The sequence below is a fragment of the Emys orbicularis genome, chromosome 1 (assembly GCF_028017835.1).
Source record: "Emys orbicularis isolate rEmyOrb1 chromosome 1, rEmyOrb1.hap1, whole genome shotgun sequence".
NCBI lineage: Eukaryota > Metazoa > Chordata > Testudines > Emydidae > Emys > Emys orbicularis.
The window spans coordinates 304685298-304746245 of record NC_088683.1 but is presented as its reverse complement, the minus strand read 5'-3'; the positions used below and the strand labels follow the sequence as shown (position 1 = coordinate 304746245).

The window sequence follows — 60948 nt, the reverse complement described above, 5'->3', positions numbered from 1 at the left end:
ATGGCACTGGTAATCAGAATGAGTGATGCCAAATTGAAGCTGCAATCAGGTGATAAAGAAAACCAAACAACCAGTGATGCTGCAGCATTATTCTTCCGGGAGAGTTAACACCTTTGTAGTTAATTGCTGGTAACTGGACCCTTAAGGCCTCACATCTTTCCCCCCAAGGCCCTGCCCTGTTGCTCCTTTTCCCCCTGCTCCTCCCTCCCCCCATTGTCTCAGGGAGCCAACCTGCCTGCAGGTATGAGGCAGTCCCAGCTGAGTAGAGGCTGGCACGGGTTAATGACACCATACCTCCCCCTGCCCTGTGGTAACTGGACTTTTGGTTCCGGTGCCATTTAGGGTTCCCAGCTCCCCTTTTTGACCAGATTTTCCAGTTGAAAACTCAGCACCCGGCAACCCTAAATGGCACCAGGACATACAAGCCAAAAACCAGATGGGTGCCAACCCTATTCTTCCCACATCCCAGGGGAACCAGAGCCCTAAACCATGGTAACAGGAAAGGAGCCCCCCGAATGGCGGTCTGGGCCTCTCTGTTGTTGCTGCCTGGGGAAGACCCAAACTGCTCGTGGCGGATGGGGATGGCCTGGATTACCGCTGCTCTGAGAGCCGGGAGGAGAGGAGTATGAACAGCAGCAGCCACCACCCAGTGACAGGGCCCGCCTGCTGCTGAAGAAGAGGTGCCGGCTATTTAGCAACCACTTCTGCAGCTGCTCTTTGCTAAATTACCAGGCAAGAGCAACAGGAGCGCACCCTTCAGCCCACCAGGAGAAAGAGCAGCTGGCTCCGCTTCAGCGGAGGAACCCCGCCCCGGGGGGCAGCCTCTCTAGTCCAAGCCTGGAGGAGCAGACCCCAGTTGCAGGGAGCTGAGCCCAGACCACAGCCAGCCCCCCTTTGCCAGCGGGAACCTGACCTAGACCGCAGGAAGGGGGGGGGCAGAGTTTGGGATGCGGAGGTGCTAGCAGGGAATACAGCCATTACTCCTGCCACGCCGAGCCCTGGGCCGGAGGAGAAGGGACCCTAGGCGCTGTCACACGGGCCTCTTTCACCAGGGTTAAATCTGCTGCCTTTCCGTGCCAGTCCCGCCTCCCATGCCAGCCTTGTGGCTGGGGATAGACACTGCAGCGGACGGACGGGTTCCAGGAGCTGGAGGCGCTGCTGGCTGGGGTCCCGCTGCCGGGCCGGGCGCCAGTGGGGACCGCGAGCTCCCGCAGCCCCTCGGAGGCTCGTTTCGTTGCCAGGGAGGGGCAGGAGCGGGCTGAGCGCCTCCTCGCTCCCAGTCCTCCCGCGCTAGGGGGCGCGAGGGAGGATCCTCACCGAAGGGGCGTTCGCCTCGCTCGCTAGCAACCAACGAGCGGCGGCGACGGGTGCCGACCGCGTCAGCTTCCCTTCGTCACGTGGGGCTGGCGGTTACTGGAAGAAGGGGAGTGCCGTCACTCCCCCCCCATTGGTCCCATCAGCCTCTGCGCGCGCCGCGGGACTGCAGGCGGGTTTGTTGCTCAGCTCCCACCGTCCCCTGGTGGCGGAGTGGGCAGCATTATGGCGGCGGCCCTAGACCCGGCCCGTCCGCGGTGAGTCTCCCCCTTACCCCGCTTCGCGGCCCCGGCCGGAGCCGCCGCGGCCACCTCTAACCGCGCGCTGCTGTGTTGTTCTCTCCAGGTTCCCGGACAGTGACGTCGAGCAGGACCCCGGGGCGGCGGCGCAGGTGAGAGTCCGGGCGCGGTGATGGGCGGGAGAGCGAGCGACAGGGGCCCGCGGGGCGGGGCAGCGGCCTGGGCATCTCCTGGGCATCGCCCTCGGTGCGTTAGCAGGGCCCAGCCCGTGTCCTCAGCCGGAGGAGCCGCCTGTCGGATTGTCCCGAGCTGGGGCCTTGGCCAGTCGCTCGGACACGTGTGTCTGCAGGTGTGGGGGCGCCTGGTGCAGCTCAGGCTTGTCTACACTACTGCTCGGGGTCGATCTAAGAGATGCAACAGCAGCTATGTGAATAGCGTAGCTGAAGTCGACGTACGTAGATCTACTCACTGCGGTAAGTCGACGGTTGACGCTCTCCCGTCGACTCCGCTTGCGCTTCTCGTTCTGGAGGAGTATCGGAGTCCACGGGAGAGTGCTCAGCGATAAATCGACCCCTGCTGGATTGATTGCTGCCCACCAATCCAGCGGGTAGTGTAGACAAGCCCTCAGTAGTTAAGGTTACATGGAGTTTCTCTAAACGCATGTTAACATTAGCGTAAGGTTAGTTTTTGTTGCAGCTCCTGTGGGACCACCCCTGAGCACTTTAGGAGCTAACAAACTGAGCCTCAAAGTCTCTGCAAGTGTAACGCTTACAGACCCCGGTCATCAGCGGGCAGGATCGAACCTGGGATTTCTGGAGCTTAGTGCATGAGCTAATAGCCAACTGGCTGTTCACTAAGGCTGTAGAGCAGACTCATTTTATCTTTCTCTCTAAGTGTTCTCATTGCCACTAGATGGGACACAACACCACACCCAGAAGGTGTGTGGGTTACACAAGGTAGAAAAGTGTCATAGAGCTGGGGAAATGGAGGCACAGAGTGCTGAAGTGACTCTCCAGCAGCCTGGCTGAGTTGGTGTTAGGGTTGGAATAAGAAGCCAGATTTTTTTTACCTCATTTTCTCTCTACTACTAGACCATAATGTCTCTCCATAGGACTGTTTGTTATTATGGAGGCTGCCTCAAGTAACTATTTTCAGCATTAGCATTTTTATAAAGTGATAACTATGTATGCTAGGTGCATTACAGGCAATGATAAAAACAGGATCCCAACTCTGAGTAAATTACAGTTTAAATGACATACAGATGAAGCATGTTTTGCAAGGAAAGATGCAGAGTGACTGAGCAGTGAAGTTTTATGCATGACTTTAATAGTTTTTGTTTCCTCTTAGTCTACACCATAACGGTTTCTTTTAAAGGAGATACTTGGGTTAGGTTATCTTGGAAGAAATGATTTTTGAAGAGAGGGTAGAACCATATTAGGTAGCAAAGGAATAGATTTCAGGTATAGTACTCTTGTGGGAATTCTGTGCCACTGCGCAATGCAGAATTTTGCAGAAATTAATGGTTTTTGCGCAGAATTTCCTTTCCCCCACAGAAATGGGCTGCAGTGCTGCTTGCCACCACTAGGGCCACTGGACCTGTCAGAGCCTAGCTTGTGATAGAAGTCACTGCCCTGGGGTAGGCGGGGAGGGGCTAGAAAGTTCCTGGCAGCTGCAGGAGAGGTTGGTGCACAGGAAACTCCACACGAGCCCGGGACCCAGCATCAGGCTGTTTCTCCCTCTGGATCCCTGGATTTCTGAGGGGTAGGGGGTTGGGTGTCAGGGCTGGCGGGGGGGGGGCACGGCTGGGCTCTGGGAGGGGAAGGGTGTGTGTGTCTGGGCTAGGGAGCCCCTGTGGGCTCTGGGGTGGAGGGGTTGTGGGTGCTTGGCCCCCGGCTGGGCTTTGGCGGGGAGGGGGCAGAGAAAAAGGAACTGAGCTGTCATAGGGGTGTCTTTAACTCTCTACTCCTGGGGGAATTTTTGTGTCTGTATTGTTACAGACATACTTGCTGAAGGTATTTTGAAATAAATTACCAAACTACATAATCATGCCAGTTTCAAGTAGTCTTATTTTGACAAATAAAATTTGCAGAATTTTAAAATATTGTGTGCAGAATTTTTATTTTTTTGCACAGAATTCCCCCAGGAGTAGTATAGGGAGCAAAGAGAGGATAAAAAACAAGTACTTGGATACTGATATGAAATTGTACAATAATTTGAGGGCGAGGATGAAGGTTTTCAAGTGGGTGTCGAGGTAAGGAAATATGACTGAAGGATTTGGGGAGGGGCTAGGTGTGATTGGAATTGTGGGCCAAGATAAATGATGCTCTTGCAATCATTTCAATGATAGGGACAAGTATGGAGATTTGGGGCCCATGCAAAGATCTTAATATTAAGAATGGAGTGGAAAAGATGAATTTTGGAGATGGTTTCCACTTTATTTTAAAAGATGATGCATGGAAATATCACAAAATAACCACAGACATATCTGCAGCCTTTTCTGTGTGTGAGCCCAAGCTTTAAGTGTTTTTTACAGGTGAGTGTAATTATTAAGACTCATTTTGTTTAAAAGAAATGATCAGTAGAATCTGATCTGATATTACACAGATGCTTTAGGTCAGGTTTCATTAATGTAGGACTAGAAGAGGCTATCTTACCTAAGCAGGTCCTTGTTAAAAGCCACTGCATTTGTTTTCTAGCTACACTGTTGTATCAAGACTGCATATTTGAAGTGGTGCTCTTAAATAATCTGCAGTGGACTACTTAAATTAAAGCAAGAGCATACTTCAATGCCAAGATTTTAAAAAATGGGCTTAGAATAGGAACCTAACTTTAGGAACCTGGTTCTTAAAAGCTTGGCCTAAAGCTATATGGAAGAGATACATGGGTTTCTTTATTCTGAGGTGGTTGTTATAGTTATTTCCTTTCCTGTTCTCCTAAATTGTAGAATTAGATGAGAATTCTTGTGGTGCACAGCCTATATTTTTTCCTTAAAATTTACCAAATGCTTTGCAAATATAAGTTGTGAAGATTTGGTACAGCACCAAATCTGTTCGAGCTAAAATTATAACTGTTAGTAAAACAATATGCAAGTGTCCTTCATTTTAACTCTGGCAGCTAATCATGTATTTCCTTGGTTGTCACCTGGCTGCCTTTTTTAAGCTAAGTGCATGTATAGCAAAAGGGGCCATATTATCTGAATACCTACCTCTAAAGCATTTGAAAACAAATAGCTATCTTTGTTCCGAGCTCCTGGAGAAAAGACTTAATTAGTTCATTTCTTTATATTTATGCGGATGGTTTGTCATTTGTGAGGAATATATTGAAGAGAGAGCCATGTCAATTAAATAAATTTTGCATTTAGTTTTGAAAATCTTGTGGTCGCTCTTGTGGGTGTGAGCTCTGTAGAGCACATCTTTTTTCTTTAAGTGAAAGACCTACAGTGCTCACAAGCCTCCTACTTCTGATCTATACTTTCACTATTATGGTGGAATGTAGCTGCTATGGGAAGTCATGTACGTGGAGGGAGAGGCAATTTCTCAAGAGGCCAGAGCCATTCCCATGGAGGGCTTTGAGAGTCAGGACAGCGGGTCTGGCTGGAGAATCTTACCCACATGCTCGGGGTTCTGCTGATCGCCATATTTGGGGTCGGGAAGGAATTTTCCTCCAGGGTAGATTGGCAGAGGCCCTGGAGGTTTTTCGCCTTCCTCCGCAGCATGGGGCAGGGGTCGCTTGCTGGAGGATTCTCTGCGACTTGAAGTCTTTAAATCATGATTTAGGGACTTCAACAGCTGAGTCAAGGGAGAGAATTATTCCAGGAGTGGGTGGGTCAGCTTTTGTGGCCTGCATCATGCGGGAGGTCAGACTAGATGATCATAATGGTCCCTTCTGACCTTAAAGTCTATGAGGACAGACGCACTGATTTGTAATTTCTGTTGGCTCTTCGTTGAGTACAGGGAACGAAGCACCAGGGTGATCTGTTCAGAATCATGTAGCTAACCAATCTGGCTGTTGCATTTTGTACTAGCTGGAGTTTTTTCAGTGTATGCCTTCATTCTATTCTATGTAGGAAGGGCAGGAGGATGTCCCTTATTGTTATAAATGCTTCCATGGCAGCTACTTTTGAATATACTGAATTAGGAGTGCATTCGTGTAAGCAGGTCAAATTCTGCTTTTTTGTGTAACATGTTTGGTCTGCCCTTCTTTCTCCTAGCTCTCTTTGTTGAGGTATACCAGAGTTCATTGCCACATGTGCTGCCCTGTGTGCGTGTCCTCTGGACACACTATTCCCTACTGAGGCACTATAGATAGTTCTTTCGAATTCATTCATTCATTTAAATGCAGGTAGTCCATAGCAGAACCCACAACATAACCAGCAAAGAGCTAGTGTCTTCTATGCATGGTACTGGATTCCATCATCGGATCCGTAGTTGGGCTGCTGGCTGTTTTAATTCTGCAAGAGGAGCCTTGATCCACCTTCCGTTTATCAAATTTCTGCTTTTTATTACAGGAGAAACATGAGCAATTAGGCCCTCTCTCGCTGAAACTTCTAATACTTCATTTGTAATTCTCTTTCACCCTCTTGTTCCTTCAGTTATGTGGCTGGTCTAAACCTTACATTGTAAGCTCTTTTGCACAAGGGCTGCATCTTCCTGTGTGTTTGTCAGCACCTAGCATGACGAGGTACTGATCCTAATTGTGTTCTTTGAGCACTGTAACAATACAAATACAGAAAAAACGTAGCTTCTGTTGGAGTGTATAGCATCTGTTGTACTATTCTGCCATCATTCTTTATTTTCACGTAGGAGAAATCTGGGTAATCAATTTAAAAATGCAAGTTTATAACTCTACTCACCTATGCAGCAACTGTTCCAGAGTTAAATATCCATCTCTAAGATTAGTTGAAAACAATTGTCTGCCTCAAATTGTGATCTCTCTGTAGTTGCACTTCAAGTGGGTCTCGGGGGGGGGGGGGGGGGAAATAGAAATTGAAGGGATGGATGGTGGCTGACCCAGAGCAGGGTGATGGGGATGTGTGTGAGATGCAGTGCAGAGGTCAGGCACAGAATGGCTGAGTAGTGCAAGCACTGTGCATTTCTAGTGCAGTAGTGGCTCTGGCCTCAATGGGGAGAGGGGTGGCATTACGGTGGGGCTGTTGTCCTGCATCAAAGTGCACTGGCCAGAAGAGTTAGCTTGGTTCTGGAAGGTAGTGCATACCTTTCTTTCCCAGGGTGGCAGAGCTGCTGTACTCCTTGGAAGCCCAGGAAGAATTCTTGTTAGCCAGGATGCATTTTAGCTGGGGGCTCCTACTGCATCTGATCTTGGTACAATCTCTATAGACCACTAACTGAACAGTTGTTAAGTACAGGTTTTAATATGGCATCACGTAATAACATAAGAATGACCATGCTGGGCCACACTAATGGTCCATCTAGCCCAGTGTCCTGTCTTCTAACAGTGGCAAGTGTCAGATGCTTTAGAGGGCATGAACAGAACAGGGCTAATACTGAGTGATCCATTCCCTGTTGTCTGCTTATAGCAATCAGAGGTTTAGGGACACCCGGATCACGGGGTTGTGTCCCTGACCACCTTGGGTGATAGCCATTGATGGACCTGTCTTCCATCTGCTTATCTAATGCTTTTTGAACCCAGGTATAGTTTTAGCTTTCACAACATCTCCTGGCAACAAGTTCCACAGGTTGTCTGTGTGTTGTGTGAAGAAGTATTTCATAGAATCATAGAATATCAGGGTTGGAAGGGACTTCAGGAGGTCATCTAGTCCAATCCCCTGCTCAAAGCAGGACCAGTCCCCAACTAAATAATCCCAGCCAGAGCTTTGTCAAGCCTGACCTTAAAAACCTCTAAGGAAGGAGATTCTACTACCTCCTTACGTGACCCATTCCAGTGCTTCACCACCCTTCTAGTGAAAGTTTTTCCTAATATCCAACCTAAACCTCCCCCACTGCAACTTGAGACCATTACTCCTTGTTCCGTCATCTGCTACCACGGAGAACAGTCTAGATCCATCCTCTTTGGAACCCCCTTTCAGGTAGTTGAAAGCAGCTATCAAATTCCCCTCATTCTTCTCTTCTGCAGACTAAACAATCCCAGTTCCCTCAGCCTCTCCTCATAAGTCATGTGCTCCAGCCCCCTAATCATTTTTGTTGCCCTCTGCTGGACTCTTTCCAATTTTTCCACATCCTTGTAGTGTGGGGCCCTTATGTTTCGTTTAAACCTGCTGCCTGTTAATGTTCGATAGTGCCTCTGGTCATTTAGGAGCTGGCTTTTTAAACCCTTCTTGTCCCTGGGTTAGCCCTGCCCTATAGTCCAGAGATCTCAAAAAGGGTTATGGATCAAAGGAAAGCAGGCTGGAATCTCATTAGTAAGATTTCAGCCTACCCAAAACAGACCACGCTGTAATTTTCAAGCAAGCAAGCAAGCACACAAACTAACTCACCTCAGGGATCTCATGATCTCTCCTCCTTCACCTGGAGATTTCCCTTGCAAAACTCCCGTTTACTGCTCCTGTTCGCTATCTCCCTCCTCCTGTTTGCTAGTTCATGCTTTGCACCAGTGGGAAGGAAATACTTGCACCAGTGTAATTGCTACTAAAGATACCATATTGACAGGATTCCTACTCTTCAAAGAGTGTTTTAGTGGGTACAGGCAGTTGGTCTTGCTATGATACTGGCCTTTCTGTTCCTCAAGACTGAAGAACTTTGAGGGCTTTGAAAGCTTCTGCCTATTTATGTGCTAAGTAGCTGAGATGTGAGAGTAGGAATCCACCGAAGTAATTCAGGAAGTAGAATTACTGAGAGTAACTATCCCTTATTTTAATAGCTTCAGAAAGCAGTACAAGATGTACCTTCTTTAGCCAAACATCTACCTGGTAAAGTGTAAACCAGAGGAATCTATTTCCAGGTGCATATGTAGTATGGGGAGCAATTATTGCTCCCCATTTTGGGGAGTTATAAATTGGTCTTTGCTGCACCCACATCATGGAAATGGGTGTACTATAACTTATTCAAAACGTGTTTGCTCTTTCTTTTTCACAAAAGTCATTTGAATAAACATACACGGTTCAGTCAGTCATATTTTGGACTTGGATAGCGGTTAGCTCGAAGGTAAAGGCTTTGGGGATCAAAACAGAGGAATAGCCAGGCATTCCCATGAGCTCAGGATATTTAGTTCCAGTGTAATTTCACTTAAAGCAAAATAGTGCTAATTGGTGGTGGTTGATTTTTTTTCCAGCAACACATTTCACTGTGGGCTACACACTGGGTTCTATTGTTGGAGGGATTTACAGAAACTGTCATGTTAAATTTTTATATTTGGATTTGCAGAAGCTGACAGTGGCCTTGGAACAGAAGCCAGATGATGCAGAATATTACTGTCAAAGAGCTTATGCTCATATTCTTCTACAGAATTACTGGGGTAACATCTCTTAAACTATACTGTGTATCCCTTTAAGACCACATTATGACATTCCTTACAGAAAGATGTCTTAAATCAAGCAAAGTATAGTGATAGTCTTAGAAATTTTTAACTTTTAATCAAAGCAGCCCACATTTGCCACTAATATAGCTCTTCTGATATCTGATCACTTCTGGTCTCTCATGGAAGCTTTGCAGTCCTAACTTTCCATTTAATGTGTTGAGTACACTAATGAAAGAATAACCCATTGTTTCAATTTATTGCTTAGTTACTTTGGTTACTGGATTTAGGCTTCAGACATGCCTTAAACTTTCTCCTTATTTTATTAAAAGTGATGCAACACTTTAAATATGTACTGTTTTGAGAAAAGTTTCACTTTCTAAATGGTTCCTTCTGTGTCTGATCCAGTTCTTTTAAAAAAAAAAAAAAATAAACCTTAAATTTTGAATAGAATTGGCCTTGGAATGCACAGCTTAAACCCAAACAGTCTGACTGACTGAAGGTCACAGTCTGTCGCACTTAGGGGGCAGAGCAGCAGAATGGATAGACTAGCTGTATGCTACTGGGAAATACTGTCAAAAAATTAAAAATTCTGAGCCAAAAAAATTAAAATTCTGCACACAACATTTTAAAATTCTGCAAATTTTATTTGTCAAAATAACCCTATATATAATCACTCCAGTTTCAATTATTTTGGTAAATACCTGTCAGCAAGTATGTCTGTAACAATACAGACACACACACAATTTTCCCCAGGAGTAGAGAGTTAAAGAAACCCTTATGACAACCAGCAGTTGCTTCTCTACCCCCCCTTTCCCCTCCCCCAAGCCCCACACTCACACCCCATTTCCCCCCAGAGCCCAGCCATGGGTCCCCCTCCCCGACCCAGACACTTACCCCTGACCCCCAGAGGCCAGCTGCGTGGCCCCCTTCTAGCCTGGACCCTCAGACTCTACGCCCTCCACAGCCCAGGGATCCAGAGGGAGAAACAGCTGGTGCCATCGCCTCCTTCCTTCAGGGCATGCTGAGAACTGCAGCTGCCGGGAACCCTCCAGTTTCCTTTCCTTCCCCCTGGCCTTGTCGTCTATTTGTGAGCTGGGCTCTGCCGGGTCCAGTGGCCCCTAGTGGCGGCCAGTATCTCTGCAGCCCATTTCTGTAGGAAAAAGGAAATTCTGTGTGCCCAACATTAATTTATCAAAATTCTGCATTGCACAGTGGCACAGAATTCCCCCATGAGTAGCTATAGCAGATTTGAGTGGTGAAAATATTGTAAGATAATTGCTGTACTTCACTAGCATGACTTTCTGCATAAATTAAGTAAACTAATACTTCACACTCTTCATTTAAGATGTAAAAACGGAGCTCAGGAATCTAACTGTAGCATTAACCTCAAACTACTTGTTCACTTAGGCAGCGCTTTTAGTATGTGAATTACTTTGTGTTAAAATTATAAAATTCAGAATGTTAGCTTTGTCTCCTGATTCAAGTCAAATGCAACATTAGGGCAAATTAAGTTACTGTATTTCTGTTGTTTCTAGAACAGAGTAATATACTCTACATTAAAAAAACATGTGACTGCTTATTTGTAGGCTCTGTACCATACTTCTGAAGGTGTGAGATTATGGCTAAATGTTGAGTTGGGACTGAATTGTCACTTTGCTTTTAGATCTTTGGTTTAAGATACGTAACTGGAATAATGCAATTCTTAAGAGACAAATGCAAAACTGACTTTCTACAGATGCTGTTGCAGATGCAAAGAAGTCCCTAGAACTCAATCCCAATAATGCCACAGCTTTTCTCAGAAAAGGGTATGTAACCATTTAAGAAGCCACAAGCAGCAAGTTTCCATTTTCCATTTTTGAAATATATTGTACTCATTCTAGCACTACTACAGTTTGCATCAGATTGGGGTCTCAATTGCCCTTTTATAGAAGGTGGACTAAATAAATTAATGTGGTGAGGGTCAATCTCAAGGAGGAGTGGTTGGGGGGAAGCATTCATAGCTTTAATCATTTGGATCTTTATAAGAGGGCTGTTGGACAATGGCATTTTAAACTTCGTACCACTTTTAATCTAAGATTTTGGTGATTCACTTTGAAATATCTGTAATAGAGCTCTTGTATTAGTAGACAATGTGCCAAATTCCCACGTTTCTACCTTTGCCATGTTATTCTGTTCTTAGCATCCCAGTTAATTGTAACTTACAAATTATAGTTATGGCAAATTTGTAGCTTTTGTTTATTAACAGCAAATTTAATAGATCATGTACTACTTTTCCACCCAGGTACAGTGTAAAGTAAAATATACTATGCTCAGCAGAAGTGTGAATTTGATTGGAAACATAACTACCGTTCCCTTGTTTTTTTCTGTGTGTATGTCAGGATAAGTGAATACCATATCAAAAACTATGCTTCTGCTCTAGAGTCTTTCAAAGAAGGACAGAAATTGGACAGTAAGTATTGAAACTACACTTCTTTTTGCACACTAATTAGTAAATATTTAAAAGCTTCTATAAGGCTCAGATTAAATTGAACACGATTTTCAGAAGTGACTAGTGATTTAGGTGCCACAACTTTTGGATACCCAGCTAGATCATGTGAAATGGACCTAACTTTTGGGAAGCACAGAGCACCCCCTCACCTGAAAATCAAGCCCTTTTAAGGCATCTAGAATTGGCCAGAAAATATCAGTAGTCACTTCTGAAAATGTAAGCCCATGTGTTTCAGTTCCCTGTGGGTTAAATGGGGATATTTCTCTGCTTCAGACATACGTTGCGGATAAATTCAGGTGTTTGAGGTGATCTGGTACTATGGTGATGAGCATCATGGAAAAGCCTACAAATAGACTGAATTCCTCTTATACAATGTTAAGTTGTAAACCAGGGATCGGCACCCTGGCGGGCCGGGCCGGTTTGTTTACCTGCCACGTCCGCAGGTTCGGCTGATCGCGGCTCCCACTGGCTGCGGTCCGCCGCTCCAGGCCCATGGGGGCGGTGGGAAGCGGCAGCCAGCACTCCCAGTCTCTATTCAAGCCCAAGTTAATGGTATCTAGTTTGCAAATTAATACCAGTTCAGCAGTTTCTCCTTGGAGTCTGTTTTTTGAAGCTTTTCTGTTGCAAAATTGCCACCTTTAAGTCTGTTACTGAGTGACCAGAGAGGTTGAAGTGTTCTCCTACTGGTTTTTGAATGTTATGATTCCTGATGTTAGATTTGTGTCCATTTATTCTTTTGCATAGAGACTGGGAGTGGCTGGGTCGTTACACAAATTGAATCTATTTCCCCATGTTAAGTATCCTCACACCTTCTTGTCACCTGTCTGAAATGGGCCATCTTGATTATCACTACAAAAGTTTTTTTTTCTCCTGCTGATAATAGCTCATCTTAATTAATTAGCCTCTTAGAGTTGGTATGGCAACTTCCACCTTTTCATGTTCTCTGTATCTATCTATCTATCTATCTATCTATCTATCTATCTATCTATCTATCTATCTATCTATCTATCTATCTATCTATCTATCTATCTATCTATCTATCTATCTATCTATCTATCTAATCTTCTTACTATATGTTCCATTCTATGCATCCGATGAAGTGGGCTGTAGCCCGCGAAAGCTTATGCTCAAATAAATGTGTTAGTCTCTAAGGTGCCACAAGTACTCCTGTTCTTTTTGCGGATACAGACTAACACGGCTGCTACTCTGACTCCTAGTAGAGAGACATCTTATACCAACAAAACCCAGTTCCCTGAATAAGATAAGCTATGTCTATGCTAGGGCTTTTTGCTGGTATAACTATGTCAATTAGAGTTGTGATTTTGTTTTTTTACACTCCTACATGACCTAGGTATGGTGGCAAACCTGTTAAGTGAAGACCAGGCCCAGTAATCCACAACTGCACCCCAAACCCTATTTGCTAATCACCAATGACTTCACCCAGTAACTTGAGGCTTCTAGAAAATTCTTTCCCTCTTATTGTTACTTAATAGACAACTAGATTCTTGATTTCTCTTCCCTCTTAACTTTCTAATACAACTAGAAACCCCCAAAAAAACACATTAAGTTGGGGATCATCTGTAAACTTTTTTCACAATTTTGGATTGGCCTCAAATAGACTATTTCTGTACTTGTTCAAGTGGGATGCATGTGGATGAGTATTTGAGGGGATCATTCTAAGAACAGAGGAGAGATGTTTACCATCTTTGGGAACAGTTAAATGGAAGTGGTGAAGAAGCCTGAAAGCTGAATACTAGTGTTGCTGGCACAGAGGTGCCCGAGGCAAAGCAACAGGGGTTCGTTGCCCGGCGTGCTTCGCGCCAATAAACACACCGGGGTGGAGAAACAATCAAAGGTTTATTTGAGATCTCAAAGTGGTGCAAGGAGACAGGCAAATCTCAAATCGAGCACACAGAACAAAGCAGCTTCTCTCTTCTTATACTTTACAATCAAGCCCCCCCCCCCACTCCCCCTCCCCGCTCTACCGAAGACATGTTCATACATTTAAGCCGTTAAGTCATTCTAGGGCTATAAATCTAGCTTGTTAGTAACATTCCTCTAAACAATCATTGGGTCTTATTTACTCTAGTTTACCACCTCTCCTCCAGCTAGAAACATGCAAACCTCATCATTATTGCTTAGGACCTGGTTATAAGCAAGGTCGTAATAGGTAACTGGCTATTTACACATTCCAATTCCTGTCCTTGGCTCTTAAGGCCACTTAGAATTAAACATGGAAGAACAGAGTTTAAACATGGAAGAACTCTGGTTCATATATAGGCCTAATGATGTCATCAGTTCCCTCCTTTGAGAATACTCAACAAACTTTTGGCTGAGTTTTCTCATATTCTGTAGACAAGATACGATTGAGTGCCATGGAGCTGGGGTTCTCAATGAGAGGGTATGCTGGGATTTCTAGGGAACGGGGGGCACAAAGCTTACGGAGGAGCAATTTAAAACAAGCAATCAGGAGGAGGGTGACTAGGCACAGTACCACACCTGTGAGGAGGAGACGCACAAGGCTATTTCCCAGTCCTCCTAGGTTGGGCAACCAACTCCAAAGGGAATCGAAACCTGTGGGTTCCCTTTCCTGAGCCTTCCACTGCTCAAAAGCCTGTTCGGCTGACAGGACGTGCTTGTTAATGTCCTGTGAGTTTTCTGGGACATAAGTACAACATTCACTCCCAATAAGGGCACACACTCCGCCCTGGGAGGCTAAAACATAATCTAAGGCCTGTCTGTTTTGCAGGGACAGCAACCGGAGCTGGTAAAGCTCTGAATTAAGGCTTTTCTCTATGGCCAAGGTCTCATTGGCATACTTGGTGAGAAACACAGAGAGCCTACGATAAAATTGAGCCAGTCGTCCCACCCCATAGGATGGGAGAAAGATCATACCCAATCTGTCTCCTTCTGTAATGGGCTCTGGGGTGGCATACAAAGATCTATGCTGCCTAGGGCGGCCAGGGGGCAGTTTAGGGAAAACACGAAGGGGAGGGGCAAGATATCCTAGGTAGCAGCTTCCATACCACCGATGCGGCAGCCACTTATAGGCAGAGGTACCGCAAATATAAAAGGAGTGGCCATTCCCTACCAAGCCATTATAACCGCTACTCCACTTATTTGCTTGTCTGGCATTCAACGATCCGAGCCAGGCGGTAGAGTTGGATTTGCCTTTAACATAGACAGGGATGGAAGTGTCACTGTCAGGGGATAAATAATACTGACAGGTGCTATTCCCAGCAAACCAGGTGTGATTGCTGGACTTAAACTGTCGATAGCACACCAAACCAGGGGCCACTGGCCGCAACCTAATAGGGGAAGGGATATACGTTGAGTTGGCCTGCGGCTTCCAGGGGTCGTCCCTTAACGCATACTGGGACTCAATGGTACAGTTCTGTGACAAGGGGGTACCTGAGACATTTTTCCCCTCTACTGAACCATCCCCAACAGATATCTGACCAATTCTTGGGAACTACCCTCCAGGATAACCCTGCAGCGTGGTGCGGGATTTGGGAGCATACCCAGCAGTTGGAGAGGTTAAACTCTTGGGCAAAGCAAACCTTCAGGGACTCATATGTATTTGTCTCTAAGTTAGTAGGGATTCCTTTCCATCCCGCATGCGCCGGGGGGAAACGGGAGTTAACAAGAGGAGTGTCTCTATGGCAAAGAGCACCACTGTGGCAGACCCTAGACCTGAACCCATATTGGGCAGGTGACCCTAGGGCCTAACAATCACAATTCCCCAAATACCCACAAAATAACAATTACCAATAGCAAGCAGATTAAAAACAACAGGGACCAGGCCACCAGGTTAGGCCGGCCCTGTGAAAATAAACACAACCAACGCTCAGAGGTCTCGCGGGGAGTGCGCTGTGACTGTCCAAAGAGAGCACAGGGCATTCCCAGCAGACACTATTGTCGCCTGAATAACAGCTTAAGTCCCAGATCGTCGCTGGCAGTCTTCTCTGCAGGCTGGACGGTCCACCGTTCAGGAGCAGGCACTGCTTTCAGGCGAGAGTGATGAATCCAGTTCTTGTGTCCCTCAACCTTTGCCGCTGTATGGGAGACCAGCAGGACGGTGTGAGGTCCCTTCCACTTCTCTTGGAGAGGCTCGTCCTTCCAGGTCCGAACGAGTACGGAGTCACCTGGCTGCAAGGAGTGGATCGGGGCATCCAGCGGGAGAGGCTGCAAATCTTTGGTATACCTGTGGAGAGAACAAAGAACAGCAGACAGAGAGCACATGTACTGAGATAAGAAGCCACACCCCATTTCCCACTCCCCTGCCAGAACCGGTGTACCATTCATAGGCCATGCCCTTCCAAACATAATCTCGAAGGGACTGAGCCCTAACCTGCCCTTAGGGAGAGCGCGAATGCGGAGCAAAACAAGGGGCAAAGCATCAGGCCACTTAAGGGAAGCCTCTTGGCAAACCTTTGAGAGGTGCCGCTTAAGAGTCTGATTTGTACGCTCCACTACCCCACTGGCCTGCGGTCGCCATGGCGTGTGAAGCTTCCAGGGGATCTGTAGGGCATCTGATATCTTCTGAACGACTTGGGATGTGAAGTGTGTTCCATTGTCAGATTCCATCCACTGGGGGAGCCCGAAGCGAGGAATGATCTCCTTGACAAATTTGAGAGCCACTGTCTTGGCAGTGTTGTTACGACATGGAAAGGCCTCAGGCCATCCGCTGAATCGATCCACCAAGACAAGGAGGTATCTGAATCCTTGGGTCCGGGGGAACTCAGTAAAATCTATTTGCCAAACCAGTCCCGGGCCTGGGGTAGGCTCCAGAGTGGCTGGCAACACTGACACTCCAGGTCGAGGGTTGTTCTTCTGGCAGACTAAACATTCAGCCTGCACCTGGGAGGCCAGAGGCCTAAGTCCAGAGGTTAAAAAATATTTACCCATTAGCTGAGAGAGAGCCTCTCTTCCTGCGTGAGTGGTTTGATGTAGCCGCTGCAACACCGGCCGAATTAGGCCCTTTGGTAATAGGATCTTTCCTTCCAGAGAGTGGAACCACCCCTCTTTTTCCTGGAGACCGAGCCTGCCTGCCAGGTTCCTTTCTTCGCCAGAGTACTGAGGGGTCGGGAGCTCCCCCACTGATGGGATGAGGGCATGCATATGGGCATCTTCAGCTTCCAGTGGTTCCAGGGTAGCAGCTCGCTTGGCCTCCCTATCCGCTCTAGCATTACCTCTGGCCACATCCTGCTCTTCCTTCTGATGAGCCTTGCAGTGTACCACTGCTACTGCTGAGGGGAGCTGCACCGCTTCTAACAGCCGGAGAATCTGGGATCCATGTTTGACAGGAGAGCTTTGAGCTGTCAACATTCCTCGTTGCTTCCATAGACCAGCATGGGCGTGTAGTACTCCAAAGGCATATCTGGAATCAGTAAAAATGTTAACTCTTTTCCCTTTTGACAGTTCAAGTGCATGGGTTAAGGCTACCAATTCAGCCAGCTGGGCTGATGTCCCAGCAGGTAAACCCTCTGCTTCCACAGTTTCGTGGACAGATACAACAGCATAGCCAGCCCTCCTTTGCCCATTTACAACTGTACTACTGCCGTCCGTATACCACTCATAATCAGCATTCAGGAGGGGTTGATCTTTTAAGTCTGGGCGGCTGGAGTATTGAGCATCTATGACCTCCAAACAGTCGTGTTCCTGCTCCTCTGTCTCCGGTAACAAGGTAGCTGGGTTAAGGGAGGGACAGGTCTGTAAGGTAACTTCAGGATTTTCTACAAGCTTTGCCTGATACCGAGCAACCCGAGCCTGGGTAAGCCAGAGACCACCCTTAGTATCCAGCAGGGCTTGAACCATATGGGGAGTATACACTTGCACAGTTCCCCCCAGTGTCAGTTTCTCAGCTTCCCCAAGCACTAAGGCAGTTGCTGCGACCGCTTGCAAACATGCTGGCCATCCCTTAGCAACTTGATCCAGCTGTTTAGAGAAATATGCCACAGGACGTTTCCAGGTGCCTAATAACTGAGTAAGCACTCCCAGGGCCACACCTTTTCTTTCATGCACATACAATTGGAATGGCTTAGTGAGGTCGGGCAAACCAAGGGCTGGGGCTTCCATCAGTTTCCTTTTTAAAACCTTAAATGCTTTGTCGGCTTCTGAGGACCAGTAAAAGGGGTCATGATCCGCTCCCTTAACACATTCATACAAGGGTTTAGCCCACAGTCCAAACTCTGGGATCCAAATCCTACAGAAGCCTGCCATACCCAGAAATGCCCTGAGCCGTTTACGATTGCTTGGGATAGGAATTTGGCAGATAGCTTCCTTTCTTTCATTTGAAAGCTGACGTTCCCCCTGCCTTATGTAAAATCCTAAGTAGAGTACTTCTGGAAGGGCAATTTGAGCCTTACTCTGTGCTACCCGATATCCTCGGAGTCCAACAAAGTTCAGGAGACTCACAGTGGCTTTAAGGCAAGAGGTTAGACTCACAGCAGCAATTAACAAGTCATCCACATATTGCAGGAGGAGGACTTTGTCCTCGTTGTCCCACTCCTCCAAGTCTCTAGCCAGGGCCTGGCTGAAAAGGGTGGGGGAATTTTTAAATCCCTGGGCCAGCACTGTCCAGCAAAACTGCTTTCTAACCCTCCTTCTGTCCTCCCACTCAAAGGAGAAAATCTCCTGAGACTGGGGGTCAACCGGAATCGTGAAGAAAGCATCTTTTAAATCCAGGACTGAAAAATGGGTGTACTGCCCCCCTATAGAGGCCAACAATGTATACGGATTGGGAACAAGGGGGTGTAGAGTCTTAACCCGCTCATTAACTGCCCTCAGGTCCTGGACCAGCCGATATGTACCATTGGGCTTTTGTACAGGCAAGATAGGAGTGTTCCAAGCTGACTGGCATTCTCGAAGTACCCCGCACTTTAGGAACTGGTCTATAGTTTCCTGCAGTCCCTCTCTGGCTTCCTTTTTGATTGGATACTGCTTGATTCGCACTGGACCTTTTCCTGGCAAAAGCTGAACAGTAATAGGAGTATGATGGGCTGCCTTTCCTGGGATCCCTGATGCCCATACCAGAGGAAAAACCCGCTTCTCCCAGTGACTCCACTCTGGGGCTTGCATAGCTGAGGGCTCAATTGCAAGTGTCATTATCCAGGCATTCTCTGGGGGTAAGGTGAGGCTTATTTCATCTTGAGTGAAATGCAGGGTGGCACCTAAGCGACAAAGCAGGTCCCATCCCAATAGAGGCGTTGGACAATCGGGGAGGTAAACCAGTCTGTGAGATAGAGTTCTGTTCCCCAAAGCACATTCCGCTGGGGCATATACTGGGCACTTAGTTCCTTTCCCTGTTGCTCCCACCACAGTGAGGGAATCTGCCACAGGCAGCTGAAGGGGTTGGTTTACAGCAGTTCGTGCAGCTCCAGAGTCTATTAAAAAGTCTATGTCTGAATCTCCCACCCGCATTTTTACTCGGGGTTCCGGGGGCAGGATAGTCCGTCTCCCCTGACACCCCTATTCTTGATCCTCTGCTGCCATCATAGGGGTACCTTCCCTTTCAGGGCTCTCATTTTTCCAATGTCCCTCCTTTCGGCATATGGCACACTGATTGCGACCCAGACGCCTTTCCTGTAAGCCAGGGCGCCCACGTCCTCTCATTCCCCGGCCTCTTCCACCTTCCTGAAATCTTCCCCTGCCACCAGCCTGTACTGCTGCAACCATCATTTTCACTTGCCTCTTTTCCTTTTCTCCTTCCCTAAGGCTGTAAGCCCTGTTTGCAGTTTCCAGAATTTGTGCCATTGTCATGCCCATCAAATCCTCCTTTTTCTGCAGTTTCCTTTTAATATCAGGGGCAGCACGGCTGGTAAAGATACCCTTTATAATTGCCTCAGTAGCCTGATCATCGGGGTTTGCATTAGTAGTTTGCCTGATGGTATCCCGAATACGCTGCAGAAAAGCAACCGGACTCTCTTTTGGCTCCTGTACTAGCTCATATGGCTTAGCCCAATTGTTATGTCGGACAGCTGAGTGTCGGAGACCATGTAATAGGAGCTCCTTGTATACAGTGAGAAGGGTGAAATCCGCCGGCACATTGGGATTCCACTGGGGGTCTGCTGTAGGGACCTGAGCTGCAGCAACAGGGACGTTTGCTGCATCTGCCTCATGTCTACGCTGTGCCTCCTCCCGTGCCTTAGACACAACCTGATTTCGCTCCACCTCAGACAGCAGGGTCCGCATAAGGACATTACAGTCATCCCAGTCAGGCTTATGACTAGCCAGACACCCTTCAAAAACCGAGATAAACTTGCTTGGATTCGTAGAGAATTCTCCTGCCTGTGTCTTAAAAGCTGCCAGATCCACCGGATTAAAAGGCACATGGGTGTAAACCTGCATTGTAGTGGCTCGGCGATTATCTGCTCCAGGACGGGCTATCCGAGTCTCAGTAATCAATGGATAAAATCCCACCGAAGGGGCAATCTCTGGGACCTGAGGCACCCTGTCTTTATATGGTGGGGGTGTTGGAGCCGAAGGGGACACCGACTCTGCCATTACAACCGGGGGAGGGTTCTGGGGACTAACAGTAGTTACTACCGAACCTGTCGGAGTCAAATTACACCTTTGCAAAAGATCTGATCTATTTCTTAACAACATAAACAACTGTACATACATATGTTCATTCCATTTACCCGTTCGCTGACAAAACAAAAGCAATTGAAGGATCGTATTATAATTAAGTGATCCCTCCGGTGGCCACCTTTCCTGGTCCTCTAGCTGATATTGAGGCCAGTCTACTGTACAGAATCTTTTCAGTTTACTTTTAATCAACGGATCTGATCCAAACACTTTCCAGTTCACCAGAATGCATTCTAAGGGTGTACACCTTGCCCTGCCTGCAGTACTCTGCCCCTGCCCCATATTAGGGAGACTCTGGGCGTCCCCAAGTCAAAACAGGTAGACACTGGGCGTCCCCAGGTCAAGACAGATAAAGTCCCCACTGGACTGTTCCTACCTTATCCACAGGACCGGTTCCCCACCGTCGCCCGCAGCTGCTTCTCCACTACTCAAGCGCGTTGCACCGTTGTGCCCTCCGGGGTCGAGCAAACCACGTCTCCGCCGAGGCCCCCGATGAAGTCACCGGTGCGCGCTGGGCGTCGGTCGTCGCCGTAGTCCGTCGGCCTCCAAGAGGGGTCCGGGCAAGGCTAAATTTCAGCCTCGAGCCCACCCAGGGACGCCAAGACTGTTGCTGGCACAGAGGTGCCCGAGGCAAAGCAACAGGGGTTCGTTGCCCGGCGTGCTTCGCGCCAATAAACACACCGGGGTGGAGAAACAATCAAAGGTTTATTTGAGATCTCAAAGTGGTGCAAGGAGACAGGCAAATCTCAAATCGAGCACACAGAACAAAGCAGCTTCTCTCTTCTTATACTTTACAATCAAGCCCCCCCCCCCACTCCCCCTCCCCGCTCTACCGAAGACATGTTCATACATTTAAGCCGTTAAGTCATTCTAGGGCTATAAATCTAGCTTGTTAGTAACATTCCTCTAAACAATCATTGGGTCTTATTTACTCTAGTTTACCACCTCTCCTCCAGCTAGAAACATGCAAACCTCATCATTATTGCTTAGGACCTGGTTATAAGCAAGGTCGTAATAGGTAACTGGCTATTTACACATTCCAATTCCTGTCCTTGGCTCTTAAGGCCACTTAGAATTAAACATGGAAGAACAGAGTTTAAACATGGAAGAACTCTGGTTCATATATAGGCCTAATGATGTCATCACTAGATTTGGGTCAGTTCAAACTTAATTTGACTTGCTAACTGAACTACTAATCAGTTCTAAGTGTATTAAATCTAGCCCAACAAAGCTGGGGAGTTAATTATGTAATTAAACACTAATATCAAACATAGTATAATTGGTTTAAAGGAGTCCTGACACTTAATACTGTATCTAGTCTTCTATATTTAAGAATCAAAACAAACCAGTTCCACTGTTGCAAGTTTGCCCTTTATGCATCGTCATGACAAGTAATAGTACCCATGTTTAGAGCAGTAGATTTGAGATACTGAAATGTTGTGTATTCAATCTCTTCTAGATGTGGATACTTCTTTTACTATTTGGATTAAAAGATGCGAAGAAACACTAAACAGTAAGAGTGGCTTCATTTATTTTACACTTATTTTGATATTTGCCCTGCTTTTAAACATTTTTTCAAAATCTGAAATCTTTATAGCACTTGCCTTTGTTTACAATAAACTACTAGATGCTCCAATTGTTTCTGTGAGGATCAGTGTCCCAAGACTGTTTTTACTTAAATTTTATAAATGTTTCTTTAGATTTTTGAAGGGAAAAATCCATGCCAGAATCAGTCATGCAAATGGGAAAAGTACCTATTTCAAGTTCAGACTTTGAGAACAAAAATCCAGATATTTCAGAAACTTTCATAGTTGTAATGCAAATCTTGTGTTGGTAAATGCTGCCAATGAACATAATCTTAAATAAATCCAATTTATATTAGGAGCCACTCAGTTTTGACTCCATATGCTGCCCTTGTGTAGAAGTACGTGGAGACCAACTTAATGTAAGAGCTCTGTAGTGATGTTGGAGCATGTCTTGCACTCTGTACCCCAGAATAGAAGCTTGCAAGATTGATAGGTGCGAGGCTGGAAAAAAACAATGGAGAGTTAGAGATTTGGGCCTCCAGTTCTCTGAAGTCTGTTTCCTTCGTCAAAAGAACCATTCTCATCTATCTATCTGTGACACCATGATAAAGCAGCAATAGCCATGCTCCTACTAGTTGCTGGCACCAGCTGTGATCTGGAGTAGTAATGTAGTGTTCAATGAGAGAGCACTGTCTGAAGCAGTGGTCACCTTTGTACTAATTCTTCGTGTGGGTTGGCCAGTCTGACAGAGAGCATGCAACTTAGTGCAGCTTTTCCCACACTTTGGCACAACCTACTTTTCCTAAGTTGCCTAGGGGCTTCATAGATGTGTCGGCTGTGAATACGAAGGAGTAGCTCATAAGGCTACTTTCTCCTCCACTGTGACTTTATCTGCAGACTTATTCCCTTCAGAGTGTGTACTGGGAAAGAAAGATCAGTGGGGGCAGTATGAGTTGATATTAATTTAACAAACGGCAGAGGAACATAACTTTTTTTTGTCAGTCTGGTACTTATCCTTTATATCTAGGGCCCTACCAAATTCACAGTACATTTTGGTTATTTTCATGGTCATAGGATTTTAAAAATCGTAAATTTCATGATTTCAGCTATTTAAATCTGAAATTTCACGGTGTTGTAATTGTAGGGGTCCTGATCCGAAAAGGAGTTGTGGGGTGGTCGCAAGGTTATTGTAGGTGGGAATGTGGTACTGCTACTCTTACTTCTGCACTGTTGCTGGCGCTGCCTTCAGAGCTGGGCAGCTGCTGGCTGGGAGCCCAGCTCTGAAGGCAGAGCCGCCGCCAGCAGCAGGGCAGAAGGAGGGCATGGTATGGTATTGCCATCCTTACTTCTGCGCTGCTGCTGGTGGGGCGGTGCCTTCAAAGCTGGGCGCATGGCCAATAGCCGCTGTTCTCTGGATGCCCAGCTCTGAAGTCAGCGCAGAAGTAAAGGTGGCAATATTGCAATTTCCCTAAAATAACCCTGTGGATCCCCTCCTGCAACTCGTTTTGGGTCAGGACCCCCAATTTGAGAAATGCTGGTCTCCTCCTTGAAATCCCTATAGCATAGGGTAAAAGCACACAAAAGACCAGATTTCATGGGGGGAATGGACCAGATTTCATGGTTCGTGATGCGTTTTTCATAAGCATGAATTTGGTAGGGCCCTATTTATATCATATAAAGATGGCCTCAAGATTTTTTTTCCAGTGGCTTCTCTTTTGCTGAAGAAATAACAAGAATATCAAGTCTTGGCTGTCTTGATTTTGCTGGAGGAACACTTTGAAGGACTATGGTTGGAGTTTTTTCCATTTCCGAAGGGGAGAGGATGTCATGTCATATGCCACACCAAGCTTTTCTTCCAAGTGTTGAGCTTGTTCTTGTCCCTGTTTACTCAGTTAGCCTAAACACCTTCCTCCCCCTCAGCTGTTCATGTTTTAGTCATCTTGTGATGTCATTTTACTGATTCTCCAGAGGATTTTCTAGCAAAAATAGAATTCAGAACATGGTATTATTAATGTTAGTAAAGCAGAGTTTTTAAAAAAAATCTTTGAAGCACCCTCGTGCATTATAAAGAAGCAAAAAGCAGTGATTTTTTTTTTTTTTTTTTTGCTTTGCTATTCACTTCTTGAAAGGGGGCCCAACCTTAAATATCTCTAAATTAGAATTTCTGGCCATTTTTTTTTTTTTTAAGATTTCTATGGAAAAAATTCTCATAGTATGGTATTGCACAGTTAAGGTTGCCCAAATAACCTTAACTCTTCTTTAGTTAAATGTCATCACTCTCTTCTGTGAAACTAGAGTCCTTATCAGAATTATCTTACAAACTTGAGCATGAATGTCCAGTGTATGGATAACAAGGTACAAACTACTGTAGAAGATCTTAAACCAAAGCTTTAGGTGCTGATTTGTCAAAGCCTTCATATCATAACAGAAGTCTGTTACATCTTCATTTGTTAGGAACTATTGATCAGAAGGTGCGATCATTCTGTTAATCAGAACATACTTTTGTGTTGCAGTTGTCCTTTCGCATGACTTTTGAAATTAAATCCCTAGATACAAATAGTGTTATGATACAAATACAGAATCTCTCTGAATAGTTGAAGAAAGTTGAAAGAAGCAAATCTGCCTTGTACATTAAACATGTTGCTTGTCTGAAAAATGCAACTTGTTTTTGTCCCTACAGCAGGATCACAGACTGAAATGGTAAGGCTTTTTTTTAACATACTTGCTCCTTACTGTTAATTGTGGCACTAAACAAGAGCATGCTTTGAGACTTGACTTAGTTGCTTCATATTAACAGGCTCTAAAACTAACCTAAATCTTCCTACTACATAGCATTTTTTGTGGGGGGTTAACTTTAGACTAAAGTCCTGCTCTTTGTTGATGTCAGGCTTATGGAGAGTCTTACAAAGGATTAAACAAGTACACAGTTCTAGCAGTTATATCAACGTGCATAAGTTTTATAATAAAGCAAATCTATTTTTTCCTTTGCACAATTGATGATTAATCTTGCAAGATTAATCAATTCCACTTAAGCATTCTAATTGCTTTTAATTGTAATTTATTAAGTGCCTCAAAAGTGCTTGAACTGTTACTTAAGCAGATTTTTATTCTGTTGACGCTCTAGTTCATTTTTCAGTTGCCTGTTTCTACTATGTGCCATGGTAAAACCTTTGAACTTGTGTCTCTAGAAATAGTATCAAAGTCTGAGATGGCGTTGGAAACTTATTTTGGTCCTTGAGACTGTTGCTCTCAAACTACCCCCAACTTATGCATATCGAAAATAGGTACTATGTGGAAAGTCTGACAGGAGTAGTGTTATACACAAGGACAATAGCCTTGTGGTTAAAAGCAAAAGATTGGAAGTCAAGAACTCTGGGTTACATTCCCAGCTCTACTGTAGATTTCCTTTGTGATTTTAGGTTAGCCATTTAACCATTGTGTGTTTTGTTAGCTGCAAAATGGGTGTAATACTTGCTGCCTGAGAAGGTGGCTGAATTGAGAATTTGAATTACTATTTATAAAGCACTTAGATTTCAGAACATTCCAGTCACTTGTGACTTCAGAGCATTCCAGTTGTTTATTTTTCTCCCATCTAAAGATTTCAAGCTCTTTTGTGCTGGTCCTACATAAATGGTTATGGGACTAATCAGGAGATTTGTTTTCAAAATGTTTGTTTAACTTAGTTAATGCACTGTGCATCAAGAGGAGAAAAAGGCAATTTAGTTAATGTACAGTGTGTGTATATATTGCATTATGAAGGTTTCTTTGAAAAGTACATCATGATACAGTGAACTATACTAATTTAACTTTTAAATGTCTTTCAAATGTCATGTGCCACAATCAGACTACAGAACAGCAAACTCAGCCATCAAAAATCAAGTAAGTCTTTTTTAGCTTTATTACACTTTACATAATTTAACAATCATTTTATATAGCATATGTATTTGTAGCAAGCTGTTATTCCAAATTGTAAATTTAGTCTGTTCTATAATGCACAAGTTAAAACTAAATTCTGTACACTGGATCAGATATGTTTGCTGATTGTGTTTATGGTTTGGATTTGTGTAAATACCGAATCTTCTCTGAAGCAGTAAGGAGCCATAATGTATCATAAACTTCAAACTGTTTAACCTGGTGGTATAAAAGATATATTATTAGTTTATTTAGATATGCTTAGTGTGCATGTCCACTGAGTATAAGCGTCAGAATCTTCAGAAGCCCAGATGCAATGACTTTGTTTAGTATGTCAACACTAAACTCCCCAACCCGTCCTCTCAGAAAATGTATTGGTAGATCGGCTTTTCAGTATGTCCTAAAAAGTCCATGTACACAGGCTATTGTCAGGCCAAGAACTCTCCACTGAAGATGCTCAGCTCACAGAACATATCTAGGGATTTGGGATTAGGTATCCCAACTGATGTTCAACTGGGGCAAAATATACTGCCTCTCAGTTGTATCTACCTTAGGTATTGCTTAGGCATCAGAGCAGAGAGATTCCTATATATGATTCATACAATATAAATTGATGAAAAAGTGAACTCTGTAGTAATAGTTGACAGATACTTGTTCCCTAATATTAAGTATAGGGTGAAACTGGTAAGCTTAGCTACCACTGTGGTAATTGATGACTGACTGCTACATTTTGCTTGTAATAAAATGGCTTTGGGTCATTCTCTTTGCATTTTAAGGTTTAAGCCAGACCTCATGACCATAGGCTATGGGTATCATAGGCTGGGGAGAGGCTGTGCCTCCCCAAACAGCTTGACATGGCCCTACCCCCAGGCCGCCTCCTGCAGTTTCCGGCACTCTTCCATGGCCCAGGCTGGCTCTGTCTGGGGCTGGGGAGAGCCGGCCTGTTGCCGACTCGGGGCAGCACCGCCTGGGACTGGGGGCGCTGGCAGGGGCGGCTCCAGGCACCAGTGCAGCAAGCGCGTGCCTGGGGCGGGAAGCCGCGGGGGGTGGCCTGCTGGTCGCTGTGAGGGCGGCAGGCAGGCGGCTTTCGGCGGCATGCCTGCGGGAGGTCCGCCGGTCCCGCGGTGTCGGCGGCGGGGACGCCGATGGCGCGGCACTGGCGGACCTCCCGCAGGCATGCTGCCGAATCCGCGTGACCAGTGGGCCGCCCGCAGGCGCGCCGCCGAAAGCCGTCTGACTGCCGTGCTTGGGGCGGCAAAAAACAGAGAGCTGCCCCTGGGCCCTAGGACAGTGCTGCCTGGCACTCCAGGGTTGGGGGCCGTGATGGGGGTGCTCTGGGCTCCTGCAGGGGAGGGGCTGGGGGCTAGCCTCCCCCAGCGGCCTGTTCACCAGCTGCCCATGCTTATGACTTACTGTCTCAAAAATGACTTCAGTTCTGAAGAGGCTAAATAGGAAGTCTAATGGTGAAAAAACACAGAGCACTAGAAGTCTAAGAACTGCAGTCTTAGAGGGATGCTGTCCATTTGTCTAAGCCCCCAAATTTTACCTTAATTTGCCCTCTTCTGGAGTAAGTTCTGTGCAGCCAGTTGCACTCAGTCCTCTGTCCCTTTTGTTTTGTTTTACCTTCCACCACTCAAGCCACCCAGCCTGCTCTCTTGCTACATAACTGTTCTTCCTCTAAATGCTTCAAGGGATTCAGAAGGTGGCAGCAGATCTTTTAAGAAGCACTTTCCTTCAAACAATTTACTTGAAATTCAGGCTCAATTAACCCTTCAAAGGAATAAGTGTTATCTAGCATCTAGAGCAGGGAATGCACTCTAGATCTTCTGGGTTCTGTTGCTAATGCTAGATCAAAGTTAGGATCAGAAGACTTGCCTATATGTGGGTTAATATATCATGTTCATAAGGTGCTTTTAGATCCTTGAATGAAAAACACAACAGAAGTGCAAAATAGTATTGTGATACTTGGCAATAAGTAGATTTTTGAAGACTTAATTGTGTAAATTAGTTATTTAGATTTTTGCTTCTTGGTAGAGCAGTTGTAAATTTTTTCTGTTCCACTAACAGTTCTTGTTTGCTCAAGTGCATTGATCTAACTGTTGGGAAAGAAGGGGAAAACTACTCATTACTTCATTCTGCTTGCTTAACCTCAGCCTTTTGTGCTATGTAAATTCAAAACAATTAACACAAAACCCTATAATGTTACTGTGCTCTACAATACTTGAGTTTTCTCTCACTGTGGTTCACTTACATGTTTTTGAACCCTGTGCAAGAAAACTTAGTTTTGATGTCCTTCTCTTTTTAAAGGTATGACTGGTACCAAACAGAATCTCAAGTAATCGTAACTCTCATGATCAAGAACGCACAGAAGGATGAGATCCGTGTACAATTTTCTGAGAAAGAGGTGATTACATTATTAGTTTACTAAAAAATAACTTCTTAGTTGATATGCATCTCTATCTTTCAGGACATCTATTTGCTGATACAGACATTCTGTATCGCATCATTCAGTCCATTCAGTTGCCCTGAAAAAGGCAGAATAAAGTACAACTTTCTACAAGAATGTTAAGGGAGAACGTGGTGTAAAGAGCATATTGGTGTTTTACTTCCCATGCTTTTGGTATCCTCAGATCTATCCTGACAATCATGACATGAGGTAACCAGTTTAAATGAAGCATTTCAATCTAGCATAATTATATTTGTGTTTAGTATATTACTGGCACCATATTAATCTTGGTTTCTCTTATTCTGACAGCAGACATGGGTTTGTGTTGCTTAACTGTTAATTCTTGGTGAACAAAACCATACATATTCAGTTAGTATCTGCTTTAAATAGTCAAGATTACATGCACACATCTTGCTTCATAAGTAAATGTTTGAAATAGGTGGGAAGAGGAAAGCTGCATAATCTTTCTGTGTTCCATTGTTAATGATTTGCTATCTTCTTATTGTCATGCAACACTTTCCTAAAGAATGCAGATCAAACTGATGAGATAACAGGCTTTTTGAGTAGCTAGTTGGTGGCTAGGAACAACAATCTCCTATTTATTTTTTTAGTGCACTTTGAAATCACTGTTGAATAATGCAGTAAGAAGTAGTGCAGTTTGAAATTCCTGTCTTGTGCTTGACATTTCATTAAAACATTCCAAGTGAAGGGTCATTAATTTAATCACTAAAAGTTGTCAGTGGAGGATTAAAATTAATGCTAGGATGGAAAATTGCAGCTAGTGTACTCTGTGGTCATCACAAAGATATGTTTATCTGTTAACAGCTGAATGCATTGGTGAGACTTCCATCAGGAGAAGACTACAACTTACAGCTTGTTCTTCTGCATTCCATAGTACCAGAGCAAAGTACATTTAAAGTGCTCTCAACAAAGGTAAGCTTTTAAAGTGTAAATTATTTCTTTGAATATTTCTGATGTTGAAAACATTTCTGCTCTTTTGTCTTGTGTTCCTATGACAGTCATAATGACTAGCTTTTTTCATACAGAATTGTTTTTTTCAAGGGGCCCTTCAGGCAACAGAAGACTTTAAACAGACATGTAAATATCAGAAGCTAGCAAAATCTAAGATAGCTTTTACTGAAGTGCAAATGACTTCATTTATAAAGTGTGGATGTTTTTACCTGCCACTAGAAAAAGACTGCTATGGTGCTCATCTCTTTATACATTCATAATCTCCAAATTATAAACTTCTTATACAACCTTTCCTAAACTTTTAGGAGTTAAAGGTTGCTTGTCATTCAAGGCAACTTTGCTATATCTACATAAACAAGTTGTCAGACTTGACTTAAAACCTAAGTGTCGCAGTAATTTAGGCATTCTTAATATAGCCTTTCTTCAGATGACTGCTGGCAAAAAATTGCCATGCAGTTAACTCTTGGATGCTTTTCACGAATCCATGCTATACTTGAAACAGTGTTTATCTCTGGAGATATTTAAGAGTAGGTTAGATAAATGTCTATCAGGGATAGTATTTGGTCCTGCCATGAGGGCAGGGGACTGGACTCGATGACCTCTCGTGGTCCCTTCCAGCCCTAGAATCTATGAATTTAAGCACTTGAAGGCAGCATGATTTTTCAGCATCTTTGATAAATCTCCGTATAAGAGACAAGGAGGTAGTCTATGCAGTATTGGGTATAACTGAGGCCCTTGATTTCCTGGCAATTTATCAGTGTTTATTATCAATTTTTGTAATAAACACTGATAAATTCCCAGGAAATGAAGGGCCTTCTCAGCTCCGTAGACAAGCTGGAGTTGGAGCGGGGAGGAGAGGTTCTGTCTGGCAGGGGAAGCGGATGGGTGTCCCTGACCCAGCGCACTGGATGGGATGGAAGAGGTTGCTTGGTACTCATGGGAGGGTTGGAGGGGGGAGAGGAGGTACTGTGGACGGGGGAGGAGGAAGGGGTGTCCAGTATTCTCAATGGGCAGAGGAGATGGGGTGCCTAGTACTCTTGGGGGAGGCAGCAGGTGAGGGGAGGAGGTGCCTCACACTCATGGCAGGCAGGGGAAAGCAAATGGGGCTCTGTGCCCTGGGGCCATGCTGAAGGGCAGGGGAAGCAATTGTGGGGCCAGTACTCACTGGGTGCAGCCTTGTGCTCTGCTCCCTGCAGTCCTGTTGCTATCAGGACCAGACTCCCTACCTGTCTCGCTCCCCTCACTGGCCAGCAGCAACAGCCACCGACCAGCAGTTACCCTCTTCGTTCCCCCTCTGTTCAGGTACACTGAACCATCCTGCAGGGACTCTTGAGTGTGTGTGGGAGGCAGGTCTGTGGAGATCTGGGACATGAAACATTTGGGTTTAAACTGATAAAAACCCAAATACTTGCTTTTGAAAAATGTTTTCAAGAATTTTTTGAAGGTTTTCAGCGATCAAAAATCGGGTGGTCAATATGACTGTCAGTAACTTGCCCCTTTTCGTTAATATAAGCAGAGATTTACTTATAGGGCTAAGCCTGAACCTTTACCTTAATACAAGCAGAGATTTATCTATGGATATGTCTCTGCTGCAGTTGGACACCAGCAGCTGGCCTGTACCAGCTGGCTTGGGCTAAGGGGCTGTTTAATTGTGGTGTAACTGTTCAGGCTCAGGTTGGAGTCCAGGCTCTTGGACCCTTCCACCTCACAGGATCCTGAGCCCAGGCTGCAGCCTGTGCTTCAGTATCTATTCTGTAATTAAACAGCCCGAACCCTGCAAGCCCAAGTTAGCTGACATGGGCCAGCCATGGGTTTTTAATTGCCATGTAGACATGCCCTGTAGATCCAAAGCCTGAAGGGCCTTATGTAGGAAAGAGGGGTGTGTTGGCCTTTTATTTCTACTTACACTGGTTCCACAGTGTTCGGAGCAATCCTGTGGGTGGCCAAGCTGTTGTGAAAGGGTGCATGGAGGAACTAAGCAGTACTCTGCAGTAGAGCTGTTTTGGCATGGGAGATGAGAGAAGGGGAGCACCAGGATAAACGTGCAGCTCTAGGGCTGTGATAATACCCATGTCGGGGGGCAGGTAGGCCCAAGGTGAGGAGTGAGAGGGAGACCCCCTTGTCCTTTCTGACCTTACTGTTAGTATTATACTCATTGTATCATGTCTGGAGTTATATGGTAAGCTCTTTGAGGCAGGAACTGTGTCACTGTATCTGTTCTGCAGAGCACCTCACATGCTCTTGAGCACTCTAAAATAACAAAATAACTTTTTAAAAGGTAAAGTGGGCATCTACAGCCCCATATGGAGGCATTTCATCTGAATCGGCTGGTTTGGAGCTGAGCAATCCATAATCTCTTTTTGGTTGACTTCAAAGCCATTCTAGGTTTTGGTTTAGGCATCTTACATTTCCTTGTCGTCTCCACTTGAATACGCTGAGACTGTGCAACCTTGATTTTTATCAGCTGTGCAGAATAAGAATTTCTGCCATAATGCGATCTTCTGGTAGTTAGTTGCTCAAGTCTTTCATTGTGGAGATAGTAGTTGAAGTGTGCCCTCTTGAAGTGTGAAGAAACACTAAGTTAAGTTGAAGTTTGTGATAACTAAAATCAGTGCTATAAGTTTTGACCAGCTGGTGGAACCTAACTGGAATGAAGTTATGAGTGGTCTTAACACAGTAGGGTAGCTTAGTCTCAAATGTAGTTGCTTTAATAATAATAAAAAAACTATTACAAAATCTTTCAAAAACTAAGGTGGAGTGTTTTACTTTGTCTCCTAAAATATTAGATGTTTTTAGGGAGAGGGGTGTGTTTTGAGTTTTTTGTTGAAACACCTCAATTTCTGATACCTCAGTTTGTTTCAGCACTGCTTTAACACTGACTCCTGCTGATAACCACTCACACTAACAATATGAAGCACAGACTGCTGCTCCCACTGTTACTTTACATGCTGACTCAGCAAGTCAACCACCACTTAGATTGAAGTGTTCATACCTGCTACAGGCCAGAGTCTACAACATCTTGCATCTTATCCTTCTTGTGAAGTCCAGAAATCACAACCACCTCCAGTCTGGGCTGGAGAGCCCAATCTACCTTATCCCATCCTTTATGGGCTGATTGCATCGATTTCCCTGATTAAATATGAGTCCAGAGATCCATCCTCACCCTGTGCTGTTAACACAGGTTGGCCTGCAGACCCTAAAGTAGTAACTCATGAGAGGAAACTATGGCATATGCAAGGCCCTATATACTTAATGGCAAGCTTGAATTTTGTAGTTTCTGCAGTGCTCTATGCAGCAAACTGGAGATTCTGCGGCAATTTCATATATGCTAAGAAATGAGGCTTTGTATTCATTCTCATGGAATTCAATAAATCATTGTAGCATATTCTGTTAAAATGAATATAATATGAAATCTTTCTATGCCCCTACATTTTTAACTTTGAGGCTGATTCAGAATCTTCTAGGAATATGCATAACTCTGTCAAAAGTTATACGGGGGGGGGGGGGGGAGGGCGTGAATGGAGAAGCTAGAGGTTGTGGCAGTTAAAGGACATTTGGGGCATTTTGAGATTAGGGATGGTGTCAGATGAGAGTTTGAAACTTTGGGATAAGTAAATGAACTGGATGTTAATATGATCAACAGTGAAATAGTCAACATTGGTATTGTTGGAATTCATATATTTAAGAGGGCAGAATTAATTTTTATTTGTCACTGGTGAAGGTTTTGAGATAATCCGTGGGTATAGGTGCAGAGTGAAGACTGGTGTGCTGAAACTACACTGAATTTTTCTGAGTTTATACCTCTAAATTTTAAAAGGTAATGCATTCTGAGTCTTAAATGGCTCTGTCACTAGATTTTTTTTTTTTAATGTTGACTATTAGAGCAACCTTTCAAAAACATTGGCCTGATATAACCTGAATATTTTTAAATGCTATTAAAAAAAATCTAATCTAAAGTTTTCTTCCCTGCTTTATATTTAAAAATCTTACAGCAGTCCTGAGAACATACCCAGAACTGCCACCTCTCTCACCACTTCTTTGTTTATATTTTTACTTGCTGCCATTTAAGTTTTTCAGCTCAGCTACAGCAGTTTACTGAGAAACAATGTTTTGAAAGGCCTAAAGTGTGTGCAGCATAAATAAAACTAATTGTACACAAAATGCTAACAAATGCAAAGTAAACAAACTTACTGAAATGTTTACAAATTTGATATCTGTTCTAAGTGTTACTTGAAACAATGGCAGATACAAAATTTAGATGGAATTGTGAACTTTTTTCAAGTTGATAGGCTCTTTTTAACTCCATCTAAATAAAGCTTTTTTCATTCTTGGAATTGCATCTCTCACAGTGCAAAATGTTTTCATGCTTATCCTCAAATTGGAAAGACTAAGTGAACTTTACATTTAATTATAAAACCTGTTTGTGAGTTACAAGCTATGCAGCTTGAACTGCGAAGTGATTCTCAGGATGGAGTTAAGGAAGATGGGGAGGGGTGCATGTTGCAAGCTTGTATTATGAACAAAACCAAATTTGTGACTTCAGTGAAAGCTATAAGCTTTGATAGCACAATATATGGAATTTATAATGGTTGAGAGGCACACATTTCAGCCCTTATTAAAGTGAAGCTGTAGTCAGATAACCTTTGAAGTTTACAGTGATTGCAAGGTCCACTTTTATGGTTCTCCTGGTTTTAGCTTGTTAGTTAAGTTCAAGTTTAAAACCACCCCCAAAACTTAAATCCTATAGAGCTAAAGAAAATCTGAGGCTAAGATTTTGTAATATACTGATTAATACCTGATAGTTTACTCCTGGCTTTTCCTAGTTTTTTCTAAAATGATGTCTTGCCTCCTGGTGGATTTTATTTTCAGGTAGAAATGCACTTTTTTGTTTTTTAATTCTTTTAATAACTATTCAAGAATATAGGGGTAGCCGTGTTAATCTGGATCTGTAAAAGCAGCAAAGAGTCCGGTGGCACCTTATAGACTAACAGTCTATAAGGTGCCACCGGACTCTTTGCTATATTCAAGAACTTTCCTAGGTGGATTTCATGATTTAGATGAGTTTGTTTGAACTCATGTTTTAACCATTTTGGGCAATTAAGAAGCGTCAGGTTGGCTTTTTTAATATTCAAAACCAGAGACTACTCCTTCTTCTGATAGGATGATATTGCACACTTAGCGTAAGTGTTAGACACACACTAATATAGATACTTTATTTTGTGGAAAGGGCAAAATGTGGTTTGGATGAAGCTACCTTCTTGTGTGGTGCCAACATCTGACTGCCACTTAAGATTGTTTTAATATTACACAGTAAGAGAGGAAATATAACTTCTGTAATTTATTTTTGCTGTTTTAAAAAGGTGAAAACAAATGTAGTCTATGTATCTCATGACAACTGTGGTAAAACGTGGGTCACATGCTAACTATGCAGGTACCACTGGAGCAAGTAAAACATGAGCTGTGTAACTTTCTTCAGTAGTATTTAAATTACTGATCTTAGTGTCTGAGAATCTAGAACACATCATCTGTCTTTTATCCAAGAGGATCGTATTTGTAATGCTCTCTCTTGAGAAACTTTCTAATTCATGCTGCTTGAGAATTGTCTTAAAAGAACAAAGCAGAGCTACCTTATGTAGATTTAACTTTTAAAACCCAAAGCTGGGATTTTTGGTATGTGTCTTTTGGTAATGGAGCCAACAATATAATATGTCTAATTTATACAAATATCTCAGACAATTTGCAAAAATAGAGAACATGTACTGGGAGTGTATTACTTGTATCTAGCTCATTTTTGAGTAGGGGGAAAAAATCTGAAGTTGGGTATGAAGTTTGTAGTTCTGTGAATATTGTCTAGGCCAGGGGTCGGCAACCTATGGCACGCGTGCCAAAGACAGCACGCGAGCCGATTTTTAATTGCACGCTGCTGCCTGCCGCGGTCCTGGCAGGTAGCATCATGCCACTAAAAATTCTACCCGGCCTTCTCTTCTCCACCCTCCGCCCCCTTCTCTGGGGGCAAGGGGCAGAAGCTTGGTCCTGCCAGCTCCCCTGCGTCTTCCCGCAGTGTGCTGTGTTCCTGCCCCTCCTCCTCCTCCTCTCCGTCCCTCCCTCCCTGCCGGCCGATCAGCTGATGGCCCTTGCGAGGGAGGAGCGGAGTCAGCGTGCTCGCTGCTCCCCGCTGAGGCAGAGAAGAAGCGGGGGCAGGGCCTTGGGGAAGGGGGGTGGTGGAAGCAGGCCATATCCCCTCCAGCCCCCTGCCATGAGCACCCCACAACCCCAGGCCACACCCCCGGGCCCCTGCCCTGAGCCCTGTACCCCCCTCACACACATCCGGCCCTCTGCTTGACTCCTTCACCCCCCCATGACCCCAGCCCTGACTCTGGCACCCCCACACATACCAAGGCCCCTGACACCTGCACCCCCTCACATGCCCGCCCAGCCCTCTGCCCTGACACCCACAGGCCCCGCTAAGCCCGTTGCCAGCCTAGGTGAATGGAACCCCAGACCAGCAGCGGGCTGAGCAGGCCGCGGCGTTAGATCAACATTTTAATTTAATTTTAAATGAAGCTTCTTAAACATTTTGAAAACCTTGTTTATTTTACAATACAACAATAGTTTAGTTATATAATATATAGACCAGGGGTCGGCAACCTGAGTGGCACGCTGCCTGCCCACTGAGAGGAGGCGTAGGAGGGGCGGAGGGGCCGGAAAGCGCCACGCTGGGGGAAGAAGGGGGAGGAGGGAAGCTTGGCTGCCGCAGGACCAGGCTTCTGCCTCCTGCCCCTGCAGGGGAGAGCGGTGGGGAGGGGGTCCCGGCCCCCAGCCCCACTCAGCCCCACCGCTCTCCGCTGCGGGGGCAGGAGGCAGAAGCTTGGTCCTGCAGCAGCCACGCTCTTCCCCTCCCCCCCCCCCCCCCGTTTCTTCCCACAACGTGGTGCATTCCGGCCCCTCCTCCTCCCCCCTCTCCCTGCTGGCGACGGAGCGGAGCAGAGCAGAGTCGAGCGGCAGCGTGCTCGCTGCTCTGTAGAGGAGGCAGAGAGAGGAAAGGACGGGCCTGGGGGAAGGGGGTGGAACAGGGCATATCCCTCCCAACCCCCTGCCCTGAGCCACTCAGGGCAGGGGGCTGGGAGCACCCCAGCCTTCTGCCCTGCACCCCCCACACCCTCCCAAGCCCTCTGCCCTGCACCTCCCCCCAACACCCAGCTCTCTGCCCTGAACCCCCCCCCAGCCTTGTGCCCTGCACCTCCACACACACCCCAGCCCTCTGCCCTGACCTCCCCCCACACACCCAGCCTTCTGCCCTGCACCTCCACACACACCCCAGCCCTCCGCCCTGATCCTCCCCCCACACACCCAGCCTTCTGCCCTGCACCTCCACACCCAGCCTTGTGCCCTGCACCTCCACACACACCCCAACCCTCTGCCCTGATCCTCCCCACACACACACCCAGCCTTCTGCCCTGCACCCCCACACTCCCCCCAGCCCTCTGCCTTGACCTCCCCCCAACACCCAGCCTTCTGCCCTGCACCCCTGCACACACCACAGCCTTCTGCCCTGCACCTCCCCCAACACCCAGCCTTCTGCCCTGCACCTTCACACACACCCCAGCCCTCTGCCCTGCACCTCCCCCCAACACCCAGCCTTCTGCCCTGCACCTCCACACACACCCCAGCCTTCTGCCCTGCACCTCCCCCCAACACCCAGCCTTCTGCCCTGCACCTCCACACACACCCCAGTCCTCTGCCCTGACCTCGAGTCGCCCCGCTCAGCCTGCTGCAGGCCTAGGTGAACAGAACCCCAGGCTGGAAGTGGGCTGAGCAGGCTGGCGGCGTAAGATCAGCATTTTAATTTAATTTTAAAGGAAGCTTCTTAAACATTTTGAAAACATTGTTTACTTTACATACAACAATAATTTAGTTATATAATATAGACTTATAGCGAGAGACCTTCTAAAAACATTAAAATGTATTACCAGCACGTGAAATTAAATTAAAATGAATAAATGAAGACTCGGCACACTACTTCTGAAAGATTGCCGACCCCTGGTCTAGACTTAACAAAAGTGTGATGAAAACATAAAAAAAAACCTCTTAAACAGTTTCAACACTCATATGGGTCCCAACCGATAGCCTTTGTGCAGGCTTCAAAGTACATATGTGTTAAAAACTCTGAATATAGGAATACTTTTTCTAGCTACCATTTTCCTTGATGGCTACAGCAGTTTAGACTCTTTAAACTCAGTCAAACTCTGCCACAATGTATGTCCTGCAGAAAATCCAGGCCACCAAAATTTGGGAAACTCAGTGCCAGATTTAATAAAAAAGCAGCACACCCACAATTGGAGCAAAACTCTTGCTGGGTGACTCTGCTGTGGTAATTGCTCTTGTGTTGACTCTGCTGTGGTAACAATGATGAAATATTAAAACAATTTTTTGAAAGAATTTGTCTGACTCATAGACTTTAAGGTCAGAAGGGACCATTATGATCATCTAGTCTGACCTCCCGCATGATGCAGGCCACAAAAGCTGACCCACCCACTCCTGGAATAATTCTCTCCCTTGACTCAGCTGTTGAAGTCCCCAAATCATGATTTAAAGACTTCAAGTCGCAGAGAATCCTCCAGCAAGCGACCCCTGCCCCATGCTGCGGAGGAAGGCGAAAAACCTCCAGGGCCTCTGCCAATCTACCCTGGAGGAAAATTCCTTCCTGACCCCAAATATGGCGATCAGCTGAAGCCCGAGCATGTGGGCAAGATTCTCCAGCCAGACCCTCCGGAAAAAAGTTCTCTGTAGTAACTTTTAATATCCCATCATTGACCATTGTTACTAATTACCAGCGATGGCACGTTATTGACCTATTGACTAAAATCACGTTATCCCATCAAATCATCCCCTCCATAAACTTATCAAGCTTAATCTTAAAGCCAGAGAGGTCTTTCGCCCCCACTGTTTCCCTCGGAAGGCTGTTCCAGAACTTTACCCCTCTGATGGTTAGAAACCTTCGTCTAATTTCAAGCCTAAACTTCCCGACGGCCAGTTTATATCCATTTGTTCTCGTGTCCACATTAGTACTGAGCTGAAATATACAGAGAGCAGATCTGCCGAGTAAGGTACCATATCTACATAATCATTCTTGGAAACAGAACCACAATTTTGTCTCTAGCTTTTGCCATTACAACACCTTCCAAACCCTGTATATCAATAGGTTTTCCTTTTGCAAACAGCATTTGTGTGAACTATGTAATCTGAAGCTATCCACTTGCCTCCTACTCCATTTAGCATACCTGTAATGAGAATACTGTTTCCCTAATAGCTCTCAGCTTGTTTATTTGAACATGTTGTTGTGGTACACCATAGCTAGAATATGATGCAGTAGAACCTCAAAGTTACGAACACCTTGGGAATGGGAGTTGTTCATAACTGTGAACAAAACATTATGGTTGTTCTTTCAAAAGTTTACAACTGAACATTGACTTATACAGCTTTCCCTTTATTTTTAGTAGTTTGTTTAACACAGTACTCTACTGCTTGTTGGTGTTTGTATGCTTCTGGTTCCAAATGAGGTGAGTAGTTGACTGGTCAGTTTGTAACTCTGGGGTCCATAACTCTGAGGTTCTACTGCATGTGTATATATACTTAATGGCATCAGTACATAGACATCTGACCAGCTCATATTCCTAATACAAAATTTTTGAATCCGATATCTGAGAAATGCATAGGTAGGTGCTGTGTATGTTACAGATTACCACTGTAACTGTTAATTGTAGTAACATAGGTCATGCATCTTTGGTGGCTAAAGCCACAAACTTAGTTACTCACTCCTTACTTTTGTGGGAGAATTGTGAAGGAGAGTTAACTGCATTAATAGCATCAGTTGTTTTAAAGACTTATTTCCAGCAGGGGGAGCCAAAATGCAGTGCTTATGTCAAGATCACTTGTATTACTGGGACAGTTCCACTTCATATGGTTATCTCGAATTTCATGTGCAAAATGCAATCTTATTCACCATTCTTTCTCCAGGAAAGAGTAAAGAAATACTTAATATTCTTTGTGCTGAGTATGTCAATTGGATGTTAGTCAAGATTCTTGATTTTTCTTTGTTGAACAAATATGGTGGGAAAAGACTAAGAATTTACCAACTTGCATGTAAGAAACTGTTAAAAGAAATTTTATTTAAATTATGGAATGTATGAAAGGAAAAAGGTTAAAAAAAATTATTTTTGTGCAACTGTCATCAGTCCCCATCCTGCATCATCAGGGCTTGCATCCTGAATTTTCTGCCACTTGAGCTACAGAAATAACTATATTAGCTGGTGGCAGGAGAAGATTTTAATCTGAGTTGGATAAAAATCAATTTTTAAAAAAAATAAAATAAAATTGGATTTTTGATTTAAAATCCAATTTTTTTATTTGAATTATAATTTCTGTTAATGTTTTGTATTCTGATTTAATTTTAATATGCTTAGGCCTAAACTTATCTCTTAAAACATTTACGTAAAAAATAAATACTGTTTTGTCTGTTTACTTAAATTCTAGTCACCTTTCAAATGCAGTATGACACACACCATGGACAAAAAGTTAATTATCTAGTAAAAAGGAATATATCATTCACCATTTTCTAACATATTAAAAAGTACAATTAATAAGAATTTGAAAATTTAAGCAATGATACAGCTTAATATAAATGTATATAGTTATAATGTATCCTCCTCGGTAGCAAAAAGATGTACCAAATCTAGCGTAACGACTCTATTTAGTTGTAAATCAACATGTTTTAATGGTTGTCTCAACCAATGAATGGACCTTTCTTTAGAAAATAACTGATGCACAAATGGAAAAGTTGATTAAAATCAGTGAATTAAATTGAGGCTTTCCACTTGGTGATCAAGGCCTGGTCCCCACTAAGCCCCCACTTCGGACTAAGGTACGCAAATTCAGCTACGTTATTAACGTAGCTGAATTCGAAGTACCTTAGTCCGAACTTACCGCGGGTCCAGACGCGGCAGGCAGGCTCCCCCGTCGATGCCGCGTACTCCTCTCGCCGAGCTGGAGTACCGGCGTCGACGGCGAGCACTTCCGGGATCGATTTATCGCGTCTAAACCAGACGCGATAAATCGATCCCAGAACATCGATTGCCTGCCGCCGGACCCTCCGGTAAGTGTAGACGTACCCTTAAATTCCCTTGATTGAGGTGGATCAACCCACCCTGCTGCAGCCTCCTTGAACCAGCCACTGGAGGATGATGTACAACGCATTGAAACAGTGGGTTACCTATGCATGATTATCCCAGTTTTATACATGCAATAGAAAACGACAAGGACACTGAGGCAGTGTGGCTAAGTGTATGGGATTTGGGTATGCCATATCAGAGCTGGGTTGTATTCGGAGCTTAACCTCTGTGGGATATAAGACATTGCTTAATAGCTGTGAAGGGTACAGAATGAACGTGTCAGCAGAAATGTTTCTAGAATTCATTTTTCTCCTGGTTCTCACTGCTTTCATTTTCAGGGATTCTCTTCTGCCTTCTGCCTCAGGTGCTCACTGATGTGGAGGATGGGTCACTGAGGCCATGTGCAGGTCCCCATGTTTTGGACAGGAGGCTAGCCTCGTGCATGCTTTCTTCTTTCCATCCTGCTGTTATGTCGGTTTTGGCAGCAGCCAGGCTGAGTTTATTCTCCTGGTGGTTCTCAGTGCACTGTGTACTGCAGCTGCTAGGCCCTAGCCTTAGAACATTTGGGAGTTTTGGCATGCTGTCAAAATCAATCAGCAATTGATTCAAATCATAGCAGGGAAGTGATGACTGTCAGCAGTTTACAACTCTAACAAATCTGAATGGAATTCTATGGCACCAGCAAAAGGCACTTGGTTGACAACAGAGCTTTTCCCTAGCCAAAAATCAAAGCCATGCTTGCAAACAGTTGATACTTACTGTATAAATAGAATACGTTGATGTGGAATAATACTTTAATTTAGGTTATTACACTATTTGCTTAATAGACACCTTCCCCAGGGTGACTTACAGTATGTACAAAGTATTACAGTTAAATGCAAGTACAAAAAATGTTTACAAGTAAGATCAAAAGGTTGTGTTTGTCATGGTTGAGGTTTTATTGTTCTTAAAACGTAAAAATAAAACTTGATATTTTTATATCGTTAGATCAGTTAATACCGCTGTCTTGATGCAATATGGCGACCGGCTACAAATGCAGAACAGAGCACATGTTTAAAATGTACAGCATGTATACTAATGTATTACTGTAGGAATAATAAACATACATTGCACTGTTACAACTATGGATTGTTAGCATGTACTGTCACTGTTTTACTTTATTAGAATAAGCAGGCTGGCTTCGGTCAAATGACACTCCCCATAACAGCAACAGCCGCACAGAAGCAACATAGCAAAAGGACACCGATATGTTGCTACTAACGAGTGTCTATTGTAGTAGCATGTAGGGCATTGTGCTCTGGATGGCCTGCAAAGAGATGAGAAGGAGTACAGGACAACCCGGGTACACAGATGTGGTCAGGTGATCCTGTTTACCCAGCAAAATAGCTTTTAGCCTGATTACAGGGGGATAACTATTGGTTACCTTAAACTGCCAGTAACGGCAAGGGAACTGAGAATCGAGATTGTGGAGGCCCAGGTGAAAGGTTTGTGAAAATGTCAAATGTATATATTAATTCCTAAATGAGTCCCAAAAGAGAGGAAAGTGGAACCCAATTGCACAGTTGGTTTCTGCTTCCTTCTAATGAAATAGAGATTTTAGATTAGGGCTGTCGATTAATTGCAGTTAACTCACACGATTAACTCAAAAAAATTAATCGCAGTTTTAATTGCACTGTTAAACAGTAGAATACCAGTTGAAAATTATTAAATATTTGTGGATGTTTTTCTACATTTTGAACTATTTTGATTTCAATTACAACACAATACAACGTGTACAGTGCTCATTTTATATTATTTTTTATTACAAATATTTGCACTGTAAAAATGATTAACAAAAGAAATAGTATTTTTCAATTCACCTCAGACAAGTACTGTAGTGCAATCTCTTTATCGTGAAAGTGCAACTTACAAATGTAGATTTTGTTTGTTTGTTATATAATTGAACTCTAAAAACAATGTAAAACTTTAGGGCCTACAAGTACACTCAGTCCTGCTTCTTGTTCAGCCACGCTAAGAGAAACAAGTTTCTTTACATTTATGGGAGATACTGCTGCCTGCTTCTTATTTTCAGTGTCATCTGAAAGTGAGAACAGGCATTCGTATGGCGCTTTTGTAGCTGGAGTTGCAAGGTATTCACGTGCCAGATATGCTAAATATTCATATGCCCCTTCATGCTTCGGTCACCATTCCAGAGGACATGCTTCCATAATGATGATGCTCATTAAAAAAATAATGCATTAATTAAATTAGTGACTGAACTTCTTGGGAGATAATTGTATGTCTCCTGCTCTGTTTTACCCGCATTCTGCCATATATTTCATGTTATAGCAGTCTCAGATAATGACTCAGCACATATTGTGTGTTTTAAGAACACTTTCGCTGCAGATTTGACAAAACATAAATGAGATTTCTAAAGATAGCTACAGCACTCGACCGAAGGTTTAAGAATCTGAAGTGCCTTCCAAAATCCGAGAGGGATGAGATGTGGAGCATGCTTTCAGAAGTCCTAAAAGAGCAACACTCAGATGCGGAAACTACAGAACCCAAACTACCAAAAAAGAAAATCAACCTTTTGCTGATGGCATCTGACTCAGATGATGAAAACGAACATGCATCGGTTCGCTCTGCTTTAGATCATTATCAAGCAGAACCTGCCATCAGCATGGGTGCATATCCTCTGGAATGGTGGTTGAAGCATGAAGGGGTATATGAATCTTTAGCACATCTGGCACGTAAATATCTTGCGACGCTGGTTACAAAAGTGCTATGCGCACGCTTGTTCTCACTTTCTGGTGACATAGTAAACAAGAAGCATTATCTCCTGCAAATGTAACCAAACTTGTTTGTGTGAGCGATTGGCTGAAGTAGGACTGAGTGGACTTGTAGGCTCTAAAGTTTTACATTGTTTTATTTTTGAATGCAGTTTTTTTTGTACATGATTCAACATTTGTAAGTTCAACTTTTAAGATAAAGAGATTGCACTACAGTACTTATATTAGGTGAACTGAAAATACTATTTCTTTTGTTTTTTACAGTGCAAATATTTGTAATCAAAAATAAATATAAAGTGAGCACTGTACACTTTGTATTCTATGTTGTAATTGAAATCAATATATTTGAAAATGTAGAAAACATCCAAAAATATTTAAATAAATGGTATTCTATTATTTAACAGTGTGATTAATTGCAATTAATTTTTTTTAATGGCTTGACAGCCTTAATTTAGCTTATAAACTTTCTGGTAATTTGTGATGTTTTCTTTTGGTACTGGAAGATGCTGCGTGTTTGCTTTTGGCCGTCTTCATTTTCAGTGAGGTGTACTGACTTGATTGGTCAGAACTTGTTAAGAAGGAGCTCACTCCAGTTTGGGATCTCAGGCGAATCAGAAGCCTGCTCCAGCTGTAATGAGCTTTCCAGTTTAGGGGTTTAGCATCACTCAGAAATGTATGTTAGTTGGGAATGTGGCATAGCTTAGAAGCTCACTCTGGTTGGAAGTTTGGTGTAGCATGGAAGTTTGCTTCAGCCCGGGAGTTCAGCTTAGCTCAGAAATGTGTTCTAGCTATCATGCTTACTCCAGTCCAGAGGGCCTATCCCTCTTTTGAGAAACTTAATGTAGGTTAGTTCAGCCTAGACTAGGACCTAGAGCTTCTAGATTTCAGTTAGGAGTTTCAGGTGAAGCCTTTTTGCCTTGAAAAAGGACCTTTAAAGGGGGTTTTACTTCTTAAGACGTTGTTAATTGAATTTTTAGCTGAACTGTAAACTCAACTTGATGGTATCTGTCTGTAACGTAACTTTTGGATGGCCATCTAATCAATTTCCAAATTTAGGGAATGTTACAGATATCAATGGGCAAAACCCTATTGATTTTTGTGAAAAATGCATAACTGGAATGGAAAAAATGGTACTCTTGGAGCCCCTGGCATCTGGTTAGAAGACCATTAGCTTCAGTCACGTTTCTTATTGTCTATAGAATAAAGGTGGCATCCACTAATGAATTCCAACATAACACTCCACCATCTTGGTTCTGTCCATTGTCCCAATAGAGTTAAAAATATTGACACCCTGATTGAAACTTCTCTCAGACATAGAGGGGAGGGGCAAAACAGGAGGAAGGGCCTGGGGGTGGGAGAACACAGAGCCCCTGGAATGGAGGTGAGTGGGTTTGTAGGGAATCCATGAAATAGAGGGAGGTGGGAGGGTGGCAGACAGAGTTTGGGGGAAGTCCCTGCTGTTTGGGGTGACCTTGGCCTACAGAACTGTGTATATTTCTAGTATAGGTTAAACATTTCTTGAAATTCCACTTTCTCTGTTTTTGTTAAACTCCTGATTTATTCTCTTTCCCTCCCTTCACTGCACTTGAATCTGACCCATAAATCACATGCTGTGACTATGGACAGTAATCTGTCATTAACTGCTGCACTTATTAACCAAGGAGTAACCATGGTAGGTTGGGGGCCTAAATGATAGAGAGCTATTCATATTGCTAATGAGCTACAAACTGGGTTTAGTTATACTGTAATCAGGACGTAAAGTTAACCTGTCAAGAAGCTTCTCTTGTGCTCTTAAGTTATGAATAGGTGTCGAAACAAAAATAAATTGATCTTTAGTATATTGCAGTCCTACTGGAACAAAACTTGAGATACACGTACTTTCTCTTAAGTGTCTAACTTTTAAGCAAAATAGGAAACTAGTCAATTAGAATAAATATTAATATTTAGATAATGTTTAATATTGATAAAGTAAGATCCATAACATCCTCTGTTACAAACACAAAATTAGAACTTAACTGCAGAAGTTGGTATGAGAGTGCACAGACATAAATTTTATCAGCTATAAATGTGACATCAGAAAATAGCTGGCAAGTAAGTTTGTTTCCAGTAGGGTCCTACATGGATCTGTTCTTGGCCCGTTGCTCTTTAACATTTTTATCAGTGATCTGTAAGAAAACAAAATCATCATGGATAACGTTTGTATCTGACACACAAATTGGGGAAGTGGTAAATAACGAAGGACAGGTCATGGGTTCAGTGTGATCTGATTCATTTAGCAAACTGGACGCAAGCAAACTATGTATTTTAGTATGGCTAAATGTAAAGGTATACATCTAGGAACAGAGGATGGGGGACTCTGTTTTGGGAAGCCGTAACTCTGACAAAGATTTGGGGGTCGTGGTGGCTAATGAGGTGAACATGAGCTCCCAATGTGATGCTGATACAATCACGGGATGCATAAACGGGAATCTCGAGTAGGAGTAGAGAGGTTATTTTACCTCTCAATTTGACACTGGTGTGACCGCTTCTGGAATACTGTGTGCCGTTCTGATGCCCACAGTTCAAGAATGATATTGATAAATTGGAGAAGGTTCAGAGAAGAGTCATGAGAATGACTGAAGAATTAGAAAACATGCCTTTATAGTGATGGGCTGAAGGAGGTCAATCTATTTAGCTTAACAAAGATGGGTTAAGGGTGACTTGATTACAGTCCACAAGTATCTACATTGGGAACAAATGTCTAATAACGGGCTCCTCAGTCTAGCAGAGAAAAGTATAACATGATCCAGTGGCTGGAAGTTGAAGCTAGACAAATTCAGACTAGAAATATGGCGTAAATTTGTGACAGCGAGGGTAATTAAATATTGGAACAATTTACTAAGGGTTGTGGTGGAGTCTCCATCACTGACCATATTTATACAGTAACTCCTCGCTTAACTTTGTAGTTATGTTCTTGAAAAATGCTACTTTAAGCAAAACGATGTTAAGCGAATCCAATTTCCCCATAAGAATTAATGTAAATGGGGGAGAGGGGGAATTAGGTTCCAGGGAAAGCCCGACAAAAGACTGTATTTTTTATATATAATATACACAGTGTAAGTTTTAAACAAACAATTTAATACTGTACACAGCAATGATGATTGTGAGTCTTGGTTGAGGTGAAGTCAGAGGGTGGGATATTTCCCAGGGAATGCCTTACTGCTAAATGATGAACTAGCACTCGGCTGAGCCCTCAAGGGTTAACACGTTATTAATGTAGCCTCACACTCTACAAGGCAGCATGAATGGAGGGAGGGGAGACAGCATGGCAGAGAGAGACAGAGACACACACCTTGTGTGAGAGAGAGCAAGATGCTCATTGCCCCTTTAAGTACACTGACCCCACTCTAAGTACATTGTCTTTTAAAGTAGATCAGCAAGTTGAGACAGCAGCTGCTGCCAGCAAGCTCCCTCCATCCTGAGCCCTGTTGTGCTGTTGTGTCCGTCCCCCCCCCCCCCCCGTGGAGATGGGGTAAAGGAGTGGGAGGGCAGGGAGGGGGACACCCTGACATTAGCACCCCTCTTCCTCCCCCACCCCGGGAGCAGCTCCAAGGCAGAGGGCAGGAGCAGCACACAGCAGTGGGAGGAGGGACAGCTGAACTGCCTGGCAATTGATAGCCTGCTGAGCGGCTGCCGCACAGGGGACTTAGGGGAGCTGATGGGGGGCTGCCGGTCCACCCCGGTTCCAAGACCCCACCAGCTAGCTCCAACGGGCTGCTCTTTCTGCAAGCAGTGGACAAAGCAGGCGGCTGCCAAACAACATTATAAGGGAGCATTGCACAACTTTAAACAAGCATGTTCTCTAATTGATCAGCAACGTAACAACTTTAATCAGGATGACTTTAAGTGAGGAGTTACTATATCAAGATTGGGTGTTTATCTAAAAGATAGGATGTAGGAATTATTTGGGGGAAGGTCAGACTAGACTATCACAGTGATCTCTTTTGGCCTTGTAATCTATGAAAATAAATTGTGAAATGTGTTCACCTTTGTCCAAGTAGTGAAAATCCAGACTGACATGGTGTTTGTCAGAATTCAAGACTCTCGTCTGTAATATGTCTGTCAGCAGCATTAATTTCAAAAATGCTTGTTTTAAACACATTTTAAATCCTATTTATATAAATAGTGATGTGCTGTTCACAGCTGTGCTTATCAGATCAACTCTCAAGAAATTCTTTCCCAAGTTCATAGGTTTCTATTTTTAGAAAGTGTGGTTGTATGGTGATACTGTAGTGTGCACGCTTCCCTCCTTTCTGTTCCCGCCTGCTGCTTTAGCTAATGAGTTACTCCAACTGAAGGAGACTGAGGGTATGTCTACACTACGGGATTAATCCGAATTTATATCATTCGAATTTGGGAAACAGATTGTATAAAGTCGAATGTATGCGGCCACACTAAGCACATTAATTCGGCGGTGTGCATCCATGTACCGGGGCTAGCGTCTATTTCTGGAGCGTTGCACTGTGGGTAGCTATCCTATAGCTATCCCATAGTTCCCGCAGTCTCCCCCGCCCATTGGAATTCTGGGTTGAGATCCCAGTGCCTGATGGGACAAAAAACATTGTCGCAGGTGGTTCTGGGTACAGCCTCACCCCTCCCTCCCTCCCTGCATGAAAGCAACGGACGGCAGACAACCATTTCGCGCCTTTTTTCCTGGGTGAACACTGCAGACTCCATACCACGGCAAGCATGGAGCCCGCTCAGCTCCAGACAGCAGTCATGAACATTGTAAACACCTCGCGCATTCTCGTGGAGTTTATGCTGAGCCAGGACCAGAAAAACGAGGCGAGGAGGCGGTGGCGGTGGCAGCGCAGCGACAAGCGTGATGAGGACATGGACATGGACACGGACACAGAATTCTCTCAAACCGCGGGCCCCGGTGCTTTGGAGATTATGTTGTTAATGGGGCAGGTTCTATCCATGGAACGCCGATTCTGGGCAAGGGAAACAAGCACAGACTGGTGGGACCACATAGTGTTGCAGGTGTGGGATGATTCCCAGTGGCTGCGGAACTTTCGCATGCGTAAGGGCACTTTCATGGAACTTTGTGACTTGCTGTCCCCTGCCCTGAAACTCCAGAATACCAAGATGAGAGCAGCCTTCACAGTTGAGAAGCGAGTGGCGATAGCCCTGTGGAAGCTTGCAACGCCAGACAGCTACTGGTCAGTCGGGAATCAATTTGGAGTGGGCAAATCTACTGTGGGGGCTGCTGTGATGCAAGTAGCCAAAGCAATCACTAAGGTGCTGCTACGAAAGGTAGTGACTCTGGGAAATGTGCAGGTCATAGTGGATGGCTTTGCTGCAATGGGATTCCCTAACTGTGGTGGGGCGATAGATGGAACCCATATCCCTATCTCGGCACCGGAGCACCAGGGTACCCAGTACATAAATCGCAAGGGGTACTTTTCCATGGTGCTGCAAGCACTTGTGGATCACAAGGGACGTTTCACCAACATCAACGTGGGCTGGCCGGGAAGGGTTCATGATGCTCGTGTCTTCAGGAACACTACTCTGTTTAAAGGGCTGCAGCAAGGGACTTACTTCCCGGACCAGAAAATAACCGTTGGAGATGTTGAAATGCCAATAGTTATTCTTGGGGACCCAGCCTACCCCTTAATGCCATGGTTCATGAAGCCATACACAGGCAGCCTGGACAGGAGTCAGGAGCTGTTCAACTACAGGCTGAGCAAGTGCAGAATGGTGGTAGAATGTGCATTTGGCCGTTTAAAAGGTCGCTGGCGATCGTTACTGACTCGCTCAGACCTCAGCCAAACCAATCTCCCCATTGTTATTTCTGCTTGCTGTGTGCTCCACAATCTCTGTGAAAGTAAGGGGGAGACCTTTATGGCGGGGTGGGAGGCTGAGGCAAATCGCCTGGCTGCTGATTACGCGCAGCCAGACACCAGGGCGATTAGAAGAGCACACCAGGAAGCGCTGTGCATCAGAGAAGCTTTGAAAACCAGTTTCATGACTGGCCAGGCTACAGTGTGAAATATCTGTTTGTTTCTCCTTCATGAAAATCCGCCCCCTTTATTGACTCATTCTCTGTAAGGAACCCACCCTCCCCCTTCCCCCAGCTTGCTTTCAAACCAAATAAAGTCACTATCGTTTAAAAATCATTTATTCTTTATTCATAGATTATAAAAAGAGGGAGGGAACCCGGGTGGGGTTTGGGAGGAGGGAAGGAAAAGGCCACTAAAAAAAGGTTTAAAAAAATGACAGCCTTTTGCTTGGGCTGTCCACTGGGGTGGAATGGGAAGGTGTACGGAGCCTCCCCCCCCCCCCCCCCCGCGTTCTTACACGTCTGGGTGAGGAGGCTATGGAACATGGGGAGGGGGGTTATACAGGGGCTGTAGCGGCACTCTGTTATCCTGCTGCCGTTCCTGAAGCTCCACCAGACGCCGGAGCATGTCTGTTTGCTCACGCAGCAGCCCCAGCGTTGCATCCTGCCTCCTCTGATCTTCCTGCCGCCACCTCTCATTTCGAGCGTCTCTCCTCTCCTCACGTTGGTCCCTCCTGTCCTCACGTTCACTGGCTTCTTTCCTATACTTTGAAACCGTGTCCTTCCACTCATTCAGATGAGCTCTGTCACTGCGGGTGGATTCCATGATTTCTGCGAACATATCGTCTCGCGTCTTCTTTTTCCGACACCTTATCTGTGATAGCCTTCGGGACCAAGGAGGGAGGCTTGAAGAATTTGCAGCTGCTGGAGGGAGGGAAAAAAGGAGAGAATTTTTTTAAAAGATACATTTTGCAGAACAATGCTTATACTCTTTCATGGTGACCAACACTATTCACGTTACATAGCACATGTGATTTCTGTTCAAGGTCGCATTTTGCCTCTTAATATTGAGTGCCTGTGGCTTTGCTGCTAGAGATCACAGACGCAGGTCCAGGCAACAGAATTCGGCTTGCATGCAGCCATGGTAAGCCATTGTCTTTCGGCTTCTGCGCCCTCCTTTCCCACATACCAAGCAACGCCCGTTGAGTGCTGCGGTTTTCCTGTTAACCTTCAGCAGCAGAAAACAAACTAACCCCCCCCCCCCCCCATCCAATTCTCTGGATGATTGCTTTATCCCTCCCCCCACCGCATGGCTGGTATCAGGGAAGATCCCTGCTAGCCAAACGCGAAAAGCTCTGGGCCAATTCTCTCCCCCCCCCCCCCCCCCCCCCCCCCCCCCCCCCCCCCCCCCCGCGCTTGGCTAACTGCAGGGAAGGATTTCTTTTCAGCCACAGGCAAACAGCCCAGTAGGAACGGCCACCTCTGTCCCCTTAATTAAATTCCCGTATTTCAACCAGGTTACCATGAGCGATATCACTCTCCTGAGGATTACACAGCATGATAAAGAACGGATGTTGCTTGAATGCCAGCAAACACCGGGACCATACGCTGCCAGGCTTTGTCATGCAATGATACCAGTTTACTTGCTGCAAGCATGGCGCGGTCAAGTGTCCTACCATGGAGGACGGAATAAGGCTGCACTACCCAGAAACCTTGTGGCAAGGCTTTTGGAGTACCTCCAGGAGAGCTTCATGGAGATGTCCCTGGAGGATTTCCGCTCCATCCCCAGACACGTTAACAGACTTTTCCAGTAGCTGTACTGGCTGCGAATGCATCCCAAGTCCTCAGGGTAAAGTAATCATTAAAAACCCTTGCTTTTAAAACAAGTTTTATATTTTAAAAGGTAAACTCACCTGAGGTCCCTTCCATGGGGTCATGGTCTTGGATACTGGGTTGGGAGGGTACTTCAGTCAGGCTGAGAAAAAGATCCTGGCTGTTGGGGAGAACGGAGTGCTGGGTGCTCTCTGCAAGCTTGTCCTCCTCCTTCCCCGTCCACAGAATCCTCCGGTGTAGCTGATGAGATTATCCCCGCCTGGGAATCCACGGTCAGAGGTGGGGTAGTGGTGGCGGCCCCCCCTAGAACTGCATGCAGCTCGGCGTAGAAGCGGCATGTCCGCGGCTCTGACCCGGAGCAACCGTTTGCCTCCTTTGTTTTTTGATAGGCTTGTCTGAGCTCCTTGACTTTCACGCGGCACTGATCTGAGTCCCTATTGTGGCCTCTCTCCATCATGCCCTTGGAGATTTTTTTCAAAAGTTTTGGCATTTCATCTTTTTGAACGAAGTTCTGCTAGCACTGAATCCTCTCCCCATATAGCAATCAGATCCAGTACATCCCGTACGGTCCATGCTGGTGCTCTTTTTTCGATTATCGGCCTGCATGGTTACCTGTGCTGATGAGCTATCTGTGGTCACCTGTGCTCTCCATGCTGGGCAAACAGGAAATGAAATTCAAATGTTTGCGGGGCTTTTCCTGTCTACCTGGCCAGTGCATCCGAGTTCAGATTGCTGTCCAGAGCGGTCACAATTGTGCACTGTGGGATAGCTCCCAGAGGCCAATACCATCGAATTGCGGCCACACTACTCCTAATTCGAAATGACAAAATCGATTTTGGCGCTACTCCGCTCGTCGGGGTGGAGTACAGAAATAGATTTTAAGAGCTTTTTATTTCTAAATAAATGGCTTCGTTGTGTGGACGGGTGCAGGGTTAATTTGATTTAACGCTGCTAAATCCGAATTAAAGTCATAGTGTAGACCAGGCCTGAGTCAAGGTTTAACCATGTTTGTACTCTCGTTCAAATGTTTTCATCTGTCCTTATTTTAGTCAGCTGCTGTTATTGAAATGATTTAAAGATTAAGAAGGCTGCATCGTATGTGTTAGGAATTGTTTTGTAAACCGCCTTTCAGGGATAATTGTCATATAATAGGACTCTGGTTCAGGGCCATTTGCAGTAGAGGGAAGTGTAATAAGAACTAGCAAAAACATTACAAACAAATACCAGTATCAGTGGAATAGCAAAAACAGTAAAGCTTGATTTGCATTTTCCTGAAGCATGGGGAGAGTACTGTGATGGGCAGGCAAGACCTTCAGAAGGAATCCATGATGTCGATGTATGCTGGAAAGAGAAAGCGCTTCGGTTTAAAAAATAATAATTAGAAGAAAGTGTATGTACCTAATTTAAAAGGTATCCTACTCTTGAGTGTAAACATAATTGTTAGAAGTAAAGTTTTAGCTCAAATTAATGGCCTCCTGTACAAATATCTAATTGGGTAATTCTGTGCAATGGAACTAATTAGGCAAATTGTACAAATTTGTACTTAGATTGTACAAATAGTAGTGGTGATTAGCCATACATTAGTCACTTATTCTGTTACAGGCTGAATCAGGTCTCAAAAATAAGAACAAAAGTTAAACTCTAAAGGCCAACAACAAAAATTTGATAATATGGATCTAAATCTGCCGGACAGTCGAGGCAAACAAACAGGCCACAGGCTAACGTGAGTTAATGGAATGGTGTTCTACAATATCAATTGTATAGTGGCATAGTCATGCATAACACTTGACAAGTAAAGGAAGACTTGAGAAGCTCAAGGTGATCTTATTTTCTACACTAAAAATTAGACTGACCCGGTTATGTCATTCAGAGGTGTGAAAAATCCACCCCCCTGAGCGACATAGTTAAGCTAACCTAAATCCGCATATACATAGTGGTAGGAATTCTTCTGTTGATCTAGCTACCACCTCTTGGGGAGGTGGATTTACTACATTGATGGGAAGGCTTTTTCTGCTATGCCCCTACAGCCTTTTAAGTGTAGACTTAGCCTCAGTAAATTAAAGCACAAACCAACATTGACAAGCTATCAGGGAATCTGAAATATAAAGAAAGATGAAGACAGTGAAGGATTCAATTAAATAGGTTTCTTATCTCACCCACCCTCCAGTCCCCATTCCTATCACAGGTGTCTGCAACCATCAAGGTGAAATGCTTAGTGCACGGACAAAGGTTTAGCAATAAGGATGGAGAGCCATTATTTGTAGTGTGAGAGGAAGGGCCACTGTCTTTTCACAGGCTGTGCAGAGGGGTGTAAATGGAAAAGGGAAGGATGTAGAATGATGATGTAATCAGGTTCTGCACAGCTGAAGAAGTAGGGAGTTGAATGACTGGTTTAGTCTGTTCGAATATCACTAGATGGAAAACTTTTTGCTCACTTTACCCAATTCAGTATTATGAAAGCTTGGAGGGTAAGGAGCACTTCAAATGTATTAATTGACATTTGAGCCATTCTTTGAGGTGGTGTGACTTGCTGCACCTGGCAGCATAGAAGCCTTTTTATCTCTCCATGGTTTACATGGAGCTCTAAATACAGTTATCTTAAAACTAACCACAAAACTATAGATTAGTGAGTTTTAATGTCTGAAAACTGACAAGTGTGATGAGTCTGTTTTTAGTGACACGTCTCTTATCTGCTTTCCAAATCTTACTTAGAACTATTGTAGACTTTTACTGAAGGCTAGTCATATTGGCATAGATCATGGACATTCCCTGACATCCCCCCATTCCTCCATTTCCCCCATAACTTTTTTAATTTGACACTTCCCCCCATGAATGTCACCATTGTTTTTTCACACTCAGGTTAGACTCAAGTACAGACTTCTCTTCATGAATGACAGGTTAAGCAGCTGGAAGGGTGACTGACTGTTCTTAGTCCTGTAACTGAGACACCCTTAGCTATTAAAGAGAATCCATTGATATGTTGTAAAACACTTAATGATTTAGTAACCTTGTCAGACTCTTTGGAAATCCTAATTTAGAGGCATGGAAGAAAGGGGGGAAAGACTTTTTCTAAGAGCAGAAGGTAAAGATTACCATAAAAGTTGGTTGGAAAGTTTTATAGAGTATACCAGTGGTCAATATTTTGTGGAAGGAGGAAGTAGGGGACCTTCATTCAGACACCTCAAGTATTTGGACATGGGTCTGGGAAACATCTTCAATGTGTAGTTCCTAAATTTGGAGGCAGAACAAATGAACAGTGCATTCAAGTTCAAAAGGACTTGAATCATGTAAGTAATTGGGCCAGCAGAGAGCAAATGTAGTTTAATGTTAAAGGGGGAAAACAGTTTGGGACTACGGAATCCAGCTAAATGTTTCATTTAGCACAGGATCTAGCATGTTGATCAGGGGGAAAAAAATTTACTTTGCATGCATATATCGTTTAATACCTAGCTGTTACATATATACCTCTACCTCGATATAACGCTGTCCTCGGGAGCCAAAAAATCTTATCGCGTTATAGGTGAAACCGTGTTATATTGAACTTGCTTTGATCCACCGGAGTGCGCAGCCCTGCCCCCCCGGAGCACTGCTTTACCACGTTATATCCGAATTTGTGTTATATCGGGTCGCATTATATCGGGGTAGAGGTCAGTGCATATTATTGTAAAATAATAATTTTAAAAAAGCAGATCTAATACTAGTTATATGTTGGAGGGATACAATACAAAATGTGGTGCTACTGTTTAAGATTTATGTAGAATATTAGTTTGTACTACTATTGGGCCCCACACACAACACCAGGCTTCTAGAATCGAAGTTTAGTTCTGCCCCCTTTTCAGAAAGTAGAATTCAGTTGTGACAGATGTACCAGTATTCTTTGCTAGGGCCTGCAATGCTTAAAAAGAGGTGCTGATTCACCTAAGTGCTTCAGAGACTTCTAGTTCTTCTGTGGCGAGCTCCTTTCTCTCTTCCGTCTCTTCAAAACTGAAGATTGGTTTCTGTGTAAGGTGGTGCAGAAGCAGGAACCTGTTCTGATCAGGAGTGACACCAGCTAAGTTTAAAATAGCCTTGTTTGATTACTAAAACTAATGTTACTTACTAAACATTTCTAAATTGTTTCATTTTGCAGGCTTTACTGCTAGAAATGCAGACAGCAGCAATAGCAAGTGACTTCGTTTTTAGAAAGGAAAAAGTTTCAAAAGAAATGTTTTCAAAATATTTCAAAAGAAACTGATTAAATATTTTTCAGAAACTGCTGCAGTAAGGGGACTGAACACTCCAAAATAACAAGAATAGAGGGAGATAATGTACTAAGTTTTCTGAATATTGACTTGGTGGGAGGAGGTGACGTAATAAGAAGCTGTTGAGGCAATGTGTTCCTGCACTTACGAACAGCACTTGGGATCAGAGTATATGGTGGAGGAGGAAGCATTGTTTTGCTTTGGGCTGATCTTCTTAGACCTGAGAATATGTTAAAACACATTTGTTGAAATCCTTCCTTGCCTCTTTTGGAGGCGTTCTCATCACTTACCACTAAAGTTCCATGTTTTGTTTCACTTTTCCAGGTTGTTGGTAAACAAAGTAAATCTCTATGTAAACTCATGTAGGAAAGGGGAATGATGTACAACCCTCCCAAAGAAAATGCAGGGATAATTGAATATTTCATGCATTTTAAAACCCAACATACAGCTTTGAATACGCTGGACTTCAAAGCAGAAACCTAGGCATTGAACAAATGACTGTGAGTTTACTTCCTGTTTTAAAAACCATCTTAAATTATTGCTTACTTGCAGCTGATTTGATGAATGGGTGAAATAGAAGTTCAAATTTCTGATCAGCATGATGGTGTTTAAGCAGCTTATTGCTAGGAGCTCCGGGGCTAGCATTTTACAAAGGTCTCTTTGTTCTTAGGTCTGCAGGGATCCCCAGGTTATAGTGGCTTTAGGTAAAGCTACGTATTCTGATCAGACAAAATCGGGAATTTTTAATAATTAATAAGACACAATTTAAGGTACTATAGCATCGTACTAACTATATTCTTGTAAGTGAACAGTATAATTCTGTTTTGAGGTGAAGTTTGTCTTAAGTATAAATACAATTTTCCTAAATGCTACAGAAGTCAGTATCTGTTTTGGATTTTCCCATTGGCTATTGAGTTACAAAGTTGCAAAGCAAAAATACAAGTTTAACAACTATGAGAAGGCATCTGAATATGGCTGTTTCAAAGTAAAGGGCTTAGAAGGTGCAGCAGATAAATATATGGCTGTTTAGAGAGCTGTTTTAGATTGCATTTACCGTGTGTGTCCACGCTCACTGCCAAATTTGGAATGAATACCAGACATTTTCTCCCCCTACAGTCTTAAAGACTAGGTTTTTATTTATCCACTAAACCAGCTAACACTATAGAGTTTTTAATGTCTTCTGAAAACTGTTAATAGCTTCAGGCTATCGCGTAGTCTGTAATTATGTATTGTGCTTTAAATACTAAACCTTTAAATATGCCAAGTTTGAGGTAAGCTACTGAATTCTGATTCTGAAGCCCTGTTGATGTAAAAGTTGCATTTAGTTCTTATGTATAACTTGTATTGCTATAGTGCTCAAAGGCTCTAAGTATGGGGATTCATTGTGTTAGATACTGTACTGACATGCAGAAAGATGCAGTCCCTGCCCTATGAGTTTACGATCTTAATTTGAAACAAGACTCGTGTGAATAATAAACAATAGGGAGTAAAAAGGGAGGAGAATCAGTGTAATAAAAGTATGCGTAGGTTAACTTTTGTGTAACTGGATGGCATAGATTTGAGTTTTTTTAGTCATAAATTAATATCTGCAACCTCTGACTGTCCTGCAACCTAGCCTACTTTAATCTGCAAAGCTATTTATTGTGATCTGGAATTATAGATTTTGGTCTTTATACATCTTGTATGTTCTATAGATTGAGATAAAAATGAAGAAGCCAGAGGCTATAAGATGGGAGAAGCTGGAAGGGAAGGGAGATTCTCCGAAGCTAAAACAATACACATCAGGTTTGTTTTTGACCTCATTTAGCATTTAATGCAAATATACATATTGTCCTATTAACATTCTTCCCAATTACATAGAACATCTTATACATATGAAATATTGTAGCAATAGGTTTACCTAGAGTAAATGTAAACATGTAATTCTGATACTCTAATTTCATGAACTTCATGTGTAGTGGGAATGGATTCTGATTGGTAGTAAAGCCCTAAGAATTCAGCTGTTCACTCTGCTCGTGGCTTTCATCTACCTGAGGGGATTATTCAGGATGCGTGCTTGTCATCTGGGTTTCTCTGGGAGCTTATTGTTTGATTGGGCTGCCTAGTTACGTTGTATTCTCCTTTGTTGCATTGAGAGAGGCTTGTATCTTTTGGAGAAAATTTTAGTTCAATAGCACTCACATACATCAAAAGATTTTCCTGATACTTGGCTTAATTTTCCTTTAATTTCAGCTCATTACTTATACCCCCTTGTACCATCTAAAATGCCCCTCCCCTTTCATTTTCACAGTTGTCATCTGTACATGTCTGGTATGCTCTGCTCTCCTCCACTCCCATCATTGCTTAGCCAAGCTACATATTGCACTCGTTGATGTTTCCTTATAAATAAGTCTCTATAGCTGCCTAATCTGTTCCTGGTGTCGTGTTCATCTTCTTCCTTCTGATTTACCTCCATATTTTTGTTATTGAGGCACCCAGACCTAAAAGAATTATTCTGTTTGTAGTCTCAGATTTGTAGAGCAATGGTTGTCCCTGTGATGGTTCTGCATATGTAGCCCAAAATTGCATTAACTTTTTTTGCTGTCACTTTCAGTGCAAGCTCAACTTCTCTGTTTATATCATATAGAGCTTTTCAGCTTTACTGCTTTCCTGGTTTCTCCCTCCCTCTGCATTTTGCTTCAGATAACTTTTCAAGATGATCTTCATTTCTCCCCATGTTTTCAGCCTTGCTAGGTTCCTTTTTTGCCTGCTCTCCCTGATGTTTGCAATGCCTCCTGATTTTTAGTATGAATTGCATGATATTTTAATGTGACCATTACTTAGTCTTCTAGAGATCATTAAGGCTGTGATCCAACACCCATTGAATGGAAGAACTCCCAGTGACTTCACTGGTCATTGGATCAGATCCTAAGATCTTGAATAACACTGGCTCTGACACTTACCTTGTGACACTTGGATACGTTGCCAGTTCATCATTTTCATGTTCTTCAGCCAATTTTAATCCTTAAACATGGCTCCTATTCAACCCAATCAGACTGAATTTTAAAAGATAGGATATTGTGCTGTATCAGGTGATCCACCAGAAAAATCCACCTCCTGCAATTCCCTTCATTTGTTAGCTTTAAAATTCTGTCCAAAAAAGCAATCAGACTTGTCTGACAAGATCTGTACTTACAGATCCATGGTACTTTTTGCTCAATTCTGGGTGGGGTTAATTATTTCATGCTGTAAATGTTGCCAAAAACGCCGATTTAACTTACTGCAAATGTTATTTCCAGACTCCAAACACCTATATCCATCATCCTCTCATTATACAAGGAACTGGGATAAATTGGTGGTTGAGATCAAAGAAGAAGAAAAGAATGAAAAATTAGAGGGGGACGCCGCTTTAAATAAACTCTTTCAGCAGATCTATTCAGATGGTACAGATGAAGTGAAACGTGCCATGAACAAATCCTTCGTAAGACTTCAATCTATCCTTACATATTTGTTAATGCTATAAAGTAAATAACTAAAATTTTAAAAAAAACCTTGAGGCCAAATTTTGTGGGCCATGCCATTTGCATATGCAAATACGGTAATTGGAGGCAAATAAATATTTAGACATCTCTCTGTTTGCACCTGCAATTGTGGTAAAATGCATAAATGCACAAGAACTTATATATATGAATCTCTAGCAGTTGAAAACTCAGCCCCTACTGAGTAAGAAAACAAATTATCCAGTGATGTTGGTATGATAGCATTTTTATGTACTGGCATATGGAAGAGTTGCATTTCTCCATATTGTTAATTCTGAGTGGTGAGCTTAGACTTGGAGCACAAAGATTGCTCTCCATCCTTGCTTATTTTTTTGTTTGAGCCTATACTAATGTCAGTGGGAACAACTTGCCCCTTCCTGGTTGGTCAAAAGATCCCCAAAGGAGAGAACCTGACTCCTCCTCATTTTTCTGTCAATTGCTAATTTTTAAATAGGAGTTCGAGTGCACAAGAATGCATGATTGGACCATTAGAAGCTACTGTATATTGAAGCAGTGTCAGTACTTATTTGCCTTAATCACATCAAAAGTGGACATATGACGACAGAAATTACTGCTTTATTAAATTTTAATGTCAGAAGTCTTATGTGCAGAATATGCAAAGATTGATACAAAAATCATGTGCACATCCTATGTCTAGATCAAGTCATCTTCATTTAATATAATCATAAATGCACATAGTATATAGGGAAGGGTTTGAGAAGTTCTGGAGAATTCCAAGGGTATCTGCGTTAGTGCATTGTTTCCTGCAGACTCTAGTCTTGCAGAACTTAATCTGCTATAAAAAATGTGGATCATTTTAAATGACTGGCTATAACTAACTTCAGCAGACTAAACAAATGTTCTTCCGTATTGCAGATGGAGTCTGGAGGGACTGTTCTGAGCACCAACTGGTCTGATGTGGGGAAAAGGAAGGTAGACGTAAATCCTCCTGATGACATGGAATGGAAAAAATTCTAATCTGTTGATTTGGCATCTTTGTATTGCCCATATTCACACACTGACCATTGTGTATGGACACAGCATTCTTGGATTTAAGACCCTGAATGTTCCCTTGAAGATCGGAATTATTGTCTTTATATCTTGCGTGCTTTAGTAATTCCTTTGTCTGCAGGTGTTAAAGTTTAATCAGGAATGGGAGCCTGTTTTTCATCACTCCTGTCCATGAGGGGTTTTCAGAAACATATTTAACTAAGTCATAAATACACATTTTCTACTAGCTTTATCAGTTCTGTACTTTGGGGGATGAGGAGACCTTTAATGGACTGTTTAGGATTATTGCCTTATTTTTAATTCACAGTATTTCTGTTGAATAATTTATTAGCTCTGGCAACTTTGGGTAAACACACTTTTCAACTACAGTGTTAATTGTTTGCTCTCTAACTCTGCTTAAGAATAAAACTGTAAAATATAAATTTTTCCATAAAGAAGTTTGGTTCATTTTATTTTTAAGTCTGAAAACTCAGATGTGGAAGAAAAAACATAAAATCAAAATTGGTATTTGGAGAAGTAATAGCTAAGTAGTACAGATACTGGGAACCAAGCTTGCGAGTACGTAGGAGCAAGACTCCCGCTCTGCTAAAAGAAGAATGAGCCCCATGTTCTCCTTTTCTTGGAGGAAGAGGAATTACCAGGGAAGGAAATCTGAAGTGGAAGCAGCAGGATTGAGGAATTGCTAGGGCTCCCATCCTTCCTACCTGTGGGTGGATCTGCAGCACTGGGGGGCGGGGGCTGGCGGGGGAAAGAGAAGAGAGGATTGCTAGATCTGGGAAAGCTCTATCTGCCTCTTCTATAAACAGATGTTTGCCAGTCCTCCGTTTCTCACGGGGAAAGGGGGTAGAAAAACAATAATGCACAGATTTTCTTACAATCACTTTTTGATTGTATAGATCTTCTAAAATGCAGGACATTGCATTGAGTATTTCAGTATGTTTAGAGAAGAGCCCCAGCATCCTTCACTTTTGGTCTATACCAGTACAGGCAGGTCTTCCATCCTGATAAAGTTTTTTAAAAGGTAATATTTATAGAAATGGGGGTCAGAATCATATGGGATGAGCCCCCATCCTATCTCTGCATGCACATGTTGCTTGGTTGGCTGTGGGCCTTCAAAGGGATGTAAATGTGTTCTCTTATCCCTCTTGTCATGCCTTATTCCATCATTGTAACATTGAGACCTGTGCCAGCAGCCGCCAAAATTGGTGAGCTGTCCTTCTCTTGATCAGTTAACTGCTTGTTGCAAGCACAATTCACCAAAATAGTAGAAGTTTCATGTAGTCTGGGTGGGAAGGGGAAACTGATCAGAATGGTGGTGGGGGAAAAAACTTTAATTTTGCTTATGAAACAGATATCAGTAAAACAAAGCTTTTATAATGGGTGTAATAGAATCATAGAAGTGTAGGGCTGGAAGGGACTTCAAGAGGTCATCTAGTCTAGCCCCCTGGGCTGAGACAGGACCAAGTAAACCTAGATCATCCCTGACATATTTGTCCAACATGTTCTCAAAAACCTCCAGTGATGGGGATTCCACACTGTCCTTGGAAGCCTATTCCAAAGCTCTAGTACCCTTATAGTTAAAGTTTTCTGTAATATCTAACACAAATCTCCCTTGCTGCAGAGTAAGACCACTACTGTGTGTGTTCTACAGTTGACCACCCTTGT

At 43.8% G+C, this 60948-nt stretch overlaps 1 protein-coding gene across 1 annotated transcript; it reads left to right on the top strand.

Annotated features, from left to right (window-relative positions):
- Positions 1-1446: 1446 nt before the first annotated feature.
- On the top strand, positions 1447-59711 carry SUGT1 (SGT1 homolog, MIS12 kinetochore complex assembly cochaperone). Its single transcript, XM_065405137.1, has 13 exons — positions 1447-1571; positions 1660-1705; positions 8894-8984; positions 10723-10792; positions 11366-11436; positions 21524-21577; positions 24271-24290; positions 25435-25469; positions 27810-27906; positions 28774-28881; positions 56449-56539; positions 58033-58214; positions 59149-59711. Exons 1-13 carry the CDS (start codon positions 1540-1542, stop codon positions 59248-59250), a joined length of 999 nt encoding a protein of 332 aa, XP_065261209.1. The 5' UTR covers positions 1447-1539; the 3' UTR covers positions 59251-59711.
- The last annotated feature ends 1237 nt before the right edge of the window (positions 59712-60948 follow it).

What these genes read in the sequence shown, in the direction of transcription:
- SUGT1 (XM_065405137.1), top strand. Translation starts at nt 1,540, where the DNA reads ATGGCGGCGGCCCTAGACCCGGCCCGTCCGCG. An exon ending in CTAGACCCGGCCCGTCCGCG is followed by an intron (nt 1,572 to 1,659) that starts GTGAGTCTCCCC and finishes TGTTCTCTCCAG; the next exon opens with GTTCCCGGACAGTGACGTCG. An exon ending in AGAAGGACAGAAATTGGACA is followed by an intron (nt 11,437 to 21,523) that starts GTAAGTATTGAA and finishes AATCTCTTCTAG; the next exon opens with ATGTGGATACTTCTTTTACT.